This window comes from Henckelia pumila, chromosome 2 (assembly GCF_033568475.1).
Source record: "Henckelia pumila isolate YLH828 chromosome 2, ASM3356847v2, whole genome shotgun sequence".
Classification (NCBI taxonomy): domain Eukaryota; kingdom Viridiplantae; phylum Streptophyta; class Magnoliopsida; order Lamiales; family Gesneriaceae; genus Henckelia; species Henckelia pumila.
The window spans coordinates 145,408,399-145,469,346 of record NC_133121.1 but is presented as its reverse complement, the minus strand read 5'-3'; the positions used below and the strand labels follow the sequence as shown (position 1 = coordinate 145,469,346).

The following is a 60,948-nucleotide window of genomic DNA, read 5'->3' as shown; positions in this document are numbered from 1 at the left end:
TTCGAATATTGAACCTAAAAATATCAATGAAACTTTAAATGATAAATTTTGGATAAATTCCATGCATGAGCAACTTGAGCAATTTGTTCGAAATGATGTGTGATTTTTGGTTCCACTACCTGATCACGGTAATGTCGTTGGTACAAAATGGATTTTCAAAAATAAAACTGATGAATCAGAAAACATCATTAGGAACAAAGCAAGGTTGGTTAATCAGGAGCGTATCTTATATAGGGGTTTTACTGGGCTTAAGCCTTGCAAGCCCACAAGCGAAAAAAAAAATAGGTATGCTATATATATGGCCCAATTATTAATTAATCACCATGAAAGAATAAAAATCAAATAGGCGTGAAGAAAATTAAAAAATAAAATATAGAAACCTAAACTAGCGTGCTCTTCTTTCAATTGGCACAATCCAACTTTTCTGATTTCTTCACAAATCACCAAACCAAATTAGTAATCACCACACCAAATCAACTTAACCCTCAGGTAATTTGTTTACTTGTTTTTGTCATTTTCAACTTGCATTTTTATATTTATTTTGTTTATTATTCTGTCAAATTTAGGATTTCTTAAATCTTCCTATATCAATGCCCTTGAATGATGACTAATAGATTTCTTAAAATATAGATTATAATTTGTAATTAGTTTGTTAATTTATGCCTTAGTTTTTGGATAATTTTGGCAACCTATTATTTGCTTGAATTTGAGTTCTGCTGTTTCCGAATTAAATTTATCTGTTTGTCATTGTCACCTAGTTTATTTTTTGAGTTTGACAGGTTCTATAATATTTAATTTAATAAGATTTTTAGTGTTAGTTATCATTTTTTAATATTTGGCAGTAAGTCATTGTTCGATTTTGATTTCCATAGAGAAAGATATTATTTTTCTAACTGATTTTTTTTATTTTTGTAGTGATAGACAAATTGAAAGAGATGACAAAAAGAAATATTAATATTTATGTTTGTTTTTATATTATTTTGAAATGAAGGTTTTAGGATTTCCAAATTTTTAGCTTTTTGATAATTAATATGTGAAGCCCTCCCGAGAAAAAAAAAATCCTGGATACGCCCCTGGATTCTCAAGGGTATACGCAGATTGAGGGGATTGATTTTGATGAGACCTTCGCTCTTATTGTCCACATTGAGTCAGTCCGACTATTGCTTGCTATTGCATGTTATATGGGTATAAAACTTTACCAAATGGATGTGAAAAGTGCGTTTTTGAATGATATTTTAAGTGAAAAAGTGTATGTGAAACAACCCAAAGGGTTTGAGGATCCACACCGCTTGGACCATGTTTACAAGTTGAGGAAGACACTTTACGGCTTGAAGCAATGTAGTGACCCTGCATGGTATCACCTACTAACTGGCAACTAATAGCATGCATTAAACTTAATATAGCAAAATAACTTAACAGAGTAAAACGTGCGGAAATATAACCATAAATTACATATCAGCTTAGTATAAAAGTGTCAATCTTATTCATCAGTAGTGATACAACCATATCGAAATACTTAAAAGTAAACATTATACAGCTATATCGAATCTTGCTGTATAATTAACTCCTCAAGGCTCCTGCTCCCTAGTCCTGCCTTGAACTACCAGCTCCGTCCATCCTGCGACCTGCCCCGTGGAATAGGGTATCCAAGATAACAACTAGGACGTGAGCGCTAACGCCCAGTACATAAACATGAGTACACGTATAAATATGATGCATGCAACATGATGACTGGTAAAAGGTCATCTGAAAAGTCATGCTCAGAACCGGCGCCACATGAGTGCTTCCACCGCACGGATCAACCTCTGGGTGCAACCACACTCGTCAAGTACACCAGAGTAGACAGACATAAATGCCCCCGTCGTCGCGGTACTCTCAGTGACAGACTATCGAGTATAGGGCTGAGCGGCTCTATAGTCAGGTATAACAAGGTATAGGCTCAACATGTATATGCACATGACATATGAATATAGAAAGCGGTAAATCATATATCATGCCATATAATAATGCCAAATAAATGCAACATATAAATATGTATACTCGCTGGCAATCTCAGTCAATGTGTACGTACCTCTAGGCTAATTCAAGTATAGTAGGATCCTAGGTTCCAAGCCTATATTCAAAAGTTCACCGTATCACTACATAAATTCTATAAGCCTTAACTAAGCTAATAAGTACTTCCAAAACTTAAATAGATTCTCGGACCATACCTTCGTCCGTAGATAGCCCTTTGGAATCGCTAGTCCCGGATGACTATAACCACTCCTTGGTTATTCCAGAACCTCTATTATAACCGATAGGGCCCTCAAGTGTATATCTCACACTATATAACTGAAGAAGGAACCTCGGGAATTCGTATTTCAAAATGAAATCGAATGAGCCCTATTTATAGGAAAATTTTCGGACGAGTTCGGGCCGTCCGAACCTGAGTTCAGATCATCCGATCCAACTTACTGTCTGCATGTGAGACACGTCGAGTTCGGATCGTCCGATCTCTACTTCGGGTCGTCCGAAGTTCTCTAAGTCCGACACTTGTCAAAATTCATTGCTGAGTAATCCTGCCTACTTGGCACAAACAAGTTCGGGCCGTCCGAACTTGAGTTCGGATCGTCCGAACTAGCCTTAACTCCGAAGTCAACAAGCTCACCTTCGGAGCCCCTGGTGGTCAAGTTCGGGCCGTCCGAAGTCCTCTTCGGATCGTCCGAACTTGCTCAGACAATAAAATTTCATTTCTTGTTTCTGAAGTCCGATTAAATCCCGAAATTGGTTAATTACCAACCCTTAATCATGTTTAACATATTATTATCTTAAAATAACTTATGGGTTACTACAAGCAAGCTCCACGAGCATGGTATGGTAGGTTGACCGAGTATTTGCTCGAAATTGGCTTCAAACAAGGTGAGGTTGACAAAACTCTTTTTATTCAAAAGGCCAAAGTTGAAATTCTTATTTGTAAAATTTATGTGGATGATATTATCTTTGGTGCTTCTTCTCAAAAGCATGTTAATAGTTTTGTTGAATGCATGTCTTCTACTTTTGAAATGAGCATGGTAGGAGGCTTAACTTACTTTCTTGGATTGCAAGTTAAGCAATTGAGTGATGGTATTTTTCTTTGTCAAAGTAAGTATGCAAAGAATTTGGTGAAATTTTTTTGTAAAGAGAATGTTAAGAACATGAAAACTCCAATGGGCTCAAGTGAAAAATTGGGAAAAGACAGTGTTGCGGCTGATATTGACAACACCATGTATCGTAGCATGATAAAGAGTCTTTTGTACTTGACTGCTAGTCGTCCTGATATCATGTTCAGTGTGTGTTTGTGTGCTAGGTACCAATCTGATCCAAAGGTAACTCATCTAAAAGCTGTTATGCGTATTTTGAAATATGTTTTGGGTACATTGGATTTGGGATTGTGGTACACGAGGGAAACAACTAATCTTGTTGGGTTTAGTGATGCTGATTGGGCCGGTGATGTTAATGATAGAAAGAGCACTACGGGTGGGTGTTTTTATCTTGGTAATAACTTGGTTTCATGGTATAGTTGTAAACAAAATTGTGTCACTTTCGACTGCTGAATCTGAATATGTGGCAGCCAGAAGTTGTTGTTCACAACTTCTTTGGATGAACCAAATGATTGAAGATTATGGTTTCAAGAGTGAACCCCCATTGTTTATTGTGATAATTCGAGTGCGATTGAAATATCAAAAAATCCAGTCCAACACTCTCGCACAAAACACATTGACATTCGTCATCACTTCATTCGAGATTTAGTAAAAAAGGTATGATTCGAATGGAGTTTGTTAGAACCAATTACCAACTGGCAGACATTTTTACTAAAGCATTAGATTACGAGAGTTTCTCAACTCTTCGGAGGTCTCTCATCATGTGTGCATTATAATCCTTTGATGATGTTGTCTCCGGTGTTACAACACCATAAACAACACTGTTATTTTTTTTTCATGCATATTTAGAATTTTAGGAATTCTGCATTCACTTTGTGATGCGTAGTGTTTTAATCTCTGTTACAGTGATTCAACTAATGCCAAGTTTTTCAACAAATTTTTCTTACACTGGCCCTTGCAAATCAAACTCTGAATAAACCACTAAGTAGTTGAGATATGTACGTGTATTCCATGTTATTGTCCCATGTGAAATGTGGTTTCACAAATTTAGTGTTAAGATTTTTAATAAGTTTGATGATCAATGTCATATATACAAACTTTATAAATAATCGGAAGAAAATTAAAAAAGCTACCTAATTGAGTCCAATGAAGACTGTTCTTTTAGTGTGCAGGCTACCACTTCTGAAAATTTTCTAAAATCAAGGGTAATCAAGTGTGTGAGTTTCAAATATTTTTGAAAAAATTTGGTGTTGTTGATGATATTGCAACACGAGAGGCAACACTATACTTGTGAACATATCACGTGCATGCGATTGCATTTTTATTTTATGTTATATTCTGTTTTAGGCATAAAATTGGTCATACATATGCATTTTTGTAATAGAGCTTTGTTTTTGGGTAAGGCTCCAAATAGACAAATTTCGATGAATTACCCTATTTACTAAAAATTGAGTTTTTTGTGATTAATTTTTTAGTGGAGTTAAGTTGATGTAGAGTTAATTTCTGAAATATTTGGGCTAAAATATCTACCTCGGATTTTTGCCTTATTTATGAGATTTTATTTCTAAATTCCAACCTTTTGTTTTAGGCCGTTGAGAAAAGTTACCGTTAGTAACTTGAAGAGATAAGGAAGAGAGGGTAATTATGAGTTTTTTATGGAAAATATTACCGTTTATACTATGATTTTTATATATATGTTTCCTCCTTTATCGGGCATTATCATCTTATTGAAATTCCTATATCCCGATTACGTTTTCTGCAAACCCTATTTTTTCTCACTCTCAAATTTGCTGTTTCAATGACAGGTCTTGATCCCCACGATATCAGAAGTGAGATGGGTTACCAAGATTCCGATGTTGCCGCTGATGTTGCAACACCGGGAGCCCCATTTTCCTCTCAATCTTTGCTGATCGTTCCAGTTCTCGTTGAACCAGTTCCACTTGCTGTTATAGCACTAGGCGAGCCAAGAAACGAGACCGGTGTGGAGAATATGCCTAATTTTTATATTCTGAACCGTGTGCATCCTGCTCTAGTTATGCCCCGCAGATAAAAAGGCAAGCAGGGTACAATCCCAATTTCACTCCTTCAAAGAGGTTTTACAGAGGGCCTCGTATGTCCTTGGCCGATGATGAGCACACCTCTGGTGAAGATTCAAATGATGGTGACTACGAGTTTGTGACAAGGAAGAAACCCTCCGAATCCACTGCTGCATCCGCCTCTGCTTCAGCTGCTGCATCCAAAAGCACTGACTCAAGCTCCTCTGATGATATCCCTCCTGCTGCTAAATCTAAGAAGACATATGTTGCAAAATCTGTTCCTTTGGAAACAACCCTCTCTGATGAAGATGCAACTTTGTCTCAAATTCTGGAGAGCCTCAAGCAAGGGAAAGTTGCTGCCAATTTTTATGTTCCTTCTACTGTTCATCACTCTGATGATGAACCTGATGCTAAAATTATGGAGGAATTTGCTACTAGGAAAGCATATCTTGATAAATATTCCTCCTTCTCTACATCATCTGATGATGAATCTTCTGATAAAAGTGCTGATATTGAAGATGAAAAAGATCCTGATGAAGTGTCCATCAATGATACTGATGAAAAACCTTTGGAGAAAGAGGATGGTTCTGCTGTTGAAGCTAGTGTTGCAGTTGATGTTGCCAACACCATAGACAACACTGTTGATGATGGGTATGATGTGGACTCTGCTCATTCCCTTCAATTTTATTCTAGAGATGCTGCTGCTGTTTGGTCACTCTATGTACACAGAGGGATGCTGGATGAAAAGAACATTGATGTGGATTCCTACAACAGGTATAATTTGACTGAATTTTAAAGCTTATAAGAAAGATATATTCTATTGTGGTTGTAATGATGCCCTAATGCAAGAGGGTAGTTCTGGATTTTTATGCAAATCTCACTTCAAGCATTAAAGCTCCAGAGTCTGGGAAGCATGGATTAGTGTACCTTCGAGGCAGGCTGTTTGAGTTTACTCCAGCCTTGATCAACTCTCTTTATTCAACCCCTGATGTGGAAGAAGGACACCATCCAGATATCAATAAAGTGATTACTGTCCTCACTGGTGGTTTGGTAAAGCAGTTTACTGATCACTTTTCTGCAGCCAAACTCACTTCATTCTACTCAGTGCTTCACAAGACTGCTGTGAGGAATTGGACGCCCTCATCAAACTCTACCATGGTAACAAGGCCAAAAGCGTTCATTCTGTATTTCATAGGGACTGTGAGTCCTTTCAATTTTGGAAAAATGGTGTTTAGGGCTGTGCTTCAGTTTGCTAATGGAGGTCTCAAATCTACCAAGCTGTCATTTCCATCTTTGATCTATGGTGTTTTGGAATCTCAAGGTTTTATCCGAAATATTACTGAAGATTTGTCAGATCAACCTAAAATTCTCAAGATAGCAGCTGGACTACTCAAAGGAAATCGAGTAATTGATTTGCCCTGGACTGCCACTCCTCCTGCTACTGCTGCTGATGCTGATGTTGTACCCGGTGTTGCCAACACGGGTGACAACACTGAAGAAACTATGTCTACACTTGCTCCTTTGGAATTTTCTATGACTACTCTCCAGTTTTTGATGACTCGTGCTGAGGAAAATATTGCTCAAGCACAGGAGGACATCTCTTTTTATAGTGCTTTGCTCGCTGATTATAGGCGTCAACTTGGTATTTCTGGCCAAAAAGGGGGAGATAGTGGTGCACAAGAAGCTGACGTTGTTGGTCCATCTAGGACTAAAGATGATAATGATAAAGTTGCTGACCATGATAGTGATCAGTTTTAGTTTCTTCTCTCATCATTGTTTAGTTGTTTAGATTCGTGTTTTATGATTAATATATCTGTTTTTCTATGGTTTGGCCCTAGTTATGTGCCTTAATTGCTCTAATATGCTTTAACTAGACGAACTCCTTATTCTCTACTTATGGTCTGATATATGAATTATAGAATCCCTAAGTGTCAAAGTTCCTGTTATCCTTGGTGTTGCCAGCACAAAGGACAACACCATAAGGGGGAGACTTACTAATTAGTGGGAGAAGTATTTTAAACTCAGGGGGAGTTTATGTTTATTCTTACTTGTGTTGTGTTTTGTCCAGAAAGCAAAAAATGGAAGATTGAAAGGAATTTTATTCCTTGAAATTTTTTATCCTTACAAAATGAGATATTATGTGATTTTATTTTCTAGACAAGTTAAAATATTTGGTAAATATATTATGAAATAATTTGAAATATATGTGAATTATATTTATCATGCTTAATTGTATCTTGATAAGTTAAATCATTGTTAAATTATATGTATATCAAGATATGATTTGATTTGATAGAGTTTTATTTCTACTTAAACTTGTTTCCTTATTCTTGTAGGACTCTATCTAAGGAAACCTTCTAAACTTGGATTTCAATCTATAGAAGAAGGATTTCACGCAAAAGAAAGACACACTTCAGACGTATAATTCTCAGAACATTGACTGAAGAAATTCTGTTGAAGAATTGAAGATTTTTGAAGCAAGGTTTTGCAACCTTCATTGTTGCATATCCCCGTATTGCTGTTAGTGTTGAAGTTATCAAAGACAACACTGTGGGGACTGTGTTGTTCGAATATTTGTTGTGTTCTTCTAATTTAGGCTACGAGAGTTGCATCTGAATTGTTTTTACTCTGATTTATTTTGGATGCAAATTTGATTTCTCAACCTGTTGAGAAATTTAGGATTTATTGATTTTTCGTAAAATCACTAGTATTGGTTTGTAAGACTGATCTTACTTTTTCTAGTGATATTTAGCCCTAAGGCACCCGCACGAGTTTTTATACTCGTGCAAAATTAATTACTTGTGTTTTATTTACGCTTTAATTTCCGCTGCACTGTGTTGTCGTTGGTGTTACAACACCAAGTACAACATTGTCTGTTTTCACATAACAAACCACGTACACTGTTTATTTCAGATATATTCTTTTCATATGATCATCAACATTATCTCTATATAAAAGTCGCAGAGCCCATCGCAGAGATCACTATTCTAGTACAATATCATTTTCACATAACAGTCGTGGTGTGGATTAAAAAAAAATTAAAATTCCATAAAAATTAGTAAATTAATTTTTGAATATGTGTGCATATATATTACACTAATCATAGAATATAAAATATATAAATCCATTATAAATTAATACAAAAATACATAATTATTTCCCAATTTGGGCTTAAAAACGTGACTTGGGCTTGGAGAAGAGGCTAAGAACCGAGTTAATCACCCGCTTGAAGAAGAACTCGGATGTATTCATATGGTATTCATCCAAGCTCATTAGGATCTCGCCGCATTAATGGTCGAACATAAACTTAACATCATCCCGAGAGCACGCAAGGTCGTGAAAAGACACTCCGTGTTTGAGAAGGATAAGGTGATCGTGGAACAAGTGTAGACGTTGTTAAAAAAAAAGAATATTAGGGAAGTTCAGTCCCTAACCAAATTGAACTAGAAAATGGATGGTGTGTGTTGACTTCAGGAACTGAACGAAGCAAGTTCTTATGATTGTTATCCCTTGCATGAATATTTCAGTTGGTGGATTTGTGTAGTATCCTGACTCCAAATTAAGAAAATATATTGCTTAAACATGATTTAGGGATACTAATTTGAGCTTAAGGAGTCAAAAATCGAATTCAAAACAATCAAAAATAGTTTCCAAGGCTTCGAGAGTTTGGGACAGTTCAAAAGTTTCGAAGGTAGGATCGGAAGCTCCGAACAGGTTTGGAAGCTAGCATTGCTGATCGAAAGGTCAAAGTCGTTCGGAAATTCCGAAGAGGAGTTCGAAAGTACCGAACTGGTTTGGAAGCCAAGATTGGTGAGCAGTTCGGAAGCTCTGAATGTGAGATCGGTAGTTCCGATCTAGTGACAGTTGGACAGGGTATGGGCTTTGATTGGATGATCGAACAAGAGGTAATTCGGAAGCTACGAATTAGGATCGGTAGTTCCGAACTACTGTCGGTAACCGAGTTGTAAAATCAGAGACACGTGTTTGGTGGAGATTGTTCAGAAGCACGATTGGAATCTCCAAAGTGGAATCTGAAGTTCCAATCGCGAGTTCGGTAGTTTCGAACGTAGTCTATAAATAGGAGGTCGAGAGCTCAGTTCAATTGCTCATTTCCAAAACATTTCTCTCTCATTTGTAGCTAGATTTTAGGGTAATGACGGAGCGCTACCGGGATTGAATCGGGGTTGTGCCTAAGTTTTGAGGTCATCGCCATCAAAGGACTGATTACGGACGTAGGTATATTGCTAGACTCTGATTAGTTTTAGTCAGTAGCTAATAGTCTAGTTAAGACTTTTAGTAGACGATTAGTGATACGATAATTATCTGTTTATAGGCTTGTACTAAAGATCCAGTTTCACTAGGTTGCTTATTCTGAGGTACGGACGTACTATTCGAGATATCCTGGTTGAATATGCATATTTTATGTTTGCATGTTTTATATGGCATTACTAATATGTGCATTGATTATGTCACATATATATTATGTTGCATGCATTATCATGTTGGGCCTTTTACCATTGATATTACCTGTAGAAGGGTTCGCTCAGTCCCATGATATTTTGTGGATGTATGCCATGGTTTTGGATCCGATTATGTCCTTGGTTTATGGTATGGGAGTGCCTCCTGATGCGACGGTCCAGCGTACTACATACCATGGAGCCTTTGATTGAGGATTCAATATGGATAGGTTTCCGGTACCCTTCACTTGCATTTAACATTCATAGCATGTGTATACTCATACATCTGTACTGAGCGTTGTTAGCTCACATTCTCGGTTTTTTTTCTGGACACCCCATTCCACGGAACATGACTTAGGTTGGACGGACCGGGTGTTAGCGGTTGTTGAGCAGCAGGATGGATTGTACTGTATCAAGTTATCTTTGTTGTTAGATTTTAGTACGCTTTACGATGGGGTTGTAAAATACCATTGGTATTTTTAGTATTTGATTTGGACCAGTTGTATTCTGCCGGTAGATTCTAGTTTGAAATATTTAAGTTTCCGCTGGATTTATCTGTTTATCGCGTTTTAGTTATTTTGCATGCTTAAGCTTTGATTAATTATTGATTTTGGGACGGGTCACTACAATTTGTTTATGGGCTATGAGATGTGCTTCATGGACGCTCATTTTTGGGTACCATCCGAAAGGAATCGTGTCTTGCCTTGAAAGACATAATTCCTCAAATTTTTTTTCCTTTCCTATAAGATTATGTATTAAAGAGTTTTGTGTTTCTGGACTATTTATTTCTATTAACTCAAGATTTGATTCATCATATTCAAAAGAGTTTGTTTCCTAATGAAACACTACTTTCCTTATTTTGTATGTATCTATTCAAGGTATTAGTTAAGCGTGCATGAGTGAGAGTAGTACTAATATGGTGACCTCCTAGGAAGCTCTAGTGCGTCAAGCTGCTGACGTTGCACTTTTTGATCTGATTTGATATGTTGGTTGTAAAAGAGAGACACCATTTCTTAACGGATAATATTGTCTCTGTTGGGATAGGACTGCTATAGAGAAAAAGATAAGACTGGTCTCAAAGAGATATGAGACAGTACCAACGGTAAAGAACGCCCTTCCGAGACTCATGGGCTTAAAAATCCGACCCATCTGTGCTGCCACAAATATAAGAAAATAAAGTTGCGTATTGGCTAACGACTATAGTTTTTGGCCTAGTGATAAGAGTTTGATCTTAACAACTGGTATCAGAGCGAGGTCATGGGTTCGAGTTTTCCAATAAGCATACAATTATACTTCAGAGGGGGGGTGTTGTTAGGTTAAGCGTGCATGAGTAAGAGTAGTACTGAGATGGGTGATCTCTTGGGAAGCTCTAGTGTGTCAAACTATTGACGTTGTACTTTTTGATCTGATTAGCTAAGTGGGTTGTAAAAAAAGGATACTAGATATTAACGGGTAATATTGTCTCTGGCTCTCTGCTGGGACAGGACCGACAGAAGAGAAAGGATAAGAGTGAGCTCAAAGAGATATAAGAAATCACCAAAAGTAAGGTACGTCCTTCCCTGGACTCATGGACTCAATAACCCGACTCATATGTGCTTCCACAAGTATGAAAAAATAAAGTTGTGCATTGGATAATAGCTATAACTTTTGGCCTAGTGGTAAGCGTTCGATCCTAAAACAAGGAATCTTTTCACGACCAAAACAAGTTTATATATATATATATATATATATATATATATTGAAGAATATATGATGCATAACGTACCAAGATAGAGAGCCGCATATAGTAAGAGCAATCGGAAGCCTGAAGATTGTTCAAGAAGCGATGCATCGGTGTTTCACATTTTGTTTTCGTGAAGTATTAGAGATACTCAAACACAACACTTGTGCAAAGTTTTCATTAAAAAGTTGATCTCTACTCCGTATTTCGGTTATACTGGATTTTCATCTTGTGTATTTAGTTATTTTTGTTATTAGTATTTTAGGATGAAATTTACTTTCCTGACTTATTAAGGAATTTAGTTTTTCATTATTCACTAGTATTTGTTTTGTAGACTGACTATATTTTCTAGTGATTATTTTTTCCCGAGGCATTGCGCAAATGTGTGCATTTGTGCATAATTATTCGAGTCTTATTTTATTTATGTAAATCCTTTGTGTTATATTATTCTGCTGCATGTTGTCGTAAGTATTCTCAACACTGTACACAACACTTAAATTTGATACACACAATTCTCTTATTAGTACTTTTATGTAAACAAATTCTTTCACCATAAATTTCCCTTACATAAAGATTTTGACAAGGACACTCTCATCACTTTAGGCATGACCTTTTGTTATGTGATCATGCATTTCTGAATAATGCTTGGACAACCTATCAGGGGTTGATGGCCAATATCTTCAAGCAATAAGAGGGGAGAAATATGAAAGTATGTGTAGATGACATATCGATCAAGTCTGAAGAGGAAAGGAACCTCATATCCGACCTCGAAAAGATGTTCTAAACTTTGAGGATATGGTATGAGACATAATCTACCCAATCGCACGTTTGGAGTGAAATGGGGGAGATTTTTTTAGGTATGCGGTCATGGAAAGAGACATTGAGGTTAATTAAGAGAAGGTGAGGACTATTCAAGAGCTGACATCATCCAAGTGAGTGAAGGAGGTCCAAAAATTGGCACGACGAATAACAGTCATATCAAGGTTCATATTCAGTTCTTCCTACCAAAGTCATCTCTTTTTCCAAGTGTTGAGGAAATCACAAAAGTTTGAGTGGATTAACGAACGAGCGAAAGGTACTTCGAGGAACTCAAACAATACCTAACCAATCTTCCCATGTTGGTCAAACCTAAGGCTAGGGAAAAATATCGAAATGTCGTCATACTGCCTATACCATACCAAAAAAAACCGTACATACTGAAAATTTCGGTATATCGAAAATTTATACCATACCGAAATTTTTGGTATCGATATCGGTAGAGGATTTGCGAAATTTTGGTATTTCGGTATACCCAAAAAATATTTAAAAAAGTCGGTATATACGGTATCGATATGATACCGCATATACCGACATTTTTTTTAAAAAAATATTTTAAAAAATATTCAAAATGTCGGTATACACGGTATCATACCGATATGTCCGATACCGTAACAAATTTCAGTATACCGAAATTTTTCGATAAGAACAATATGAATTTATGTCATACCGAAATTTTGATATACCGACATTTCGATACGGTATGCGATATTCATTGAATACCACGGTATACCGTATCGAACCACCCCTAGTCAAACCCAACCCATGAGACCAGTCGGGGAAAATAACAACTTTCTTATAAACAATTGGTTGAAAGTAACTAAATATATTTTCAGAATAAAAAAAAATCAATAATGATTAGATAGTAAGAGACGTTGGGCCATTAAAAAGGTGAAACAAGCATTGGATAGTTTGAAGCCCAGGAAATTAAAGCACCAATGCATTGTACTCGCGTATGCTGATATCCCAAATCAAGACACGTGTTTACGATGGTTTTGTTCATGCCGCCCACAGGGTACTATCTTGCGAGCGACGTGTAACCACATAATTGGTTAAAATCAGTGGGTCCTTTGTGGGGTCCACTGATTTTAACCAATCAAAATCCGACACGCCACCCACAAAGCACTACCCTGTAGGTGGCATCGACTTAACCGTTTACGATCTCCCTTTATTAGGTCTAATTTCTATAGTTAAAGTTATTTAGTATAATATAGATATTACATCGTCCATTATATAAATTATACATATGAGTTTTCTTACAAGCTGTAATTCAAATTAAGAATGCGTTAATGTTTCACCAACCATATATTAATATAAAGTATTTTTCACGAACATAATTACATCTAGAGTAACGGTCACTGGACGTAGTTGAAAGACCCATATTATAAATTAAAATCCTAAAAAACATCCAATTATTCACACTAAATGAAAAGGGGAATTCCCAGTTTAGCTAAGAAATATGGAGTTTATTACAATTAACCATGTGTACTTATAAGTGACTTCTCTTTTTCTTCTCTTTTTCTTTCATTTGGGGCATCATCATCATGGTGATGATCTCACCATCAAGAAATATATATATAAACATATATATATATAAACATATATATATATATATATATATATATAAACATAATGAAATGACAAAATTAATTACATCTCACTCCTATATATTAACTCACTTGTTAAAAATCTATACACACACATACACCTATTTGGGTATTTAAAAAAAATAGTGAAAAAAACAGTACGAGTGACTTCACATAAACCTGCATGTTTATATATTTTGGGCTCCACTCGACCTAATAATATAGGAGAAAATGAAAAATGAAGAAAGTATAGGTAACTTTCTATAAAGAAGTTGACATGACCTTGAGTAGACGTAGGTGGGGCTTGAATTCTTGAAAAATTTTTCCCCATTTAGTGTATTTTTTAAGGAACACCACTTTTTCCAATCGGGCTAGAGAGCATCAAAATAGTCACGAAAGAAGACAATATTGAATGGAACTATATGGGTTTTTCTATGATCCATCGGATGAAATTCACTCGAAGAATTTGGGCCATCTATTGGTTCGGGCCCCACACAATTTTTGTGTGTGGGGCCCGGCCCCTGTATATGGGGCCCGAGCCAATAAATGGTGGATTTTGCACTTGTGCAGCATAGAATGATCTGCAATAAAAGATGTTCAATTATGGTTTGATTCGGTTTTAAATAAACATTTGATGACAATTATATTTTATATGTTATTCATAAAATTTCAAATCAAATCAAACCGTCTATTAACCGTCTATTATTTATAGTCAATTCATGAATTTCGGTTTTGGTCTCATTCGGATTAATTTCGGATGATTAATGATTTTAAGTTTTGAGTTTCAGAGTAAATTAATGCATGAGATATTGTAATTTGGAAAAACATAAATGTAAAAATAAGTATTTGATAGAAGTTTATGTGAAAATTTTATTTATTGTCAACTAGAATCATTATAAGTAAAATATCATAAAATAAAATACTTATATATTAAGGTTATATAATTTCGAAATTAATTTCTAAAAAAACCTAAACTTTTATTGTTGTGGTTATATTTGTATGGTATAAAGTTTTCAATACACAAATTCTCGATGTAATTATATATACTATTTACAAAGATCACTAATAATTGAACACAAACTAAAAATCAAATATAAAAATATTTCAATATCCAAGAAATATTATACAATTAACAAGAATTATTACATATTTTTTATATTAGGATTATCGGTTGGTTTGATCTTGTTTATTTTTATCCAAAACTTAAACCAAACCAAACCAATTTTTTTAGCTTCATTATTTTAAAACTAATCCAACTCGTGATTGACTAAAAATCATCCCAAGCTTCGATCCTACCCCATGGGTATTGTTCCATGGGGTAGTTGGCAATCACTGGTTGATTCAAATCATGTGGGTTCCACTGAATTATATGGGATCCACATGATTTAAACAAATAAAATACATCCACCTGTCTCATGGGGTTATACACATGATGTAGGTTGGAATTTTCCCCCAAACCATAGAGTTTGGTTTGATTTTATAGTTTGTTTTGGTTCAGTTTCTAAGCGCCCTTATATATAGCAACTGCTTAATTATATATAAATTTCCCATACGTACTAATTAGCAAACAATAAATATTTTTGGCTTAAACTTATACTATTATTTTTTGCATAAATAACTGGGAATATTGTAATTTTGACCCTTTATATATATTTTCTCGTTTAGGATTTTAACATTTTTTAGTGTTCGTTCAATATCTTTTAGTTTTTTTGACAATCATAATCTTTTCTCTACTTGGTGTTTATGTGTCGTTGGCCATGTTGTTGCCGAAATAGCACCAACATATCCAAATAAAAAAAAATGACTAAAATTAAAAAAAAAAGCTTAAATTACCAACAAAAAAAAAGTAATATGCAAAACTCATAAAACTTAATTTCGACAATATAACAGACTTAAATTTTGGGGAGACATTAGACATATATACATAGACGACGACGGAAAAAACAATTTCTACTAAATAAATAAATGGGATGTAACCTTAATTGACATGTTCTTATATATAGAAATGAAATGCATATTTGATTATTGTTCCTGATCAAAAGACCGAGAAACTTCTATCCAAATTTTGAAATAATTTTTGTATTCAATTAAAAAAAATCAAGAATAACGAACAATAAAGCGAAAACAGTACTGTTGCTCCTAAATAGATCTATTATTGTAGAATTTTACCCCTAAACATATTAGGGAGAAAATGCAAAAGACCAAGGCAGTATGTATTATCACTATTGCCAACTTTCTATAAAAAGAAGTGGATGTGACTTTTTGAGTGGACGTGTTTAATCATCATAGGTAGGAGACTTGAATTGTTGAAATGGCCTAATTAGTGTATTTTTCAAGGAACAAAACAGTCCTCTAATTGGGTATTAATTGCCCACAAGATGACAATTTTGAATGGAATTATTTTGCATATTAATTAGCTATATATACTTGTGTGCGCGGCTTCATGTCTCCTTAAGCTTCCCACTACACGTTATCGCAATTTTCTTGCAACAATTTTTGACCAACAATTCGAAATATTAGGGTCAGAAACGAATTTCATGAGATAATTTAATTATTTTTTAAAAAAATTATAGTATTATACATGGGCAAATTCTCGATAAATCCCTATCACCAAACTTAAATTAGGGAAATTTATAAATTGCAATTTTCACGTGAAGTCATAATATGATAGTGCGACGTTAGCTTGCATCGCATTAGTGACATATCAACACAACATAAAAAAGAAAAATAAAATTGTCAAAACAAAAAAAAAAACAAAGAACATAAACTAACACTGAAATTCGACGACCTAAATGATGAAATTGTACAAAGAAAACTGTACATAACCAACAATATAGTTTAAGGGTACGTTCCATGCTTTGAGTAGTCAGTGAAAGATAATAGCCTTGTATTATTAAATACTAACACATATATACATATATAATAACAAATTTATTCTTACTAAAAAAAATGGGTTAACGATTGCGTGTCACTGAGCTAATCTCTATGACTGACAAAAATATAAAATGTTATATATTATTAGACTAATAATTGGTTAATTAATTGAATTCAAACTCTAACTCATGATGATACCATTATTTAAGTCCAGTACCTCTTCTTAATTAACAAAAACAAAAACATCCCTCTCAAGAATCCTTCATTAAATCTCTTGAAATGACATCGCCTCCAATGTTTTTCAATTTTTTTTACTAAATATTATCATTCGTCCCTATATTATGTTTGGACTTTGAGGATTTGCCTCCTGTTCAAACTACATTTTTAATTTAATTAAGGACTATCAATGTGTTTAGCGGAGTTATTAACTCTATTTAACTTATAATTTTATCTTAATCCCAAAAAATGAAGCTCCTCGTAGATTTTGTCCCTCGATCATCAGGCAATGACAAATTGTTTCTTGTTCTTGTCGTTGAGGTTGTAGAATAAATCTGATTCAAAGTCTAGATTATTATGTCATGGATTAATTACACACTATCTCTCCGTGAAATTAATCTCGAGATTGGTAAAAACCACATATGAAAAAATTAGGATCTATTAACTCCGTGTTTCCAAAGCGCACACATCTTCATGCATTTAAATTTTGAACACTCACCTCCTTGTTTGTACGTATTTTCAGAGATATGTTTACTCAAAATATGAAAACACGAAGAATTAATAATTATAAATTTTTTTAACAATCTCTTGATTTCATAGAACAATGTATGCAATTAACCCAAAATTCATTATTGATTAATTTGAAATTTTTGAGCGCCAATTCCTCACCCATGCATTCCCTTAATTCTTAATTAACGTATAATTATTATATATTGTTTTGGGTGGGTAGTTTGTTTGGTATAACTAAACTTGCAATCAAGAGTTATTTAAAAAGTACATTTATAATTTATTAAACATAAACTTTAAAATATACAAATTAAATTATAGGTTTACATATTATTAAACGTATGTTCCTCAAACAAATATTATACCAGATTAGTAATAATGAAGCTCAAATATAGAGGTGGTATATCATACCGTACCAAAAATTTTATAATGTATACCATATCGAATATTATTGTATAAAAAAATTTTATATCGATCGTATATAGAAAATTTTGTTATACCGAAAAAATAAAAAAAAATATATATGTAATTTTGGTACATATAATTAGCGTACGACGTATCGATTATACCAAAATTTTACAATATACCGAGATTTTGGTACAGTTTTGGTATTTTTTTTATACCGAAAAAAAACATTAAGTTTTTTAAAATTTTTAAAATTTATTGTTTAAAAATATTATATATATTTAAATTTTTATATAATGCATGTTTCTGTATTCCGGTATATACCAAATTTTCAAATTTCATCCTATTATGGTACTATATCAAAATCTTTGATATACTAAAAATTTTATAATTTCGGTATTTTCGATACAATTTCGTATTACCAAAATTTCGACATAATTTTCTCACCCCTACTCAAATATTATAAAACCTGCAACATTTCAAACGCAACCTATAATATGAGTATTTATTGCACCCAATAGTTTTAGATAAATTGCGTTTATATTAATACAAATAGATGAGTACATTAAGATAATGTTTTGTAGAGGTGCAGCGCTCTTCCTACAAGCTCTTACGGTTTGTACCGTAATAAAATTAGATGGATTTGTTGATCTAAATTTGTTTAGAAGTAATGGGCTTTGTTGATCTAAATTTGTTAAATAAAAAAAAAAGTAATGGGATTTTGTTCTCTTCATACACCAGCTAAGATTGAGAGAACCAGTTTAATGCCCCGTAATCATGATTATAGAGATCAAACATCAGATAAATAATCAATCATCCCCGCACGTGCGTCGGACCCACGTGCAAACTCTTTGTCTGCTTGACTAGCAATCGGATTGGCCACATGTCCGTATCACACTCCAACACCACCCTGGATTCTCAAATTATTATTATTATTATTATTTAACCAACCACGACCTTAATAATTTATTTCATGAAATAAAATAAAATTAAACCTATTAGCAAAATTCAGAAATAATTAAATCGTGGGATTAATTGAAATTGACGAAGATTTGATAATATGACCACATTTATTTCTTACTATTATTACAAAGGGGTGAGAGGTTGTATTTCTTGAGATCGAACTCATATCTCTTCCAATTTATGTCACCCCATAATTAGAGTTGCGGGCTAAATGTGAGGACTTTATAATATTTACTCAATGATTATTGATAGCTAACGGTTTTTATTAGTAGCTAGCTAGGAGCCAATATGGACTAAATTATTTGGAGTACTATTGTATATAAAGCACATATATTTCAATATAATTTTTGAAAAAAAGAGAGAATATTTTTTTGTTATTTTCGTAACTTGTTTGGACTCTAATTTGTTTTGGGTCTTCTTAAAAGTTGATGGAGCTAGGTGTCACGTTAATTTGCCCCCCACTTACATTTCATACCTCGTTGTAAATAAGCACGCGGATGCAATTATGATTTTATGGTACCAAAAAACTTTGGTTCATGAATCTATGTTTAATGTTTCAGATTCTTCATTTTAACAAACGTACGTACGAATAAAATATACAAAAATTGGCATATTAATTAACCAAAAGATTGTTGTAAGATCTTTTTACGAGACAATTTTGAGAAACAATTATATTAATCTGAATTACGAGAGAATATTACTTTTAACGACAAAATTACTTTTAAAAAAATAAAAATTGACATGACATGTACCTACTATTCAATATAATGGAGTTGTATATGCGAAAAATGAGTGTTATTTTCTCGCATATCTATTGGTGATACCCTGGTGAAATATTTTGGGATATCACCAAACCCGAGTGGTTTTTGAAAGCACAGGTCTGGAGTGGTTTTTGCGTTGATGGGACAAGAGAACATCAGGGAAAAGAAGTAGCACCCGAGCGGAGATGAGGAAGGCTTAGTGATTGGGTTCCCAAGCCTGAGCACCCTTCCCGTCTAGATGACCCTTCCAGGTCTAAATCAAAACATGGATCCCGCATCATGTGCATCATCTGAGAATGACAGAAAATAATAATGAATAAACATGGACACTATCCAGGAATTACGGGAAACATCTTGTCAAATTAAATTATGTCAGAAATCACATTTCATGCATTAATCATTAGGGTCTCTCCAGAATTCCTATAAATACCAGGCTCCCGGGCCTTGCGACGGTACGCTTTTACGTCTTCATATTCACACACTCTCAATTTCTCAATCTCATAAGCCCACTCCATACATCATAACCTGACTTAAGCATCGGAGTGGCGACGCCGAAGAAATCCTCCGGTGCTCCACTTACGAATTTTCTTGTTTTTTGTGTGTAGACATCACTTGCAGAAGCGAGAAATCCCATCATCTGGACTACCCGGGTTCTCACCCACACAGTACCCGAAAATCCATATTATGATAATCGCATAATCTACTGTACTCGTGTGGATTCATTCAGCTTCATTTTGCCGCTATGTTTTTATTATAAGTGTGTTACAGTACGTATGAAGTTCGTCTTTAATTATAGGATAACATTTCATTACATATAAAACTATATATTTCTTTGTATACAAAGTCACTAAAAAAATATGAACTCTACATATATCAATAAATATTTATCATTAAATGCACGTTTAAGATAATGTTCTTAGATAACATGTTATCTCACGAGATCGTGCATGAACCTAACGCCGTTATTTGAGGCATATTTCTTAAACCATATTTGTATTGAAATTAATCATGATATAGTTAAGATATCCCTTGCATCTATCTTTATTTTTATTTTTTATTTTTTAAAAAAAAATGTTGCTTTGGTAAATTACACCAGTTTTTATTTATTAAGTACAATAACTTAACTTGGTTACACTTTATTATTATTATTATTATTATTATTGTAATTATTTTTTTTTTGTGACGTGGAAACCCGCAGCCGCTACTTTTCGGCGCGCTCTGGGTAAACCCCCGGACTAACGCAATAGCCCGCAAACTACGCTAGTCAAGTAAACCACACGGGGCAAACCCTGTGTGACAGGCTAGTCCAAGAAAGTTTTGGCAGGGGAAATTAAACTCCTGACCTCTGGCCAAGAGTATACCTACTCCACCAATTTAAACACCCCCTTAGGGGCATTATTGTTATTATTATTATTATTTTGTTGGAGTACTAACATAACATTATATATCGTCTATCGCAAAAAAAAAAAAAACATTATATATCGTCGAAATGTCAATTATTATGTCAGTGCTCGGGGTGAGGAAAAGAAATATATAGTTAGTATACAAAAAATTTATGTGATACGATTTCACAGGTCAATTTTGTAAGACAAATATTTTATTTGAGTCATACATGAAAAAATATTATTTTTTATGTTAAAAAGATTACTTTTTATTATAAAAATATCCAGGATTAACCAGTCTCACGAATAAAAATACATGAAATCATCTCACAAGAGACATACTCCACTCAAAGACATCTATAAATAACGATAACACCAAAAATAAAAATAAAATAAAATAAAGAAATTGGCGTACGTGGGCGATCGGAGAGGGCGGGTGTCTTATCAGTCATGAGGAGTAAACAGTGGCATAATTAAACGTGTTCCAAAAACAAACAAAAACCCCAATTAAAAAGACTCCTTTAGGGATCCAAAAAGGGGTAACAAATTAGCATTATAAAATTAGGGGTTTGTATTTGAAAGGCTGAACAGGAATTAAATAGATAGTCCATATTATGTACTGCTTTTGAGAAATAATTAGTTGGGACTCATCCCCTACATTAATATATACCCATTATTTTAACTAAGGATATATCAATTACTTAACATGTCCTCTTGTCTTTATAACTATAATTCTTTTTCTTCTTGCTTCAGTGGCCAACAAGTACACATGACTCATTATTCAAACAAAACCCTAATTATTACATATAATTAATTTATTATACGTACAAATGGATACCATTTATGTATTTTTAATTTATTTCATATAATTTAAAAATGGATCATTATTATTATTGTAATTATTATTTGTATATGTGTGTGTGTGTGTGTGTATATATATATATATATATATATATATATTCATCTAATAGAGTAATAGACCATGTGTTGATTAAGCTTTAAAAAAATTTAAATATAGCGTATCTCAAGAAAACCTAACTCTAATTTAGTCTTATTATTAGGCAACAAAGCACGCATGATACTATCGCACATGACAAATTTTATATTATTTAATAATTTTAATCAATTCACGTTCATAAGACTGGTTACTGTTTTAAAACAAAGGAATATGATATTGCTATAATGAATTATTTACATTTTGTTACTCATCTAAATATTTATTTAAATTCTAGTATTATATCCATACATATCATATTCTGATTTCCTTTCCAAATACGAAGACTTTTTTTTTTTTTGGAATAAAAAAATACGAAGACTTATTTACTTTGGCACAAGTATAAATCGAGAAAAATGATCTTAAAAATAAAGTTTGTAAACAACCTTAATATTTTATTTTAATTTAATTTATTTTAAAATCTGGTTCATGTTTTTCAACACTTAATTAAAACAAGAAATTGAACTGTATATTAGTAAAAAAAAACAAAAAAACAAAGAAAATTGTTATCAAATATAAAATCGAACTATATATCTAGAACAATCGAAAAAAAAAAGAACGAAAAAGAAATCAATATACTTGTTTGGGACAGAAAGAGTATAATTAATTTAAATCATTCACGGTGAAATCTACGTTCGATCTTGGGATGATCGAGTTTCATCGATGCTTGTGCCATGCATATTACGTTCAATTTCCTTGTTTTGTGCCAGTTCTTTCACGTGATTGGGGCCCTAAACATACTTAAAACGTTAATATTATATATTATTCACGCAAAACAGTTGATCATGCTCAAGAATCAAATTCAGATGGCTAGTTATTAAATGATATTATTAGCGATTTCAAATTTAATAACAGGTAAAACATATATATTTTTAAAAAAACTTGAATTGGTATAATAGGCCTTGAATCAATCGTCGAGATATAACCGAGTGTCTGCGGTCTTACCAAAAATTATATTTGATGATAATGATGCAACTTCATTCTTTTAATTCATCATGTTTTCATGAAAATCGAACCTATATATGACCTTAACCATGATACTAAGACCAAATATTTGTTGTTTTGTCAAAATTATAGCTAACGATAATAATGTAACTCAATTTTTTAAAACCTTAGTAGCAAGTCGATTACTTTAATTTATCCAATAAGTACAATTATTTTAATTTCACAGTCCGGTTAAAGTTGGCTGATGGCTATATGATTGTCTCGTACCCTTATCGGCTGGCTAAGTCTACCTTTAAGTGATCATTTCGAGCCTATTAATTGTTTTTGCTTGATTTAAAAGGTTATTTTTCTTGTAAAATTTCATTCAAGAATTTTCATTTTACTGCATATTAGGTCATGATAATTATTCATAACAAATTGTTCTTGACCAATGCAAACTAAAAAAAAATTAATCACACTAATAATTTATTGCATTAATGCCAACTTCACATCCATTTTGTATCAGCATATTCGAATCAATCTGATGAGAAACTATATTTCTTTAAAACTTTTAATCAAGTTACATGAATTCCCATAATTTAGAAATACAATTATGAAAAATTAGAAAATGTCGATAATAACAAATATAATTCTAATTAAATTTCTTGACAATGATTTAATAAATTAATTAGTGTAAGGTCTACATGTTGGCGCCCTTGTGTGACAAAAGAAAGTGATGATAAAATGATTAATGCTAATTTAAATATATAATTAATTAAAAATGTTATTACTATTGTTGCTCGACAAGCTGTGACCTCCAATACTTAAAAAAACAAAACAAAACAAAAGAAAAACCCTTTACTTTAAAAACATCCATGTTATGTGCTTTCCCAAGTCGTATGTGGTTATATTCTCGTGTCACTATCTTTTGTTTCATTGTATTTTGTATTATATGCACACCCCATCTATTATTATTATTATTATTATTATTATTATTATTATTATTATTATTATTATTATTATTATTATTATTATTATTATTATTATTATTATTGTACTTGTAACTATATAATTAAATGAAATGAAACCCATTTAAATAAAATCACATTGGGTATTTCATTTCTTGGTAGACATTATTTGTTTATGGCAGCACTTTTCTAATTTGGGACAATATAGCGGAATTTCCAGAATCGACGATAGCATTATACGGGTAATTGAATCAATGTCGTTTCCATTTTTATTTTTTATTTTTTCAAAAAAATCAAATTAATTTTCCTATGATTGGATCTACCTTGAGGATAGTGTAATCATATTAGTTAGTGTTTGAGAGAGCTTCTAGAAAATGAAAACTTTGTTAAAAAAAAGCTGAGAAGTGGTTCGTATAAGCTCAACAAAACACTACTTTAATCTAATTAACATCAATGTTTGGCGCGAGTGACATAACATAATTTGCGTTTTTACCTCGTCTAATAAGAGATTCCCCAGCATTGCGGGTTCGATTCTCGTGTGCAGCATATTTCCTGCTGAAATATTGTAGGGGTATGCTCTGGGGATTGATTATGTTGCTCCCTCCTTCAAGTTTCTGCCGCTCGTGCACATCCCTCGATTTAACCTCCGCATGAGTCATTAAACATCTGACTCATGTAGAATGGGGTCCCCTTCGGGGTCAATTTTTTTTTTTTAAAAAAACATAGTTATGTTTATCCATAATATTTAATTTACTAATTCTCATGTTGCCACACCTGGAGGCTTGAGCCACACAAATGTGAATGTACAACAAATACATCGTATCTGTTTTCGCTTTATGAAAATTATTAATCAAGTTAATTACTATATGAATCCATCATAGCCCTTATCTTAACTAATTCACATATATATGTTCATAATTCGATGTGAGATGGGATATCACACATATTATGGTAGTGTTTGGAAGAGCTTTTAGACAGCAATTCTCAGCTTTTCATTAACAAAATTTTGCAATTTTATGAAATTTTGTTAATGAGAAGTTGAGAAGTGTTTTCTAGAAGCTCTCCCAAACACTACCTATATAGATCATTATTATGATCTAATCTCACAAGCCAATTGCAAGAGGATGATAACAGAGATCATGTTATGTCATGTATTAATTAATATATTCTCATATATATATATCCATATTCATGCAATATTGACAAAAATATCACAATGATTTAAACGAACATGAAGGGACAATTTCAAGCCAATAATTGATCTAGCTAGTGTGGACAACCCACAAACAACGGCTGGATCACACTTAATTCAGTACAAAATCTAAAACCAAGCCTCCTATTAGTTTGTCGGTAATAAATTAATAACCCTAAAGGTAAAAAGTAGAAATAAAAGCGTAATCAAATGCTTGCTATTCTCATCAGATTATCATTATTTTTCTTCGATAATGATGATGAAACCCTCAAGTGCATGCAAAAGTTAGAGTTTTTAGGGTCTTTTCAACTTACTAATTTATTATTGTAGAATCATCGAGACCATTAATTAGATAGTACGTGCGGGTTTAATTAATATAAATCACGTACACAAAAGAGAACACAAATTGGCAAAGTAACAGAACCCTATATGCCTCACGAAACTCTCCATTAAACCTCTATTAATAAAAGCTATATATGTCGTGCACACCAGGGATAATCTTTTTCTGGTCTATTACATTATAATATATCAATAAATTTGAGTGATTAATTAATACTATATTATATATATATATATATATATATTATTTTGTATTCTTGTTAATTTGAAAACAGTTGTTGATTAACTGCTTTAATTTCAAATTTCATATCGATTTTTCTCAAAAACTCCTATAAGACAGTCTCAAGGGTCATTTTTTTATACGGGTTTTTTATATGAGTTATCCATTAATAAGTATTACATTATATGTCAAAAGTATTACTTATTATTATAAATATGAGTAGAATTGACCCATCTCACGGATGAAACCATCTCACAGGAGTGTTACTCTCTTTCCCCGGGTAGCATAAATTTTGAATTACATAATTAACTTATGCTAATATTAATCCAAATTACAGTAAGGGATGTAGATTAGTATGGATTAATAAAAATGTTGAGTTGTTCGTTCTCACTTATGAAATTACACCTGAGATCCCCTAAAAAATATGGATTTCACGTCTTAATTAATATCTATAACTAGATTCATATGTAAGACAATGTCTTGAAGGTATGATCTCATTTCCTATGGCAACGGGGAGGGTTCGGTCCGTCCCGTGGACCCGCCAAATTAAATATAATTTAAATTTTATTAAATAAAAAATTTAATAAGTTAAAAAATTAACAAATCATCATTAAATTTATTTTTTAAATTTATATTAATAATATTTAGGACAAAAAAATATTCATACAAGTTAAAATATATCATTTTTATTTAATTAATAATTAATAACAAAAGAAAAATCATAATAATATATTTTCATATTAAAAATATCATAATATATTAAAATTATTTAAATCCAAAAATATTATAAACTCAAATTAGGGATAAAATATTGATTATGAAATATAAATAATATAATTATATATTATTAATATATATACATGTTTATTTTTTATTTATATTAAAATATATTTAATATATATATTTTTGGCGGGACGGGTTCGGGCGGGTCCGACCAAACCCAGGACCCGCATGTGGACCCGCTTGACCGGGTCTAAACCCGCCCCACCGGGTCAGGTTCAATGCGGGGTCGGGTTTAGACCCGACCCATTGCCATCCCTTTTTCCTATGTATGTTATACACTAGCTAGCTCATTGCATTTATATAATTTTTTTTATAAATTCCAAACTTAGATACTTTGTCAAAAAAAAAAATTAGCTTGAAATAAATACGTTGGACCATTATTTGTGTAATAAATAATATTGAAAAGTGGCTCTCCCTTTAGGACTGATTTGTTTATTATTATTTTTTAATTCGAAGAGGCTGAAAATACAGCTAAGATTGACACCATCGCAATCAAAGAAATGTAGTAGCACATTGTCGTAATTAAATGTAATACTAGAGATAAAATACCAGTCAAAGGTTAATTTTCGTTATTTGCTCATATTGAATACTCAAAACTGTCAATCAAATTGCAATTAATTATTTTCGGTAGGACATGATAAGCATGGTCAGAGCTAAAGAAATTTAAATTGTTTTAATTTTCCGAATTTCCATTAATTATCATTCCTTGAAATATAAATAATTATTTATAAAAAAAGAGTGGAACTTTCATCCATTTCAATATTCCCCTAAATAATCATGTACATTTTGCAGACAAGAAATCGATATTAATTTTCTGACAATGGAAACAAGAGCCAGGCTAAAATCCAATCATCAACCAAACAGATATGTTAGTTCTTTTGTCCTTTAAGGATACTGAATGGAATCTTAAATCAGAGTATAAAATTTAGGACGGAAGGTTTTAAAAGATATCATTTTTTCCGAAATTAAATATTTCTAACATGTAACCCAATAAGGGAACCAAATGTAATAAATTACACAATAAAATATGATCCAACTCCCTCTTCCTCTAGTGTTTATAAACCATGGCATGATGATTCTTGCCCCAACCACAGAAAAAAGAAAAAAAAATTATAGTATCATTTCCATTTAATTATATCATCACTAGAAAAAAAAAAAAACCCCATCGAAAATACGCAAAAAAGAATTAATTCCCAAAAACTCGAGAAATAGCTAGGCGGTATATACTATATGGGTTCTCCTTGCGGCGCCTGCAAATTCTTGAGAAGAAAATGTGTCAAGGGTTGTGTTTTTGCCCCTTACTTCTGCCATGAACAAGGTTCCACTCATTTTGCAGCTATACACAAGGTGTTTGGGGCCAGCAACGTGTCGAAACTTCTCGCTCATCTCCCGGTGAGCGATCGGTGCGAAGCGGCCGTGACGATTTCGTATGAAGCTCAGGCCAGGCTTCAGGACCCTATCTATGGCTGTGTTTCCCACATTTTTTCCCTCCAGCAGCAGGTTTGATTCAATCTTAATATCATAGTTTACGATCTCGTATTCTTGGTTTTTGCTCATCGATCATTTTGGCTGGTTTCTTGATCTTCAGGTGGTGAATTTACAGGCCCAACTGGCTTCTCTGAGGGAACAAGCAGCTCAATGCATCATTAACAGCTCCAATCCCACAAACCCTAATGATCAAAAGCTCTACAACGGCAGCCCGCAAGATGTTCAAAGTTGGTTTCCATCGTTTCAAAATCAGGGCACGGTACTTCCATCCCAATTTGACTCCTGCAACTTTCACCAAAACATCGACAACATTTATAACCAGGCCGCCTGTTACGGAAACGGATCCATGATGAATCTGAACCCTTGTGTGAAATACGAAAATCCGGGACTCCCGGAGGAGAATTCGTCGTTTAACAGCATGGATTCTCTCGATCATGATCAAATGCAGTGCTCGAATAACAGGCAATGGCCATTTCAAGATGATGATGATCTTCAGTCGGTGGCCTTCAGATCATACATTCAGCATGAATATTAATCATCTGGCTGAAATAACACAAATCTTGGGTGCAATTTTGGTTTAGTACTTTAATCACTTTAAAAAGAAAAAAAAAAAAAAAGAAAAGAAAAAGAAGAAGCTTTTGCTGACAAACATTTCTGCGGACTCCAGAAAGCTGGAAACCCTAGAAATGTTCTTTCGGTCAGTCGATCTACCCTATGATTAATTGTTTCAGTTTTCTGAATTAATGTGTAATCTTCTTGGATATATTTATCAGTAGAATAAATTAAATCATGAATAGCATACTTTTATAACAGTACTGCATGTTATGTTTTCTGGTCGGATTAGCTAATTATTGATATTTCTTTTCTCTTTGTTTTTCTTTTTTTTTTTTTTTTGATCATGAAGTCATAATTAGGAGTATTAGGCCCTCCTTAATTACCAGCCCTAATCAAGAGATTAAACTTAATTGCTTTTCATTAGCCTAAATAATCCCCATCTTTTCTTCAAACCACCATCCTCTGTTACACATATATATCTTCAGTTTTTCAAAGATTTCAAGTGTTGAGATATATATATACATTCTTAAGTACTTATAACCATTTATGGGTATCTTAAATCTATAAAAATTATATTATATGGTTTCATAGTTTGGGTGGACTTGCAAAATTAATCCATACCTAACTTTACCTTGTTTCACTTTGGCAAAAGGCTATGAAGTTGAGCTTGAGTGGAAAAGAGGAAGCTGAAAGCAATCAATGAGTAATGCTAGATAAGACCTTTTGGTATATATTGATCATCATTCGCTAGAAAAATCAATCCCTTCCATTTCTTTGATAATTATTGGTTCTTTTCATAGTGAAAAATATATAAATTTCTTTTTTGGGGGGGATAGAAGCTTCTGATACATGCAGCTGATGCATAGCATATTTGGGTGTTCATGTGTGAGTGTGTGTGTGATATGTTAATTACTCGATTATACGTACTGATAAGCAATGAATGATTTCGTTTTTCTATATTATATATAATCTAGTGTAGTTTTTATTCTTAGGCTGCAGGGAATATGTAAAATATACTATATTCTTCATGAAAGCATATAAATTGAATGATATTCTACTCTGTAGAAGTATTCTTGGTAGTTAGTTTCATCCTGAATGATCAAGTACTACTGCATATTGTTACTGGTGTTAAGATGACGAAGCAAGTAGCTAGCACGACCTTCCCGTTGATCAAGTTCCCGGTGCTTCGGGTATATACATACATCAGCTATGTAAATATTTCGTCTCCGTTAGCTGCCCCGGCCAAGGTTGATAAAGGAAATTAGGCTTGAATCTTACAATGGTAGATTTTCAACTTGTTCATTAGTTAGACCAATAAGTTCCTCGTCTAATTGCAGACATTATATATTCTGTGAAACCTAACAGTACCTGTTAATATTTTCCTTTTTAAAACCATGGAATTGTTACTATATATATATATATATATATATATATATATATGAACAATTAAAAAAATATATGCACAGGATATGTTAATAAAAAAAAAAGTTGTAATCAATTAGAACATTGAGCATTCAAAAAAAAAAAGTCTCTTAAAAGATAATAATAAATTATGTATAATTGCAGCGAAGTCTTGAATTGAAAGTCTCCCAGCTGGGCTTGGTTTTAAATTTAAACGAACCCCATTTCCCAAAAATCTTGAAATGGTCTGTACTTTCTTCTTTAGAACCAACCCATGCATTTAACTTTGGCCCCTCTTAAAAGTTAAAAGGCTAATTGCATCTATCTACTATATATGCATTAAGCTTTCAAGTAAAATCATTAGAATAAATGTACATATATATGAGTACATGTCTACAATAAATTCATTGTCACAAGTGTGCTTTTAAGTGAAACCTAATATATGAAAATTGGACTTTAATTTTAATTTGTTTGTTATATATAATAAATGCTACATCTGTCTCAATTACATAGGTATGTTATTTTCCACATATATATTAAGAATTCATTATATTGGAAATATCAATTTTACACATATTTAATGAGGAACAAATTGGTGATAAATCCCCAAACCCAAACTTGACTTTGCCCTAACTTCCTACCCATAAGATTCTTTGCAATAGCTCCCTAGGACCACAAAACTTGAATATTTAATTGTTTAATTCTCGTACTGGATTTATGCTTTTTTATGCTTAAAATCTAAAGACTTTATGCTAAAATCTGAAGATTTTGTGCTTATTCATGATACAAAGAATTATCCGTAAAAATGGTATCAGAGCCTTAGGTTAATTATTCAAACATAATATTATTCGTTAATTCATGCTTTTTTTTGTTGAGGAGAAGATTTTTTTTTTTAAAGATGACTTCAAACGAAGGTTTGAATCAAAAGGATTTTATTCATATAAAATTCTATAAACAAGTTAATCTATTCACAATAGATTACTTACAACAGGTTGTGATTAATGCTCTTAATTTTGAAGAGATAAAGAAAAATGATTTCTAACTCTCAATTTTTAGAGATTACCAAAGATTCCTCTAAACTCTCCGGAGATCTTAGAGAAATTAAAAAGACGGTACAATATTACAGCAATCAGCTGTATAAAATACCTCGGCAAATTGAAGAAATCCTTAAGAAATAAGAAGAAATTCTTGGAAACCTAAAAGATCTTCAAAATAAAATCATAAATCTAGAACACACTTCGGGTTCTAGAAAAGGAAATACAGGATGAAGTTTACCACTCTCATTTGGTACCGAACCTTTGTTACATCAGAAAGGTAAAACCAAAATGGTCCAAAAATCTTTAACCAATTATGAAATGATGATTAATCTTATAAAAGCAGTATCAGAGAAAAACACTATCTGATGACTACTTTAAAAAAATTAAATCTCGAGGATCTACAAGATCTTGCGGATTCTTTTGCGAATCTCAAAGTAGTAGATCTAAAAATGAATTCCCCTGAGGGTGAATAACCCATAGGGAATCCCCCAAGATATGTGGTTAAAACAGAAAAACCACATAGTGAGTCCCAGTTTGGAGAAAATTCACATCCAACAGGAACCAGATCGAGAAGGAGTAAAATCCCAGTCCATCAAACTCCTTACGGAAAAACTGTTTTAGATCCAATACATCCTTACGGGGTTATGTTAAACCTTGATGTTTTGAACTTTAAAACAAGAGAAGATCTTATAGATGATTGTACGTCAGCTATGAGAATAGCAGCAGGGACATTAGATCTCAATAAAGAAAGATTCATTAAACTTCTAGAAATGAGTCTAATGGGATCTGTTAAGATCGCATGGGAGATGACTATGCAAGAAACTAAGGAATCAATCTTAGCAGTAGAATCCCTCAGCGAGATTGGAGAAAGAATGACCACCCTATTTAAAGCACAATTCATAGGGGTAGACTATTTCAATAATCAAGATACAGAGAAAAAGAGAAGATATACTCAAGCTCTTTATAGCCTCGAGTTACATGATATCTGCTTAGTTGATGAATACATTATGTTATTCACTAAATACAGATGGAATTCGGGAGTCGAGGAAAATATAGCTATTCAGCTATTTTTTGCAAAAATGCCAAGTCCCTGGAGAGAAATGCTGATTAAAGAATATGTTCCAGGCAATCTTGATACATTGGCAAGACGCGCCTCCTTTTTGAAAGAAAAATTAGCAGAATGGTGTCATATGGCAGCATTACAGAAGAACTACAAGAAAATAAGGGGTATAGATAAGCGTACACCTTTGTGTTGTAGAGAAAATGATATTCCAACGATCATTGGAAACAGATCACAGGGATTTAAAAGAAAGAAATTCAGAAATAATCCCTATAATAAAAGAATGAAAAGTTCTTGAAAACCAAGAACATTTTGGTCCAAACAAAAGGCCAGATCCTATAGATCAGGTAGAAGAATTGGACCTACAAGAACATCCCCAGCAACAGGCTCATCACAAAGCAGGGAAAGAACACCATCAAGAAAAACTTTCAGAAGAACTCATACAAGAGCAAGTGAAAGTTTCAAGGATTGCAACTGCTGGACATGTGGAGCAAGAGGACATATATCTACAAATTGTCCAAAAAACGAGAAAAAAGGAGTTAAACTCTTTTAAGCAACACCAGATATGGATGATGCGGTCTTCTTTCAAGATCTAGTCCAAGTATATCAATTTGAGGATATCCCCTCAGATGAAAGCATATACGAAGAAGAGATATTGTTTAGTCGAGAAGTTTCTGAAGATGAATCAGAATCAGAATCAGAGTAAAGAGGAAGTGTTTCGCCATGAAACACATGAAAGTTTGGCTGGGTTCTTTAGTCAAACCACGATATCTCATAATATGGTCCAAAGGATTATGAGAGAAAATCCAACATTACAGAAGTACCAAGGATTTTCGGCAGGACAAGTTGAAAGAGTCTTAGGAAACCTAGGGCTAAGACAAAGAAGACATAATTTGATTTATAAGGTATCCAGAAGGGAAATGGCGATCCCTATGGAATTAACCAGTAATCAAATTGAAATGCAGTTAATTTTCTTTGAAGAAATTCGAGAAGAATTACAGAAATTAAAAGCAGAAGTAGCAAAGACAATGTCTTGGATTCATATTGGAGCAATCCAGATTATGATCAAGGCTACTTTTAAAGAGGGAATAGTTGACCCATAGATATCGTAGTATGCGATAAAAGAATGGGGAATATACAAGATACGGTTCTAGGAACTATCTCGAGAAATTTATGTGCAGAAAAAATTGTGGGAGTTATTTATCCAAGAATAACCTACAATTTAGCTGATAGAGATTTTAGTCGAGCCTTGACTTTGCATCAAAACTTCAAGGAAAAAAGACTAATGAAGGAAGGTAATAGGTCATATTCTATTACGTATCAAATATCATATGCTCTTTCTAATACTCACCATTCTGAATTATTTATTAGAAATGAGTTCATTGAAATTCCAGAGAACTTTGGGAAAGTTGCTCAAGCAATATACCCGGAAATATTCGAGTTTCCTTTAATTCAGGAAACAGACATTCAAATTCAAGACAGACCGGTTCTATACAAAGACCTTAAAATAAAACCCCGAAGGTTATCTTTCCAAGGAGACAGAATGACAAGCAGGAGATGGGACAAATCTCCTATTCAAGAAATTCCACCAGAAGAAAAAGAGTTTTCTATAATACGAAAACTTAGATCTCCAGAAGGATGAAAAGAAGTGAAAATAGTATTCGAAATTACAAGTCATCGGAACTTGTTCCCTTGTAACTCGATTTACTAATTGAAACAACAGGAAAAAGGTAAATAATCTTAATCGGATTACTGAGTTACAATCCCTTAATCAGATTCGAGAACTCTGTTCACAGACAGAGGAAGAAGCAACAGTTGAAATTAGTAAGTCATGAACATGATTTACTAGAACATATTGAAGAAGTAGAAATGAGTAACCATACTCTACCTTCTGAGACCTTAGGGAAACTAAAGGTAAATAGTCTTAATCGGATTACTGAGTTACAATACAGTCTGTTAAAAATGGCGGGGCCATTTAGTAATCCCTTTAAAAAATGACAACAAGTCATTTCTCCATATACATTCCGATAGGGATGTTATATGAATAATATAAGGCTGAGTATTTTGCAGCTTATATTGACTCGGGAGCAGGAATTTGTACAGCAAAAAGAGGAGTCTTCTCTGAAGAATGTGAAGAGGAATTGCCAAAAATTGCTGGAGGAGATTTCTCTCGAAGAATTTTAATTCTTTGCAAAGGAATAAAACAAGCAGAGATCCTTATGGGAGGTGCAGGTCAAACACCTTGGTACAAGGTAAAAACACCACCAATCTATTTCCATGATACAGGAGCTGATATCCTGTTAGGAAATAACTTCTTACAAATGTTTAAGAAGTACACACAAGACAATGAGTCAAGAATACTTATGTTCACTACAATTTGTGATCATAAAATTATCGTTCAAAGACTCAAGGTTGCTTTTTATCGACAATTGCTGATAATATTTCGCAGCCAGCGTGGTGATAAAGGACAACTTTTTCACCCAAAAATGAAAGATCCAAGAAGGTTTGGAGAAACCATGTTGAAAATAACAACAGAACAAGAACTCCAAACAGAGGATATGGATCTTCTCAAGGTAACTCTAAATCACAGAGATATAGAGTTAGAAAATAAAGTATCCCTTGAAGATGTCAAAAAGAGGCTCAAAGAAAGTTACAACGAGCATCCTTTGGCATGGTGGGATATAAATCAACTCAAAGCCAGTCTTACTCTAAAGGAAGGCAAAGAGTATGATGTCAGATATAAGTCTATCCCGATGAACATAACAGATCAAAGAGATATGAGAATGATTATCCAGGAACATTTGGACCTTGGTTTAATCAAAAAAGGAGTTTCACCATATAGCAGCCCGGATTTTCTGGTTAGAAATTATGGTGAAATAAAAAAAGGAAACTCAGGCTAGTTATTAACTACCAAGATATTAATAAAATCCTGAAGTTTGATGGATACTTCATATCGAGTAGAGAACACCTAATTAGCTGTGTACGAAATGCTAGAGTGTTCTCAAAATTTGATTGTAAGTCTGGATTTTACCAGATTCGAATGGAAGAAGTAAGTAAGAAATTCACAGTCTTCTCTACTCCACAAGGACACTATATTTGGAAAGTTATGCCTATGAGATTAGCTAATGCACCCCAGATATTTCAAAAAAAGATGGATAACCTTTTTAAAGATTATTTCAACTTTATGTTTTTTTATATTGATGATATTCTTATAGCATCAAAAAATATAGACGAACACGTTAAACACTTAGAGATTTTCTCTAAAATTTGTAAACAAGAAGGACTGGTTTTATCTGAAAAGAAAGCAGTCATAGCAACGAGAAAAATTGAATTCCTCGGTATTGAGATTGATGAAACTGAAATAATTCTACAACTCCATATTGTGGAAAATGTAAAAAAATTTTCAGATAAACTCAAAGATGTAAAACAACTCTAGAGTTTTCTTGGAGTAGTTAATTTTGCAGGGATGTTCATTAACAATCTAGCAATGTATAGAAAGGTGTTAAGTCCTTTGTTAAAAAAGGATGCTAGGTTTATATGGACCGATAACCATACTAAAGGGGTAAACCAATTAAAAGAGATATGTAAGAATCTCCCAAAAATGGCTATACCCGTAGATGAAGATGATCTGGTATTATTTACGGATGCCAGTGACGATTGGTGAGCAGCAGTCCTTACCAAGATCACTCCAGATGGGGAAATACCATGCAGATACTGTAGCGGTCTTTCTTCAGAATCTGAGGCCATTAGATGGCATATCAACGAGAAGGAATTTTATGCAGTTAAAAGGGCTTTTAAAAAATGACCATTATTTTTACTTGCTAAAAAATTCACTCTGAAGGTTGATAACACCCAGATAAAAGCTTTCCTAAAAAATAAGATTGAATCTAAACCTGAGAAAGTTAGGTTATTAAGATGACAAACATTATGTCAAAATTATATTTTTGATATTGTTATTATTAAATCTCATGAAAATATTCTTGCAGATTTCTTAACAAGAGATGGAAGGCAGTGACGTGGATTCCATCATGAAAATGCAGAGGCATCTCAGGGAACATCTTGGGTTGCTTCAAAACGAGTTCAACCAGTTAGCCATTAATGCTAAAATGGCCGGCAAGTTACAACAAGCTGATCAGATCAAAGTATCTAATCGAATTACAAGATGTATGCAAGCTCAAACACAACTATGGGCTGCTATTCAAGGGCCAATTATGAAGGCTATAGAGAAACCATTGGTTTCTCATAAACAAAATATGCTAAAACCATTGGTTTTACAAGAACAAGAAATACAACCACCGGTTGTGAAACAAGAATTTGAGGAATCTAAAACTCAAGAAACAAGTGCTAATCTATCATCAGCCTTTGATGATCTGGATGAAGCAACAATTGATGAGGATAACTCATCAACTCAACCCTCCGCCTCTGGGGTAAAAGAGGAAGAGATCAATCTTAGGCCCAACACTGGCAAGGGCAAATCTAAGATTGATACTAATCCATCTATTATTTCTCCATTCCAGGTTTATCAACAAAGGTGGGAGAAATTGAATACAAGGAGTGAAATCAACCCGAACACTTGCAGGGTTGATGTTGCAGGAATATATCCAAGAGTTTGGCTAAAAAACAATGTCAATCCTAAAGATGTAAAACTCTGGTATGAATTTGGGGCTTTGGCCTCAGTTTATACAACATCACCAAGCTTCCCGGAGATATCACAGTTACCAAAATGGATCCAGGAAGCAGTCTAAGAAACATGGGCAAATAATGATCATTTGGCCAGAAGAGATGTGCTTGAGTTATACTTTTTCAGTGCAGCTCCAGAACCAACAGTGAAAGGATCACACGAACCCTTTCATTTTATCAAGCTGAGGAGACCTGATATAAACAGTCATAAATTTATCAAAGATCCTAAAACTGAAGAAATACCCTTGGTGTCCACTTTCGGGGAAAATGAGATCTCAACCAGAAGGGCATTGGGTATTTGGGTCTGTCTTACTGAGATGGATAAAGTCAAGTTTCCATTCAATTTTTATCAAAATTCAATGAATGGATCGTTCCTGTTAAACACAATGACAGGAAAAACTACAGCATTTGCGGAAGAACTCTTCGAAAAGAAGAGAAATATTTTGTGGAACAACAAGCTGTCGGGGAGTAAAGAAACTCGCCAAAAATTCTGTAACATGGCTCATATTGGACGATGGTCAGAGAATATCTGCCCAGAATGCCCAAATCAGAAGGAGCCAGATTTTGAAAAAACCTTTAGACCCCGAACGGATCGAAAGGATTTTTCCGAGACAAACAAAGGTGGACAAGGACCACCGAAGATGCGTTTTCACAGGGGCCTACTTCAAAAGAAAAAGATGCCCCGACAACAATAAAGCAGACATGTGAGGAGAATAAAGCCAAAAGAAAGTGGCAGACATGTGATTCCTCCACTAGTAAAAGATGTCATCAATAATGACATAAAAAATTCAAGACAGCTGCCTCCTCCACTAGTAAAAGATGTCATCAATAATGGCATAAAGAAATACAAGACAGCTGTGAGATTCCCTGAAGTTTCTCGGTGAAACGAGTGGAACTACAGCTATAAATACAGGCATTTGAGGAAGCTGAAGATATCGATCATTTCCTTCAGTTTTCTTATAAATAAATTATTGTAATATTTCTCTCTCTTTGTATTAAGTTTTATTTTATGTATTTCAAGAACAAGGCTACTATGAGTAGCTAAACAAGTTGTCTTCTCCTCTTCAAAGAAGTTGATTTATGTAATAATATTATGTCTGAATAAATTTACTAAATCTCTCGTTCTTTCATGTTCATATTTTATAATTAAATTTATATACCATACGCCTTAAGGTAGAAAATGAATTAAGGCTATGCTGGGTGTCGTTGAAGGATCGATCTTGTGCAGAAACCATCTGTTGCGACTGCGTGGTTGAAGTGTCAGGAGCACTTCGTAAAACTCGGCAGGTATGACCCGACGACATTATGGTCAAAAAGGTATTTAAATTTAATTCATCTTACGGAAGCATGTTGGACCCTAATCTGGAGTATATCGGTTGGAAACCTTGCGTAACTAATAGTCTTGCATGGCCGGGACTGGTTCGATAGGTATAACAAAGCCACGTACAAAGGATTATTTTAATTATATTTTAATTCAAATATGGGGACCACTAGGGAGTGAAAATAAAGAAAGGGGTGGGTAGGAAGTTAAGTTAAAGAGAAGTTTGGTAGTGGGGAGTTTAAAATAATTTACCCTTTAATGAGCGCTTATATAAAATGGTTTGTTCTATTTCCAATAGTTAGTTAATTACTTCATATATCCCACTTATTTAAGCCCGTTTATTTTCACACAGACCATTAATAAAGTGTTTGGAATGTAAATCTTGTAAAGAAATTCACATTTTGCTCATATTTAGTGATATTTTAATAGAATAAAAAAATTTGTATAAGTAATTAATGATTTTAATTAAATAGGGATAGGTTGGTTTAAAAAAAAAAAAAGGAAAATCAATACTAAATATAAAAAGCAAACTACATGATTGGAAAGAAAATTCAGCAAATTCAACATAGATATATAAGTAGGACTTTGGGAGTATAAAACTTCCAATTCCATAAGGGTATATATAGTAGGAAAAAAATTGAACAAATGTTGCTAAATATAAATGCATGCATGTTTATATATTTGAGACAAATGAAAAAAAAGAAGATGTTTTATATAATTAGGACGGAGCGAGTATAACTTATCTTCTGCATTACAATTACTCGCTTTTGTATTTATGTTTTAAAAGTACTATATTAAATATTGTGAAAATTTAATTAAATCATCCAATAATTTGCCTAATTTTGGTATGATTGTTAAAGTATTGAATAATATTTGGGGGAATTAATTTTTGGTCATGTTATTTGCACTTTTTAAATTTTTGGTCATGTTAACAACGATTTTGTATTTTCATTATTGTAACTTGCATGTTTTTTTTTTCAATTTTGTTTATTTTACGGTGAATTTTCATTTGTAGTCATGTAACTTGTATATAGTACTTTTTATTCTGGGTCCTTTAAAATTGTTTGATATTTTCATTTTTGATCTTTTTTTTATCGGAGTATATCGTGTTTTTCCATCATAAAAAGACTGCAAATGAAATTAAATACAAGTTAAATGTTCAAAAATGAAAACGATATACAAGTTACATAACTAAAATTGAAAATTCACCGTAATAGGACAAAAAATGAAAAAAAAAAAAACATTGAAGTTACAGGACTGAAAATACAAATTCATGCCGATGGTCAGGCCTTAGCCGAATGTTTAAGCTGAGGCCTTGAGACTTTACCGTTGACTGCATGTAGTTTTCCTAATTTATTTATGTAGATTTAGAATTTTTTTTTTGTAATTTTTCTGCTCAAGATCATAAGCAAGTCTCGATTTCATGCTCAAGTCTTGTCAGTAGTGTGAGCAGTTATATTATATCTTTATAATCTAGATCAATACTGTATTTGTACTATTAAAAAAAATATAAATTCATCATTAACAAAATCAAAAGTAAAAAAAATGCGAATATATAACATGACCAAAAATATATTTCTCCCTAAATTTGGTCTTTGTCATGTAAATTGTTTTTTTTTTTTCCTCTTTCTTTTTGTGCTTTTTGAGTCTTGTAATATTGAAGCTAGTATGATGTATCACGTCAGTAAAATTAATATGATGAAGAACAAACTTATATGACAAAGATAAATTGTGACTACTTAAAGTCTTAAAGGATCGATAAAAAAAATAGAACAGATGAATTTGGTTATTTCTTTTAGGCTGCATTAATTAGATGAAATGATTTCATTTAAAATGAGAGTTTCAAAGAATAGATTTAAAATGACATCGTAGATGTATTAGTGTAGTTTTAAATTTATCAAAATTATTACCATATCACATGATTTATTCACATCTAACCTAAAATAACAAACGTAAACATAAATTTCATACCAGCAATCAAAATACATTTGAAATTTACGACTTCAAATCTAACGGTCCAACCGCACCCTAGCTAGCTTATAATATATTATAACTATCATGATCATTAGGTCGCTAGAGGTTCATAAATCATAAATGTAAGTGCACCCAATTATCACCTAGTTAATTAATTAGCTCAGGCCAAGCAAGTTAATTAGTATCGTAAGTGTCCTTTTAAAGTCTCTAAGAGCCTTTCAAATAGTTAATTATTATAATTCACGATTCAATATGTCACTAATCTGTAATTAATAAAAAGCATACATCGTAATTAGTATATATTCTATTAGTTTAACGCAAAGTTTACACATTAATTAATTTTCTTATGTTTCATGAGCGTTCCAACTTTCTTCACAGCTTTTGCTGAAATAAAGTGGAATCAATAAAAATAAAATAATTCTAAGCAATAGCTTTCCAATAAATGCCTCAAGTCAAATTTTTTGGAATATTAATATAAGAAATTGTTTAACGCCGAATGAAGTTTGACTAAAAAGTGCTAATTAATTTCAGATCCATATATATACAGTTGTTCATGGGCTCCAAGTAATCAAAGCCTCTTTCAAAAGGATCGAAGATGGAATTTTTTTAAAAAAAAATTAATAATTAATTTCTTTTGTCCCACTTTAATCTATTTTTATTAGTACAGCTAATATGAAATTAATATGAATGGGGTCATGTTAATTTGTATATTAATATATTATTACTATCATCGGGAAAACAACGTACGAACGGTAATACTCGCTCTACTCTCGTTTTGTCATTTTGTGTTCTAAGAAAAACTTAATTAAACAAATAATTGATATATATTGTATTTGTAATCATAGAATTTGAACAAAGAATGGAGCTTACTTGTTTAAGTTGAAGGAATTTCTTAATGAAACTCGTGTGACATAGTGCACCCAATCAAGGGGACAATTGGTCTACATATTTTAGAACAATTAATTAGGTCGTGTTAAGCAGATTCTATACTTTAAATTCGTATAAACTAATCACATTAGGTAAACTATTTAATAATTTTACTGTAACCCCAATAATTGATAATAAAATCCCAAGCGTACGTGTGCTTTGTCTAACAGCAATTATTATAGTGTTTTTTTTTAAATATATCCGTCTATTTAGTAATTTGAAAAACATAACAAAATAGTTTATGGTAGTGTTTAGAAGAGCTTTTAGGAGACACTTCTCAGCTTTTCGTTAACAAAATTTTGTTAAACGAAAATCTAAAAAATACTTTTCAAAAGCTCTCCCAAACGAATAAAACTAAAAATTTGATAACATAAAGAGTACTTGTATTTTGTAAGAGATAAGGTAGGTTTGAGCGAGTCAAGCTAGCTGGCTCATGAGCATGCCGACGATTCGATTCAAAATCTCTTCAAAAAAATTTTAAGTTTGAGCTTTATCCAGTTAAGAGTCAATCCCACTCGAAATTAGAAAACAACGTCTTCTCTATTTATTTATTTTTAAAAAAAAAATCAAAAAAGAGCCAACACCTAGAATTGTTTATATATATACCCTAGCATGTCAACAATATAATGTTTAGGATAACTTAGCAACCCTTCCACTCCCAACGCCAAACCACCTTATAATTAACTAAAGGAACATGTTTTGTTAGAACTATACTTTTATTTAAGGGAGAAAAGACACAACAACATTCAAACCTCAAAGATGCATGCATTTTCTTAGTTTTGTCCCAGCCATTATATTGCATATAATAAAATATTCTTACAATACTACTTATCTAACTAGGTAGGTTTCCATATATGACTCCACTTGAATTGGTAAAGGACAATTTGTTATAATAAATCGAACTCTAATTCCAAGGTGTGAGTTTCATGATAGCATTTATATTCTCGTTCAAATTCATATTCATGTCTTCTTAATTAATCCATGTAAAAATATGTAGTATATATAACAAATGATGAAATCATATACATCAACAACTCATTTTAAAGATATGTTTCAATCATGAAATCAGACAGAAAAAATGTCCATTTGCCTAAAATTATTGCTTCGGTCTCTGATAGATAGATTTCCATAGCACAAATTAAACCCTGGCCTCTTCATATATCAAACTATCCCTTATATATACATCAGCGATTCTGGAAAAATATCGTCCAGGTTAAAGCATCTGCATCACAACATATATATATATATATATAAAATTTTCAGTTGTCCAACCAATGATGTCCAACTCGTCTCCGACAACTAAAACCCGGTAGTGGGTTTTAGTGATACGAATTTTTTTTAAAAAAAATAACTAAAATCCGATAGTGGGTTTTAGTGGTCGGGGACGAGTTGGGCAGGAATGGTACGTAAGATATTACAATTAGATTTGATTTCAGTTTTCGTTCTTCATCATTCGAAAAGCCAGCGCTTGAAGCTCGCTCAAGTCCGTCTGCGAAGCTCTCTTCTTGCTGTAGGGTTGACGTTGAAAAGGAAGCAGATCTTCTTGAATGATCCCACCATTATCATTTTGGCCGTGGTGGAATATCGAGTCAAACGAACTCTGGGGCGTAATCGAATTATTCGGGAAAGATTGAAATGGGAACATCGATCCCATTAATCCTCCCGCGGCCGCACTGCTATTTGGCCATATGTTTTCCGCTGTTCTTGATGTCTGAACCAGGTTTTGGGTCAGCTGAGCTTTCGCCACCATCAATTGAGCTTGCAAATATGCCACCTATATATATATATATATATATATATATATGATCAGAAAATTACACTATAAAACATGTTCAAGATCATCAGGAAAATTTCAACTTTATAATAGATATATGATATATATAATTCACCTGTTGTTGCAAGGCGAAAATATGAGCCACGCAACCGTAAACGGGATCTCGAATTCTGGCTTGAGCTTCATAAGAAATGGTGACCACTGCCTCGCAACGATCGGGCACGGGCACATGCAGCAAAAGTTTAGACACGTTGCTCGCTCCAAACACCTTGTGAACGGCGGCGAATCTCGCCGGGCCCTGCTCCGAGCAAAAATAAGGTGCGAAAACACAATCCGCCGCGCACTTCCGGCGGAGAAACTTGCATGCACCGCAAGGAGAGCCAGTCCCACTCGACATTTTGTGAAACACGTACACGACGATTTTTATATATAAATAAATATCAGGAGAAAAAAAAAAAAAAAAAAAAAGACTTACAACTTTCAGAAAAAGGAAAAGAAAGTAGTAGTACTTCACGGGTACACTAGAAAATGGTGCAGATATGGAGAGGGGGACTTGTTGCAGTGTTATATTGGGTTCGATAAGGAGACATGGAAGTTTTGAGTGTATGGTTCTAAGGAGACATTTATTAATGGCTTATGCAATATGGGGTTGAATCTTTAAGTGCTTTACACCAGTCAAGATCAAGCACACAATTTTTATTTCATTTTTGGCGTCACCAAGGGACAATTTTTTTAAGGGTTTTTCGACACATAATTGGAAATAGAACTTGGGATTTTTAGTCTAAAGAGATGTATTATTTATTGATGTGGATGAAGTTTGTTTCGATGGATGGCACAAAAAAAAATATAATTTTTCCGCCGAACGCCGCACTTGGGAACTGCTGCTGAAAATATATATATATATATTGTTGCTTTCTTGAAATTGTTTCTTATAATTTTGTCGATGAGTATGGATGAATTAAGGTTCTCAAACAACCCTCCATTAGGATTTAATTAATGATGATTAGTGAAGTTTGATTGGTTTAGTACACCTCTGATAATGTAAAATATATACGATGATTAAGATTTATGACTCATGGTTCAATGGATTTGAATGTTCACAATCTCGCAGTTTCTTTGGACAAGTCCTTTTTTTGAGTTTTCCAATGAGTGGGTACTGCCCAATTGAGATGTTAGAATATTAGTTAGCGTATATAGAAATTGATTTAATGATAAATTATACAGTAAAGTTGACTTGTGGCTTTTTGACTTTGAAGTTAGGTGATGAAAAAGGAGCTACTTTGCTTTGGGTTCATAAAGCTAATGAGGTTCGGAATTGGGGTCAGAAAATGGTCATGAAATCAGTGTTTTCTATCTATTTATGAACTCTTTATGTTACATGAAAACGCAATTGAAACCGTCTCATAAATTAATTTTATTTGATGGATTTTTGATTTGATTCATTAAAAATATTATTTTTTATATCAAAACTATTAATTTTCACCGTATCTATAGATTGAATCGTCCTTTTCATGTACATAAATAAGTGAGACTATATCACAAAAAACTTATTATACAGAAAGATGACAATGGATCGGGTCTAGACCAGGTCCCACCTTAAACTCGTCCCGACGAGACGGATCTAGATTCGACTAAGCGGGGTCCGCACGCGAGTCCAAGTGGGTCTCGTGTTTCGCCAAGCCCGTCTCGCCAAAGTATTATATATATATATATAAATTTAAAATATATATGTATATATAAAAATAAAATATATATGTAATATTAATAATATATAATTATATTTTTGTATGCCAAATAATTAATGCTTTATCCATAATTTGAATTTATAATATTTTTGGATTGAAATGAATTTATTTTATTGTGATATGTTTAATATGAAAATATATCATTATAATAAGGCTAATTGCATCCACACCCCCTGTGAAAAGTCTAAAAGGCATAAAACACCCTATATAAAATTAATAGCATGTTAGACCCTATGTTTTAAAAAATTTAGCATAAAACCCCTATGAGAGGGTATAAATGTGCCCGAGTTTGTATAACATAGAGGTGAAATGTGCTATATTTTAAAAAAATGAGAGATGCATTAACCTATAAATATTTCTTATGAGATTTTATGACTTTTAGACTTTTCACAGAGGAGATTAATGCAATTTGCCCCATTATAATATTTGTTTGGTTAATAATTATTAAATAAATACAAGTTGATAATTTTAACTTGTGATAATTTTTTTGTCCTAAATACTATCAATATAAATTTGAAATTAAATTAAATTATTTTTGTTAATTTTTAAACTTCTAAATTCTTTTATTTAATAAATTTAAAATTATATAATTTTTTATGGATCTAATGAGTCTAACTTAGATTGGACCTTTAGGGTTAGCGGGGCAGGGCAGGTCGGGTCCAAATGGAGGCATGACGGGTCTCGAATTTAGCCAAATCCGTCCCAGACCTGTTCCGTTGTCATCCATATTAAATTATATTTATACTTGTATTAATTCGGAAATTGATTTTCGCTATAAATTTTATACCTAACGGTATGGGCCGGATATCGATTCATTTTCATAACATGATAATTTTATTCGATTACATGCATATTTGTACATAAGCTTAATTCCGTCGTTTTTAAATAATAAAAAATTCTTCAAGCTCCGTTCTTTCACGCCCGGGCTATGCTATACTGAGTGACCTTCACCCGGTGCAGCATCTGCGGCAGATGATACACCGGGTGAAGAATAGCATCTCCCGTTCTTTAACCCAACAATCTAAACATCTTGATCGGACATCTCTATTATTATTTTTTTTTCATTTTTAAAAATAATATTCTCATGCATCTTGAATTATTTTTTGTATTTCCTTCTCCATTCGGCTCAATTTTAACTAGATTGATGATCATAAAAATAATAATAATTAGTGATCCCAACGTTTCATGAATAATTATATTTATATTATTTTTGTTATTTTCAAATTAATAGTTTTTATTTTTTAGGAGTAATATAATAATCTAAAGATTTTAAAATATAGATAAATATATTAAATTTTAAAATATATAGGTAAAGATAGGATTAAAAGATTTAAAAATAAAGGTTGTTTTAGGAAAATTAAAAAAAATTATCAACAGTAGTTCTCTTTTGAAACGGTCTCAGAGATTTTTATTCGTGACACGGGACTCCCATATTTATAATAAAAATTAATACTTGTGGTATAAAAAGTAATATATTTTAATGGATGACCCAAATAATAAAGATAATAATAATAATAAAGGAGACCGTCTCACTAGAGTTTTGTATTTAATTATATATATATATAATCCTTCGTAGAAACCGATTAAACACTCGATTGTAGGCCTCAACCTGTTTAACGTCTCTTATGTCAAGACTACAAACACAATCTTTAACGTCTTTGTGTTAAGACTCACTCAACTAATCTTTGAAACTCATCTCTCTTGTATATGTGTGAGTGATTGTGTGTGAGGATTTGATCTCATTGAAGTGTATTTATCTCTCAAATATATCCTCATACATTGAGCTTGCTCTCATTCTAGCTGATTTCTTCAAGTAGGCTGCCCATGCTTTGAATTCCCTTCCAAAACTTGTAAATGATCTTCAAAGTGTTGTATTTATGGGCTCCAAGAATGATATGAACGTTAGATTCAAGAATAAGATCGTTTGGAATGTTTCTGTATGATTTCTGGTGTTGAAACGGTCATATTTGAGTTGCTGACACTTTTCTGAAGTTGAGCTGAATTTTCTGTTCATCGGACTGGTTTGATCGATCTGGTCTGGTCAAACTGATCTGGTCTAGTCCAACTGATTTGGTCTGGTCCGAATTTGATCTGGTCTGGTTTGGTCCAACTGATCTGGTCTCTAGTTTATCTGCTCCATTCTAATTGATCTGGTCTGTTCCAGATTCAAATTGATCTGTTTACTTGATTATAGCTCTTGATTCACTGATTTTTGGGCAAAGTGATGACATGAAAGTTGTATCGCATTGTCTTGGCTTTCCATAGAATAAAAAATCACTCAATTTCGAGTTTGTACAAGAGATATGCTCAAACCACTCAACTGTGATAGAAATTCTGCTCTACAGAATTTCAGTGCAGAACCAGAGATTTCAATGTAGATTATCATCTCCTTAAGCTCCGATTCTGTAGTGACCCGAACTGTGATCACCTACTTATCAGAAAATTAAGCATGCAATTAATCAATAAATAATCATAATCAGAGATAAACTGCGAAAATTCAAATAACTTAATACCATAATGGTAAAACCTAGTGGCTGACCCCGCAATCCTGCCTTGGTCACCACCCAATCTCCAGTCTCTAAGAGAACTACCTATGACTGCCCCGTCGAATGGGGTGTCCAAACAATAAAAAATAACTGGACGTGGGCATAAAATGCTCAGTACGCTAGTACGGGTAAACATACATATATGATGCATGCAATGCAATGAACAGGTATCAAATCTGGGTAACGAATTAGAAATCCACTCAGACTGGCGCCTAGGACATGAGTTGTAGCCTCATGGAATCAAACCACTGGACCCAACCACTCATTCTTAACCAGACGTGAACCTAGGATGTTCCCTGAAAACACTAGAGACGGAACGACCCATCGGTCGAGTGACTCTCATTGTCCCAAAACGTCCTAACAAGGGCTGAGCACCCTATAACATAGGATTATCTCGAAGGATATCCAAGCTTAATATTAAATGCACATGCAACATAATATCTCAAAGCAGTAAAACATGGATCATGCATCCATAATAATCATGACACATAAATGCAACACATAAGCATGCATACCCGCTGACAATCTCAGTCAGTACTTACGTACCTTTCTAAGGCAGTTCGTAGAAGTCTTCATCTAGGTTCCAAACCTAATATACAACACTACAATTCATAATAACCATGTATCATCTATCATGCTCTAAAAGCCTTAATTAAATTATAGAATACTCCCAATTTCTATAAAGAGCTAAAGCTATAACTTCATACGTCGTCAGCCCGCTGATGTCGAATGCCTTAGAGCTTGGGCACAGCTCTTCTACGACTCTTGGACATCTCGCCAAAGCTCTGCTGCTTGGCCACTACTACGGAAACTGTTTGTTATATAAAAATATACTAATACCTACTCCAACTCTTTATAAAAGAGTCCCAAAGCCCTTAAAATCGAGCCATTATGGGATAGGAGAGGATTCTAAGCGAATTGAAAGTGAGCCTCTCGACCCATATTTATAGAGCACGATCGGATGCTCCGATCTGCGCATGCATGCCACGTTTCGATTGGCCGAGATCGGACGCTCCGAACTGCACTTTGGAGGCTCCGATCTCATGCATGTAGTGATAGTTATGTTTTTATTATATTTGTTAGTGTCATTTTGTTGTCGTTTTGCATTTGTTTACGTGTTTTATTTTTGCTTTTTGTTCATATTGCATTTTTCGTGTTTGCATGATTGGTTTCTCGGTTTTGTGGTTAGGTTGTGCATTTTTTGCGGATATTTGGAAGGAACTTTGGAGTCATAGAAATGCTGAAATTTCTGAAGAATTTTTTGCCGCTTGATCTGCAGGAGTTTACCGATCAAGCGGAGCATGTTTTGCGAAGATAGTAGGCTCGGATATTTTTGGCCGCTCGATCTGCAGAAGTTTACCGATCGAGTGGTGCGCATTTTTTGAAGTCAGTAGCCTTGGGATTTTTGGCCCGCTCGGTCGGCCAATGTTCATCGATCGAGCGGGCGTCGCTATCCGAAAAGAATTTTATATTTTTGGAAACTTTTTTATTTTAGACTCTAGGCTTTATTAGAATCTTAATTCCATTTTTGAGGATTTGATTATCAGATTTTGAGACTCTCTCTTGGAGGCTAGGTTTTGTTCTTCAATTTTCTCTCAAGTTTTCTTCTTTTCTTTGAATTATTCTTGAATTTTCATGAATCGTTGTGGCTAAGTTTTAATACTTGGTTGAGGGAGACGAAACCTTGATATATTTTATTCATGAGACTCGATTCGTAATTTTTAATCCTTGTTAAGTATCAATATTTGATCTGCTTTATTTCATGTTTGTATGCGAGATTTTAGGATTGGTCATCTTAGGATTTTGTTTTGCAAGCTATAGCTAAATTAGAATTCAAATCCGTAATTGTTTGAATGAACTAATTTGCGAAACAACTACGTTTGATATTTTCTGCTGTTGAATTTATTAAATTGTAGGATCAAGTATTGATTAGGCTAAATACAACCGCTAGTGTTTGTGTTGTCTAGGTTCGTCAGTTTTATTAGTTTGAATGCTACCGTGGATTTAAATCTAGATTGCTGTTATATGGGTTAATTTATTGGTAAGGGTTAATCTAGAATGTTGTTTTCTAATTAACTAAAATTAAGGTAAAACAGAAATTTGATTATCAATGACGAATATTTAATAGGATTAATAATTTTAAGGAATCGATGATTGAATGAATGAATATCAAGGGTGTAGTCGACTGATACCAAGTCTCGTCTCTTATTGATTTCTCCAATTTAATTTTCAATCTTGCATGATAGTGATAATTTGAATATTTAATTGCTTAAATTTCTTAGTAGTTAGTCCAAACTTCAAAACCCCTTTTTATTTATTTAGAACGCATTAAATTTATCTTTCCTCGTGGGAACGATCCCTACTCACACTACTACATTTTTAGTGATTATCTGATTGAGTCGGGTAATTTGGGCGTGACACGATTAAGCGCTACCAAATTTTGGCGCCGTTGCCGGGGAACGGTGTTAATTTTTTGTGTTCTTTTTCTTTTTGTTTTATTTTATTTAATCTCACTCTCTTGTCTTTTCTTTGTTTCTAGTTCTCTCTAGTTCATGCTTTCAGGTGATTTTGCTGAAGAAGACTTTCTCTACGATCCGGAGATTGAAAGAACTTTGCATAGGCGAAGGAGAGAACTCCGAAGGCAACAACAAGAAGCCGCTGCTCGAGCTGCTTTTCCAGAAGAAGAGATGGCTGCCAATGCTAACCTGAGTCTAAGACAATTGGGCACTCCTGACCCCAATCAACAACCTTTATGCATTACTTTTCCTACATTAAATAATAATGCAACTTTTGAGCTTAAGTCTGGATTAATTCACTTACTACCTTCCTTTCATGGTCTTGCAGGTGAGGATCCAAATAAACACTTGATGGAATTTCACATGGTCTGCACGAGTATGAAACCCCATGGAGTGACAGAGGAGCAGATTCAGCTGAGAGCTTTTCCTTTCTCTTTGAAGAGTGCTGCTAAGGATTGGCTATACTACTTGCCCTCTGGGTCTATCACGACTTAGACAGAGATGAAAAGAACTTTCCTGGAGAAATAATTTCCAGCCTCTAGAGCTGCGAACATCCGGAAAGAAATCTATGGAATCAAGCAATACTCCGGGGAATCACTGCGTGAATACTGGGAGCGGTTCAAGAAGCTTTGTGCTAGCTGTCCGCAACACCAGATGAGTAAAAATCAATTAATACAATTTTTCTATGAAGGTTTGTTACCTCATGACAGGAGTATGCTAGACACGGCCAGTGGAGGAGTTTTTGTAGATAAAACTTCGGTACAAGCGAGGAATCTGATAGAGAATATGGCTGCCAATTCTCAACAATTTGGCACCATCAGGAATGATCATGTACAAAAGAAGAACAACGAGGTAAATGTCTCTTCCCTTGAGCAACAATTAATTGAATTGACGTCTCTTGTGCGTCAGATGGTTGTAGAGAATGGGCAGACTGCAAAAGCATGTGAAATTTGTGCTGCAGTGGGACACGCTACTAATATGTGTCCCACACTTCAAGAAAATTCGGTTGAACAGGTCAATGCTATTGGAGGATTTCCTGGACCACCACAGCGGAAATATGATCCTTATTCCAACACATACAATCCTGGTTGGAAGGATCATCCGAATCTGAGATATGGAAACCCTCAAGAAAATCAATTGGGGACTCAAGCACCACCACACAATCAAACTTATAGGCCGCCATATCCTCAACAGCAGCAGCGTCCTCAAATTCCAAATCCAGGTGAGTTTCTTGAAAATATCGTTAAAGATCTTGCTACTAACACTGTAGCTTTTCAACAGGAAACCAGAACAAGTATTCAAAACTTGAATACCCAGATGGGACAGCTCGCCACCGCCATCAATAAGCTGGAAGCACAGCACTCCAATGCTTTACCATCTCAGACAATTCCGAACCCAAGAGAAACGCAAGTGCAATCACTTTAAGGAATGGGAATGAGTTGAAGATCAAGGAAAAAAAAGTGGAGGCTTCAACCAAGGAGAAGTTACAAGAAGAACCGAAGGCGACTGATGGAGAAGCATCTATGGAAGAAGCGCCAAGAGGTAAGTTTCCTCCCTTTTGGAATATAAGCATGTTGCCCCTTTTCCCTTAGCACTTAAGGAGACTAGAAAAGATGAAGGGATAAAGGATCTTTATGAAACTTTTCGTAGATGTGAGATGAATATTCCGTTGTTAGATACCATTAAGCAGGTACCTCGATACGCAAAGTTCTTGAAGGAATTGTGCACAGCAAAGAGGAAGCAGACACTGAAGGGTTGTCAAAAAGTGGAACTTGGTGAGAACGTATCTATTGTGATACAACAAAAATTGCCCGCAAAATGCAAGTATCCAGGTATATTTTCTATCCCATGCACTATAGGGAATGTTAGACTTGAGAAGGCCATGTTGGATCTAGGAGCATCAATCAATGTTATGTCATATTCTATCTATGCATCCTTGAAACTTGGTCCATTGAACAAAACTGGAATTGTTATTCAGTTAGCGGATATGTCTAATGCATACCCTAGGGGAGTAGTGGAGGATGTGTTAGTGCAAGTAAATGAATTAATATTTTTTGCAGATTTTTATGTGCTAGACATGGAAAACGGTGATCATAATAGTCCTATTTTGTTAGGCAGACCATTCTTGAAAACGTCCATGACTAAAATTGATGTTCACAGTGGCACACTTACTATGGAATTTGATGGAGAGGTTGTGAAATTTAATATTTATGATGCAATGAAATTTCCTGATAGTGATGATTTTGTGTTTTCTGTTGATATTATGGATTACTTGGCACAAGATTATTGTGAGCATGCAGAATAAGATGATCTAGAGGTGGCTATTATTGCACCCATTCAGCAGAATGATGGAATTGGATTCAGCGAGGAAGTGAAGGAGATTGAGGAAATTCTGAATAGTTCGCCTGAGCTACCTCAGTCAGGTAATGTCTGTTACATATCTTTACCAATCTCTAACACTAGGCGTCTTCCATCTGTTTTGCAGGCACCAGTGGTCAAGCTAAAGACACTTCCAACCCATCTTAAGTATGTTTTCCTTGGTGAAGGAGAAACATTACCAGTCATAATCTCCAATAGTTTGGAAGCCGACCAAGAAGAACAACTAGTCAAGGTACTACAAGAGCACAAGGCTGCTATTGGGTGGACTATAGCAGACATCAAGAGAATTATCCCATCCACATGCATGCATCGAATTTTGATGGAGGATGGAGCAAATCCCTCACGTCAACCGCAGAGAAAGTTGAATCCACCGATGATGGAGGTGGTCAAGGCTGAAATTTTGAAACTACTTGAAGTTGGAGTCATCTACCCAATTTCTGACAGTCAGTGGGTCAGCCCAGTACAAGTGGTACCCAATAAAATCGGGATAACTGTGGTGAAAAACAAGGATTATGAATTGGTTCTCACCCGCATTCAAAACGGGTGGAGGGTTTGTATAGATTATAGGAAGTTAAATGCGGGAACCCGAAAGAATCACTTTTCTTTGCCATTTATTGATCAAATGATTGAACGTTTAGCATGTCATACTTATTATTGTTTTCTTGATGGGTATTCTGGTTATTTTCAGATTGCTATTGCGCCGGAGTATCAGGAAAAGACGACATTCACATGCCCGTTTGGCACCTTTGCGTATCGATGGATGCCCTTTGGACTTTGCAATGCACTGGCCACTTTCTAACGGTGTATGGTTAGTATTTTTTCGAACTTCATTGAGCATATCTTAGAATTTTTTATGGATGATTTTACTGTCTATGGTGATTCATTCAAAAATTGTCTGTCTAACCTTGCACTTGTTCTTAAAAGATGTGTCAAAACCAACTTGGTTTTAAATTCGGAAAAATGTCATTTTATGGTTAGGCAAGGTGTTGTATTGGGTCATGTAGTTTCATCTAAGGGAAAAGAGGTGGATAAGGCTAAAATTGATATCATTCAGTCTCTCCATTATCCCACATGTGTGTGGAAAGTGTGTTATTTTCTTGGCCATGCAGGTTTTTACAGGAGATACATTCAGGACTTCGCCAAGATCGCATCCCCCATATGCAAGTTGTTGCAAAAAGATGTTCCGTTTGAATTTGATGCACCATGCAAAACATCATTTGATCAACTCAAATATTCCTTGACATCTGCACCAATAATCCAGCCACCGGATTGGAGCAAGCCATTCGAGATCATGTGTGATGCCAGTGACTATGCAGTTGGCGCTGTTTTAGGACAAAAAGTTGGGAAAGCATTGCATGCTATATACTACGCTTCGCGTATCCTGAACGATGCCCAACGAAACTACTCCACCACTGAAAAGGAGCTTTTAGTTGTGGTCTTTGTATTAGAAAAATTTTGCTCTTATTTACTTGGTACTAAAGTTATTGTTTACTCTAATCATGCAGCTCTTCGTTTTCTGATGGCGAAGAAGGAGGCAAAGCCAAGGCTGATACGATGGATATTACTTTTGAGCGAATTTGATGTGGAAATCAAGGACAAAAGAGGGACCGAGAATCAAGTCGCTGACCACTTGAGTCGCCTAGTTCACGTTAATTAGGAGCTGAATTTGCGAGAAGAATTTCCTGATGAGCAATTATTTTCAGCAAGCGCCGAATTACCCTGGTACACAAACATTGTGAATTATTTAGTTACTAATGGGTTTCCCTCTAAATTTTCAAGGGCGCAAAAGGACAAAGTGAGGAGCGATGCAAAGTATTATGTGTGGAATGATCCATACTTGTGGAAACACTGTGCTGATCAAGTCATACGACGATGTGTACCCGCGAGCGAGGTAATCCCTATCCTCACATTTTGTCATTCTTATGCATGCGGTGGCCACTTCGAAGCGAAAAGGACATCAAGGAAGGTGTTGGACAACGGATTTTTTTGGCCTTCCTTATTTCGAGACGCATACCTGTTCTGTAAGTCGTGCGCTCAATGCCAAAATACAGGTAACATCTCCCAACGAAAGGAGATTCCCCAACAACCTATTCTAGTTTGTGAGATCTTTGATGTTTTGGGCATCGACTTCATGGGACCTTTTCCAAGTTCATATGGGTTTATTTATATATTACTTGATGTGGACTATGTCTCGAAATGGGTGGAAGCAAAGGCCACCCGTACTGACAATTCTCAAGTTTTGCAGAGTTTATCAAGCATAACCTTTTCTCTATGTTTGGAATTCCGAGAGCCCTCATCAGTGATAGAAGTACACACTTCTGCAACCGAACTGTGGCGAGTTTGCTTAAAAAGTACCATAGGACGCACAGGATCTCCACTGCATATCATCCAAAATCCAACGGTCAAGCTGAGGTATCGAACAGAGAGATCAAATCTATCCTAGAAAAGATCGTGAATCCTAATAGAAAGGATTGGAGCTTGCTGGATGATGTCTTGTGGGTGTATAGGACCGCATTCAAGACACCGATTGGAATGTCTTCATATCGGCTAATTTTTGGAAAACCTTGTCATCTGCCGGTGGAATTGGAGCATAGAGCCTATTGGGCTATAAAAAACTTTAACATGCAGATGGATGAGAGTGGCGAGCATCGAATGCTGCAGTTGCAAGAATTGGAAGAGATCTGCAATGATGCCAATGCCAGCTCCAAGATTTACAAGAAAAAAACAAAGGTCTTCCACGACAAGATGATCTCTAGACGGCACTTCGAAGTCGGTCAGAAAGTTTTGCTCTATCATTCCCGACTTTGGTTGTTTCCAGGTAAGTTACGTTCGCGTTGGAATGGACCGTTTGTTGTAACTAATGTCTTTTCTCATGGTGCAGTCAAAATTCAAAGTTTGGACACATCCAAAACATTCAAGGTGAATGGTCACCGGCTTAAACACTATTATGAAGGAGTCCAAGAACATGTCGGAGAAAGCGAGCATGATATCACTCTTGATGCTCCGCCACATGTCGACTAAATCGCGGCGTGCAGTCGAGCTATAGACTAACTGAAAATTTAGCGCTGACTGGGAGGCAACCCAGTGGTTTTTCGTTTCTTTTCCCTTAATTTTACTTTTATTTCCAAGTTTTTTTTTCTTGTTTTTCCGAAATTTTGAAAAAGCCAAAAATATTTTTTTTTTTGCTCGCTCGATCGGCAACATCTTACCGATCGAGCGAGCTCTCTTTCAATTCGAGGCAGTAAGTTGATTTTTTTTTCTCGCTCGATCGGCAATATTTTACCAATCGATCGAGAGCGCTTTTGTCGGGCAGTGAGTTGGGCCTTTTGTCGTCGCTCGATCTGCAACATCTTGCCGATCGAGCGACAGACTTTTTACACTAATTTAAACGCAGATTTCCCTTCTCCCCCCTTTCATTCTATCCCATCTCACCCCTCTTTCGTACCAAATCCCTAAATCCCCAAAACCCTTTCTACCAATTTCTTTCGTATGATTCATTGTTCTTTATCTTAATCCGCATGGAATTTCTCGGAGGCAACACCACGACTCTCCAAGCACGATCATCTCAGATCATCTTTTCCGGCCTCCTCTCTCTTCGAGAAATTGCTCACGCCGCCAGTCAGCCTCTCACGAAATTTCTCCTCGTCGCAGATTACCTTTCTCAGGCCATCCATACTCTCAGGCACCTCTACCGGACTTCGTTCTTTGCCTGTTTATCTCACGTTTCTTCAAGGATCTACCGGGATTTTGTCGAACGTCAGGTGTTCGACGTATTGCATCTTTACTATCTGTATCATCTTCTTACTTTTCCATGGGACCTAAACGAACCCGCGTTCAAAGCGAGTCATCTTCTCGAGCCGCCGATCACTCTTATGCCGAATTCACCTGGCTCTTTGTCAACGACGCCGCTTTTATCGAAGCCAAGAGGGCGTATCGTGTTAAGCATTTTATGAGGGACGACCACTTTCAACAACCGCCAACCCCGCCAAGGCCGCCTCCACCTCCTCGTCGCTCTCAAGACGATGCCATCCGTGAGCTCACTGCCTACGCCCATCATCAGGATGCATATAATACGGTGGCGGCTCATAATTCGCAAGCTGTGGATTCTTTATTGCGAAATCTCACATTGCACTTTGGTCTTGATCCAAAATCCGTTTCGGCTGCTCTGCCATATCCGCCGCCTTTTCCGTTCCAGTATGCCACTCCTGTCCTTCCTCCGAAGGCTGAGGAGGAAAACGCCGCCGACCTTTAAACTAGGGGAGTTCCGTTTTCAATTTTTGCATCTCATTCTGTTTATTTGTTTCTTTGTGTTTTGTCTTGTAATGCATTGAGGACAATGCTTATGTTCAGTGTGGGGGGGTTGCATTGTATGCATTTTTGCATTTTGTTTCCTTTGTTTGTACTACATTTTTCTTGTGTTGTTATGCATCGTATTGTTGTTGTTGTCGTTTATGTTGTCAAAATGCTTAAGTTGAGGATGAGTTGTTAGCCTATGATGAGATAGTTGAAAAATTATGAATTTTTGAAAAAAATTTACTCTTGATTGGATATGAGAAACCGTAGGTTGATTGTTGAATATTCTTAAGCACACATATTTAATCAGTGAAGTGTAGTGATGTATTAGATTTTGTGGATGGCTGTTGGACCATTGCACGATAATAGGTATTTGTGGAATTTGATAGTGCTTGAATCTTGATTTTTTTGATATGGCATACAGTTTCTTGGGCGCACCTTAAAATTTTTCGTTTTATGAAAAAGAAAAACAGTTTTTTTTTGGAAACCAATTAACTCCATCCGGGTTGCGAGCAAGATGTTTGAAATCCTATTCATCTTATTTGTGGCTAAGTATGCGGATTACATGGGGTTTTTCTTTTGAAAAAAAAATGTATAACAATTCCATCCGGACGTGAAATGTGAATGAAATTCTATTCACTATTTCATAGCTAAGTTTGCGTACCTAATGGGATTGTAGTTCCATCCGGGCTATAGAAGAGGGAATTAAAATACGAATCCTATCTAGTTATAGCTAAGTCTGCGGGTAATTATTGGGACTGTTTAAAAATGTCGGGTGCATAATCCAACGTGCGTAATTATTCTCAAGGCAGTTGTGTTGTGTTGAAGGATTGTTGGGAGGAGAGTTCTTGATGGTGAGGCTTACACTGAATTGTTATAGGTCGGCGAACAGTTTTGAAACTTTGTCTTTTGAAGTTGCATGTAGCTGGGGTAATATGACATACACACATTCGCATTCGACTGAAGGTGTATTATTGATGATTGAGAGTAGCTATGAACTTGTTTTAAATATAAGTGTTTTTCTCTGAGGCTATATTATTGCATAATTCTTCTTACTTATGTGTTTTTTTCTTTCATTTTGTTTTGTATGACTTACTCGAGGGCGAGTAAGGATTAATTGTGGGGGAGTTTGATAGTTATGTTTTTATTGTATTTGTTAGTGTCATTTTGTTGTCGTTTTGCATTTGTTTACGTGTTTTATTTTTGCATTTTGTTCATATTGCATTTTTCGTGTTTGCATGATTGGTTTCTCGGTTTTGTGGTTAGGTTTTGCTTTTTTTGCGGATATTTGGAATGAACTTTGGAGTCATAGAAATGCTGGAATTTCTGAAGAATTTTTGGCCGCTCGATCTGCAGGAGTTTACCGATCGAGCGGAGCATGTTTTGCGAAGACAGTAGGCTCGGATATTTTTGGCCGCTCGATCTGCAGAAGTTTACCGATCGAGTGGTGCGTGTTTTTTGAAGTCAGTAGCCTTGGGATTTTTGGCCCGCTCGATCGGCCACTGTTCACCGATCGAGCGGACATCGCTATCCGGAAAGAATTTTATATTTTTGGAAACTTTGTTATTTTAGACTCTAGGCTTTATTAGACTCTTAATTCCGTTTTTGAGGATTTGATTATCAGATTTTGAGACTCTCTCTTGGAGGCTAGGTTTTGTTCTTCAATTTTCTCTTAAGTTTTCTTATTTTCTTTGAATTATTCTTGAATTTTCATGAATCGTTGTGGCTAAGTTTTAATACTTGGTCGAGGAAGACGAAACCTTGATATATTTTATTCATGAGATTCGATTCGTAATGTTTAATCCTTGTTAAGTATCAATATTTGATCTGGTTTATTTCATGTTTGTATGCGAGATTTTAGGATTGGCCATCTTAGGATTTTGTTTTGCAAGCTATAGCTAAATTAGAATTCAAATCCGTAATTGTTTGAATGAACTAATTTGCGAAGCAACTACGTTTGATATTTTCTGCTGTTGAATTTATTAAATTTTAGGATCAAATATTGACTAGGCTAAATACAACCGCTGGTGTTTGTGTTGTCTAGGTTCGTCAGTTTTACTAGTTTGAATGTTACCGTGGATTTAAATCTAGATTGCTGTTATCTGGTTTAATTTATTGGTAAGGGTTAATCTAGAATGCTGTTTTCTAATTAACTAAAATTAAGGTGAAACAGGAATTTGATTTTCAATGACGAATATTTAATATGATTAATTATTTCTAAGGAATCGATGATTGAATGAATGAATATTAAGGATGTAGTCGACTGATACCAAGTCTCGTCTCTTATTGATTTCTCCAATTTAATTTTCAATCTTGCATGATAGTGATAATTTGAATATTTAATTGCTTAAATTTCTTAGTAGTTAGTCCAAACTTCAAAACCCCTTTTTATTTATTTAGAACGCATTAAATTTACCTTTCCTCGTAGGAACGATTCCTACTCACACTATTACATTTTTAGTGATTATCTGATTGAGTCGGGTAATTTGGGCGTGACACGATTAAGCGCTACCATGCAGCTACGTGTTCAAGTTCTATTGCCACGTGCATGGCACCACGATCGGACGCTCTGATCTGCACTTTGGAGGCTCCGATCACTTTGTAGCTTCCAAACTCCTTTGTTGGCTCCGATTGGTTCGGACCATCCGATCCCCCTAAGGCTTGAGTTCGGACCCTCCGAACTACCCGAGCCCAAATAAGCCCATTAATCATTTTTCAGACGTTTTGGACCCGATCCCTTGGTCTGTTTGATCATATAAAAAATCCCTTAATCATGTTTTATTAATTCTAACATGATTAGACAAATTAATCTTGTAAAATGGAACCGGAAAACTATAGATTCATAATTCGACTTGTAAAGATGATTTGTAGATCATTCTCTTAGCTTCGTAACGCATACTGAATTGTTCCATTTGGATATCGAGTTGGAAGATATGACCAAAATACCAGAGCTGTTCATGTTTGATCTGGTTACTATAACGAATGCATCCAGCTTGATATTACGACTACCATTTCGCCTGGATAACATCCGAACTAACAGATCTGGTCTGGAATATGACTTGTAGATATTTAAGTAGGCTTTCTAACTGTTTTGACCTCTAGTCATTTGGATCACCGAGCTGAAAGAAATGATCAAATCAATCAACTACGCCAGAACTGCATCTTGAATAAATTTAGTTTCCAGCTCAAACCTTCCTACTTTGATCTATCAACTACAAACGTATGTTAAAAACACAATAACAAGTTTTTTTATCATCAAAATCAAGATTGCTTGTGTTTCACAAATATATATATATATATATATATATCACATTTTAAATTAAATTTATAAAATTTTTATATTGAAAGATAAAGATAGGATGTAAAGAGATTTGTAAAATATGGTGTTATAGATAAATTATAAATGATTATTGAGATAAGTTTTCAATTAAGAGATCATGTTATCTAGTATTCGAACTCTGAGAATGTACTTTATAAGTAGAGCTTTAAAACAATGAGTAAGATATTCTTACGCATTCTCTTTCTCTATATTCGTCACTATTCACAACACGTTATCGACACGATTGCTTTTTGAAGTAAAACTCATAAATAATTTATTTATTTATTTTCATGAATGCTATCGATAAAACACAATATTTAGATTGATATTGATGACCTTGAAATAGCATAAATTTTGGTTTTATGTTAATATTTTTTATTTATATTAATTCTTCTTAAGAGAACAATTCTAATTTCTACAATTATGCTCCTGAAAAACAATCTTTAATCTAATATATATGCTCCTGAAGTAACAAAAATTTTAGTGTCATGTTAATGCCCCTGAAGTAGCACACACTATTTTATGTAAAATTCAAGATCAAAGATCTAAGATTATCTACATTTCTGAAGAATAAATATCTAATATCAACTAAATGATATGTTCTCTGTATGCATGTTTTGATATGATAACTAAGATATACTTATTAATTTCTTCATTTATATGCATACATGATGATTAAGTTGATCCATGATATCCTTAATTAATATTACTCTTGCCCTTATTGGATTGTCCACTTCATTTTGCATATGAACAGTATGACATATAATTACAGTTATGCACGATTTATTGATACATACTGATGTGTTCAAAAATTTCGCATAAAATCAATTGCCTCGAACCGATAATCAACGAACCAATTTTTTCAATAAACCGAGCCGAATGATCCCAAAATATTTTTGTGTATCAAAAAAAATATGTGAGATGACTTCTCCCGAAGGCGAAGCCACTCCGACGCTCAAGTCAGTATAAGATTCAATAGAAAAGGTAGGGAAATTTAAAGGGATAGAAAAACATGTACAAAAGGAAAACTACATAAATAAGATGTGTAACAAAATATGGAAGACGTGTGGAAAAAGTCCCGTAATAAGGGTTAGATACCCCTTATTTATAGGAAGAGAGTCCAAGTACATATAGAATTTTATTGTAAAAGGCAACTAGATGCATGCATATCCATGCAATATTATGATATATCTCTAAAATATAAATAAATATATGATAAAAATTTTATCATATCATCAATACTACCTCCCGGAGAGAAGTGACGGCGAGTGAAATGAGGAGGAACTTTGAAGTGGTTGACTTTATATTTTAGAGCATGTAAGACAATATTCTGGTTGTTTGCAATTTTCGTTGAGCGTTCGCGACAGAGTGAACTACTGAAATGTGCCAAATAATGTGGCTAATATAGTCTTCAGACACTGAAGAGATAATCAAATGATCTTTCATATCGGGTCGATAAAGAGTCATCAAAAGAGCCCATATTGACTAACCGCTCAAGAATTCGGGTCAAGATACCGAAACCAACATAAAACTACGCATAAAACGTAATCCAAGAAAAAACTGATTGCCGCAAGAAGCCCATAGAGATGTGTATCCGAGAAGACCATAATTAAAAGTTCCAACAGAAATGCAGTCTGATATAATAATGATCCAAGCCTTTTGAAATTCTAC

General features: G+C 34.2%; 2 protein-coding genes across 2 annotated transcripts; one reads left to right on the top strand and one right to left on the bottom strand.

Annotated features, from left to right (window-relative positions):
- The first annotated feature begins 8,446 nt into the window (after window positions 1–8,446).
- LOC140878629 (LOB domain-containing protein 14-like) lies at window positions 8,447–28,285 on the top strand. The gene is made up of 3 exons (XM_073282245.1): window positions 8,447–8,524; window positions 27,475–27,762; window positions 27,851–28,285. The coding sequence occupies exons 1-3, from the start codon at window positions 8,447–8,449 to the stop codon at window positions 28,283–28,285; spliced, it is 801 nt and encodes a 266-aa protein (XP_073138346.1).
- Window positions 28,286–42,137: 13,852 nt separating this feature from the next.
- Window positions 42,138–43,058, bottom strand: LOC140883855 (LOB domain-containing protein 16-like). Its single transcript, XM_073290451.1, has 2 exons — window positions 42,595–43,058; window positions 42,138–42,479 (listed from the first exon to the last, which is right to left on the bottom strand). The coding sequence occupies exons 1-2, from the start codon at window positions 42,874–42,876 to the stop codon at window positions 42,138–42,140; spliced, it is 624 nt and encodes a 207-aa protein (XP_073146552.1). The 5' UTR covers window positions 42,877–43,058.
- Between the last annotated feature and the right edge of the window lie 17,890 nt (window positions 43,059–60,948).

Excerpts from the sequence above, each read along its gene's own strand:
- LOC140878629 (XM_073282245.1), top strand. The coding sequence starts at position 8,447 with ATGGTCGAACATAAACTTAACATCATCCCGAGAGCACGCAAGGTCGTG. Across the intron at positions 8,525-27,474 it reads CCGTGTTTGAGAAGGATAAG|CTAGGCGGTATATACTATAT; the intron begins GTGATCGTGGAA and ends CTCGAGAAATAG. Across the intron at positions 27,763-27,850 it reads TTTTTTCCCTCCAGCAGCAG|GTGGTGAATTTACAGGCCCA; the intron begins GTTTGATTCAAT and ends CTTGATCTTCAG.
- LOC140883855 (XM_073290451.1), bottom strand. The coding sequence starts at position 42,876 with ATGTCGAGTGGGACTGGCTCTCCTTGCGGTGCATGCAAGTTTCTCCGC. Across the intron at positions 42,480-42,594 it reads TTTTCGCCTTGCAACAACAG|GTGGCATATTTGCAAGCTCA; the intron begins GTGAATTATATA and ends ATATATATATAG.